This window comes from Cibotium barometz, chromosome 24 (assembly GCF_041138505.1).
Source record: "Cibotium barometz isolate CiBa-2024 chromosome 24, ASM4113850v1, whole genome shotgun sequence".
Lineage (NCBI taxonomy): Eukaryota > Viridiplantae > Streptophyta > Polypodiopsida > Cyatheales > Cibotiaceae > Cibotium > Cibotium barometz.
The window spans coordinates 17,470,446-17,542,534 of record NC_141069.1 but is presented as its reverse complement, the minus strand read 5'-3'; the positions used below and the strand labels follow the sequence as shown (position 1 = coordinate 17,542,534).

Here is a 72,089-nt window from a genome sequence, read left to right as displayed (position 1 = left end):
TTGAACACTGAACGAAAAGTTAGTGTTTGTTCTTCTTCATCACCAGCTTCATCACTAGCTCCATCAATGGCTCCATCACTCTCTAGCTCTTCACACGACCATCATCAACTTTAAAGTCTTCTACCATAGCATAGTTCATGAGTGTAATACTTCATGAGCGCAATTCATGTCTCATTCTCACTCTGTCTAGCCTCCTTCCCTTCACTATCTAACACTCATCCAACTTCAAAACAAATGAGATTGTTTGACCTATACAATCCACAAAGAAACACAATGTTAAGCTCTTAGCAAAAATGTGCACACAAAAAAAAACATTATAATGTTACAAACCCCACTCACATCCTACAGGCAATCCATAGAATAATATCATAGCCTTTTGTAGCATCTACAGGTCCACAAATATGTTGTTGAATTCGTTGTAAGGGAACAAAACCATATCATGTGTGGTCTTCTTTTCCCCCATGCTACATTGGAGAGGGTGTCGTGGATGTGATAGTACTCACCAATCCTACATTTGACATCTTCATTGCTCACTCCGTTAGCTAATGATACCCTCTTAGGTAGTGGGAAAAGGTTGTGCACATAATACCTTTCTTGTTTTGCGAAGGGTGTCTCCTAGCAATTGATGAAGTGCCTTATAGCCCTTGGTGCTAATGCCTACCTCATCACATGCATTAACAACTTCATCACTGCTAATAGTTTGGGCTACCTCACACATGATATCATTGGCCACTGCCAAGCATATCTTCTTGCCACACGGGGATCCTTGATCATTTTAAGTACATGCTTCCTCATTGGCGATGGATCGTAAGAGCTCATTATAGTCCCCATACTTATTAGCACCTATAACATCTTAGAGGAATACCCTACAAACCAAAAAGAAAGCATTGACATTTCAAACTTGGAAGTGCACTAACAGTGCATCGATAGTATGAGTGGAATTGTTAAGAGCCATACCACGCTACATGAACTCTTCACTTACGAGCACCCCCTCCCATAGCAAGTGTTTTAATATGGTTGAGTGGCCTCTTATGCTCCCTAGCTTTTCCCATCTAAATGATTGAATTCCAATTGTCATAGGAATTCCTTTTTTACCATTTAATTATTTCTCATAGATAAAATAAATTTATCTAAAATTCATCTTTGAATTTAAATAAAATATACAATAATTCCAATGAGGAATAAATTAATCATTTATCTGAATATTTTGATCTCGATAGATTTCTTGAATTTTCTTTTTACAATCCGTGTGAATACAAAACGATATAAATTTCTTTCTTAGAGTATTTAATTATTCATTTATCAAATACTCATATAATTTAAACATAGAATTTAAGAGAATTCTAATTTTGATATAAAAATTCTTATGCATTTATTTATGCATAAAAATCAACTTCAATGGGAATAACACTTTTATTAAAAAAAATCATTTTATGCATCTATTTATGCATAAATTCAATTTTAATAGGAATAACACTTTTAAAATAAAAAGAATTTCTTTATGCATCTATTTATGCATAAAAATCATTTTTATGAGAATAACGCTTTTCTAATAGAAAAAAATTCCTTTATGCATCTTTCTATGCATAGAAATCAAATTTAATAAGAATAACACTTTTAAAAAAATTCCGTTATGCATCTTTCTATGCATAGAAATCAAATTTAATAAGAATAACACTGTTATAATAAAAAAATCCATTATGCATCTTTCTATGTATAAAAATCAAATTTAATAAGAATAACACTTTTATAATTTAAAAAATTTTCGTTATGCATCTTTCTATGCATAAAAATCAAATTTAATATTAATCCAATTGGCCCATTGGAACCTTAATTGGACCATAATCCAAAAATTTCTAAAAATGTAGACCCTTAGGCTAAGGTCCCTTATACCATTTTCAAACAATTAATTCGTAATGCACATTGAAAAGTTTATTTTGAACTTCTATTTCAGGGGAATCCATTTTAGACACTAGGAGGATTTTTATATCCAAAGATATCTCAATTTTGGATTATCTCTCTCTAGGCCAAAATAGGGTAAAACAAGATCGTTCTCCTATTTTAGAGAGGGGAATAATTTCAAGAATAGAAGGGGAGGTTCTTACACCTTTACACCTCAAAAGCTGGAGGGAGGAATCTTACATCCTACCCCACTTAAAAAACATGAGATGTCCTCATCTCGCAGCAGTAGGAGGATAAATTCTTTCACCTTAAGATCCAACTGATTCTGGGATTCCTTATAGTCTGGTCAACCCACGCAGAATCCTGGGATAAAGATCCCTTCTACAAGAAGAACATACAAGACTCATTATCAGAGAACCATTCATTCAGAACATATCATTCATACCCTTAACACAATAATGGTCCATCAGATCGAAAATTTTATCTGAACATTCCTCCACGAGAATTTCAGTTATGCAGGTTCTTAATTTGTCATCCCTTAATTAGATCCACTGGATCAAAGGTTAACAACACAGAAATCTACCAGCATAATCCACTAATCTCATAGTGATTTGCTGAAGTCATAATCGTCATTCCAGTTACTAACATCATCACTAGGATTCGTCCCATTCATCATCATTGTGGCTTTGTTCAACTTATCTTTCTTCAACCAGAATTCAGGAATCATCATCTTTCAATCAGAATCCAAATCAACTCATCAATTCTCAACCAGCAATCATATCAACCAGCATTCGAATAGTAATAAAATACATAAATTTCCATTAATGCTTAAATTAAAGCATTTCTCTCTCTCCCTCAAAGAATGGTCATTCCTATGCCCTATTCTATATTCAAATGAAGCTTCTCATGAAGCAATGCTTTAATCTAAAAGTAATTTCTATGCTTGTCAAATTAGAGGCCAAATAAGTATCTTTTTAATGCTTTTATGCTATTTAATTTATGGAAAATTTAAGAATCAAGTCCATAATTGGATATTGATCCAATTAATGGTTATTCTAATAATAGGGATATTACTAAACTTTATGCTTTCAAATTATTAAGAATTATCAGTAATAGCAGTGGAGCTATGGTAAAATTTTTAAAAAATTAACACATAAATCATTTTCATTCATAATATGAAAAGAGGACTTCCTACCATATTCTAGGATTAATCATCCTAGAGATTAATTGAATGATTCTCATTATAATCATGAAAATTTTGATTTTTATGTTTATGCATAAATAGTTAATTAGGAAAAAGAGAAATTTCTAGTAATCGATTTTTATGTTAAAAGAGTTATCCCCATGACAATGTAAATCCATGTATTATGCAAGAGAAAAATTGTGATGCTAAAATAATGTATATTTTATTTAAAAATTAAAGAAGGATTCTAGTTAAATTTATCTTTTTGTATAGATAAGTTTAAATGATGAAAGAGGAATTCCCACCATATTGGAATTCAAATATTTCAATGAGGAAAGTGTAATTCCTAGTGTAAAGGAATTAATGGAGATTTTTATTTAAACTTTAAGAGAAATTTTAGTTAAATTTATCTTTTTATATAGATAAGTTTAAATGATGAAAGTTGAATTCCCACCATATTGGAATTCAAATATTTAAATGAGAAAAGTGAAATTTTTAGCTTAATGAAATTATGGATATTTTTATGTAATTTTTAAGAAGAATTTTAAATAGATTTAATTTACAATAAAAGAGAAATTCCCATGATAATTGGATTGCACTCATTAAAATGAGAAAAAGAGGGATTTCAAAAAAATAGGTATGATATTTAGTTAAAAAGAAGAATTCTTATGATAATTAAGAAAAGATGGATTTGAATTAAATTTTAGTGTCAAAAGATGAATTTTCACCATAATTCTACCTAATGAATTAAGGTTGAGAAATTATGTGATAGAAGGAATATCTTTGGATATTTTAATTGGTAAAATCACTAAATGGATATTTACCCAAAACTAGATGTTTATCTGAAGGGAATCCTAGTAGAACTAAACCGAATGAATTTGGTTAGACTACGAGAGAGACGGACAGTAAACCTACTTGTCCATCTCTAGATTTGAATCAAGTAAAAACTTTGTGACCAATTCTAGTTTCTAATCATAAAGAATAGACTACCGGAACTAAACTAGTTTTCCTTGGACCGAACTCACAAAGAATTTAGTTGGACAAATGGATAAAATGACGGGTAGATTACCCTCATGAGAGATCAAGGATCCTCATTATGAAACTGGGAATTATGGAAAAAGGGTTTTTTGGAATCAATCTCAAACTCGAATTTTACTTGCATCATTAAGACAACTATTAGAACAGGGATTCGTCAGACCCAATGTCTCACCTTGGGGTGCACCCATTCTCTTTCAAAAGAAGAAAGATGGAACGTTAAGACTCTGTATTGACTACAGAGGACTGAATCAATTAACAATTAAGAATAAGTATCCTATTCCTAGGATTGATGAACTTCTAGATCGGTTAAGTGGGACCCAAAAGTTCACAAAGATAAATCTCAAACCTGGGTACTACCAGATCAGAATCAAGGAGCAAAACATCCCAAAGACAGCATTCAATACTTGCTATGAGAATTATGAGTTCACAGACATGCCGTTTGGATTGACTAATGCCCCGGCGACATTCAATCGTCTTAGGTAAGATATTCTGAGAGAATACTTGGATGATTTTGTTCTTGTCTTCTTTGATGATATCTTGGTATACTCAAAGAATTTTGCAAACCATGAAGATCATGTGCGCAAGGTCATCCTGGAAATCCTAAGGAAACACCAACTCTTGCAAAGAAGAGCAAATGTTCTTTCTCTGTTGGCCAGGTGGAATACTTGGGATTCATAGTGTCAAAGGATGGGATTTCTCCAAATACGCATTATCCTTCGGATAAAAATATTGGACTCACGATGTGAGTCATGGGAGAAACTAAATGATGCTCAATTGAAGAGATGTTTTATGATAGACTTAAAGAATAACAACTTACACAACTTGCTCATTGTATCCAATCTGAAAACATTCGATCAATGTTGTAAAGAAGCAATACGTTTGGATGACAACATGATGGAGGATGATCACAATACAAGATGTTCCTCATCAAAACCAAGTGAAGCAATAGCTAACAAAAAATTGATCTCGAAATTGTCAATCCCTGAATTCTACGCAACCTTGCTTAAACGGTTGAACCATAACCTCTAAGAAAGAATGAGCCCCCTCAAAACCAAACATCCTTAATGCCTCTCAAAGTGATAGGCAAAATGCCTTGTGTTCATTGCCATTTCTACGTCCATCCCAACCCCCAGTGGGCCTATTTTTCTATACCGCATATATTGCCAAACCTTTGGTCAGGGGTTAATGGGCATTAGGGTTTGGTCGATGTGTGCACATCTAAGTTAGCACAGCTCTTAAGTAAGATGGGCGGCCGGGCTAGGAGGTGTGAACACAGGCCAGGGTTTTGGTATAAAACCGAACGAGAAACCCTAACTCGTCATTATATGGCTGGGAGGTGAACCGACTTCCACCCTCTCTTCTTCTCCACGCCTAGGCTATGGCGGCTTGAGGAAGACGCAGCCGTAGCGGAGGCGTTACAATGTCCCAATTCACCTACAAGTAACTCAAAACCTCCATCTCCTGTGCCCCAAACAGAAACAGTCCCAAAAGGACTGAAACTGCTCTCAGTAAGAAGTTAAGCAAACACTTCAGTGTTTCTATTATTGTGGACCACACAAAGTGGCAAAATGCACAGTTTGGAATACTTCCATGCCCACAACCACTGACACTTTGCAACCCATATGTGAATGATGTGGCATCGATCACATATTCCAAGATTGCCCAAAGTGAGTTGCTTCCTTGTTGCAACCTGTCTCCCAGAATACAACTCTTAACATCCTGAGTGTGCAAAATGAGCAATTATCCATGGTACCCTTGAATGTGCTTACACACTCACAGGCTAAGGCAAGAGAAACAGGCAAGAAGAATGCAAAAGAAAACACTTCAAAATGGGTAGAAGAGCATGTTTTAAAATAGAAGCCAAAAACAAAAGCAAAACCCTCTAAACCCAAGAAAAACAAGGGGCAACAAACTGTCGAAACCAAGGTTGAAGTAAAGGACAAGGGAAAAGAGCCTCTGGAGGAGGACATAACCCCAAAAGAGCCAAAGGTACACATGATGTAGTAGCATCCACCTCAAAGTATACTACTCAAACCACAAAACCCACATGTGTGAGACTGGATACAAAAGTAAAAAAGAAATTTCGTTCTTGTGGCATGGGCACACATAATGAAAACCTAACGATCCAAGGAAACTCAAAAAATGATACAAGTTCTAGTATGTTACTTAGCGAGGATGAAACAAGTTCTCATTCGTCACTCAGTGCACCTCTCAGACCAATCAAGAAACTAGAACCCACCCAACCACCCCAAACTGAAAATCATGATCACATGACGTATGTGGATGCAAAAAGAAAGCTCAGGGCTTAGCATTGTTGAGTGTCATACAGGATCACCGGTTGTGATTGAACCTCATAATGTTAAACCTATAAAAACAACCAAAATACAAGAACTAGAGGAGTATCGTTTTCCCTTTTAAGAGGAAGACGTACTCTCTCTACAAAAGAGTCATTAGAGGTAGATTGCACGAATTATGCGGTTGAAAAAGCACGTGAGGAATTTGATAATTCCCTTAAAAAATTAAAGCAATCTCTCTAATCCTCATTTGGAGGAGTGCTCTTCTCTCGTGTGGTGAAGCCAACATAGCATTGGCAATTACACCTTTAAAGGCTAAACATGAGTTATACCAAGACATCAAGAGCTACATAGAGTAGGACTGTAAGGATTTGCAAGTTTCCAAACAGACATCAGTTAAAGTTGTGAGAGCACCGTGTGCCATTATACACATTGGGTAATATTGAAGAAACTGAAAGCCAAGCAGAGGATGAAAGTGAATGGGAATATGAGACCAAAACGGGATCTGAAGCTGAAACAAAAATTGAAACATCCATGGTTCCACTTGAAGATTCTATCATGGTATGGTTAGATTTCCCTACGAGCAATGATGTTAAGTGCAAACGCGCATTGATTAGCCCTTGAGCTAATCATAACATCACGAGAGTAGACACTTGGGTGTCATTGGGATAACCTAAAATCATCCCCAAAGACAATGGTCTTGCAACAAGAGAGGTGCCAATGGATAAAACATTGAAGTTCCAAGTTACTTTAGCTATGCTACTAAACAATCGGTGGAAATGTGAAATTTAGATTCCATGTTATCCCAGATCCCCTTGAGTATGATGTCATTCTTGGTGGAACTTGGGTATGTGGCTCGTTGTATTCAATTGATGAATCCATGCAAACAGTCACCTTGAATACTCATGCGGGCATTGTGAAATTGCTATTACGGGAGGGAGAGACCTTGAAGGAGTTGGAACTTCCAACATATCTTACTCCAGAATATCCCAAGGGTTATGGTTGGATTGGAATTTTCCAATAAAATCACCACAATCCAAGCACAACTTTATCCACAACGAGAGAAAAATCTCATGACCCTCGAGTTATGAGATTTGTTAGATCAACCAACACTCACAGCTCATCCTAAAAGAATTCCATTTACACAAGACTTGAACATGCAATGTTTGGGGCACTTTGAACATACAATGTATATTGAAACTAACCCCCTTACTTGCAAATTTTTTGTGGTTGAGTATATGTTGGAAGCAGATTTGATCTCGGGGCATAAATGGACTACTGCTGCCCAAGCACCACTGTGCTTTACCATACTGCAAGGAAGAGGATCCAACCCTAATGGATTTCTATGATGCTAAATGCAAAAAAATTACAAGCCTCTTCTACGGAAGCCCCTCTACACCATGACCTACCATCTGTATCTATGACCAACTTCGATAAAGCATCTACTCCATCAACACCATCCTCACTAACAAATTCCAATACCAAAACATCGCAATCATCGGCTATTCCTGAAGAAGTCCCCCCAAGCGCAACTATCTATCTCTAAAAAGGACCTCAAAGGAAAAGCCCCAAATCCCACGTTTCTTCAACCACCACCCTCACCAAAGGAGACGGCTGCATGCTCAAAAACCTCATCATCGACAGTCACTTCACAAGAGACCAACCTCATCATCAACGCCTATGAGTCTCAAAACCGCAACCACAGTGCCAACCAATGTGAAGGAGGGCCCCAAACCTTCCATTGCAACCAAAAAGAAAACTCCACCATGACACACAAAATCAAGGTATCTTAATGGTATCAAAATGTGGGTGGAAAAGAAATTACTCGTAGCTCAAGGCTACTACAAAGGTGCTAATCCAATTTGGGTGCCTCGTTCATCAAAGCCTCTTCCTCAACACAACACTTAGAGGCCAAGAAAGAATAAAAGTACTCCACAACACCATCCACAAATCCTATGTGAGCTCCTCTCATAGAACTCCGGCAAGTCAACAAGTGTGGGTACCAAAAAAAGTACTACAAGCACAAGGGTACTACCAAGGTAATATCAAAAAGTCCCCTAAGACTACACAAAGAAAGAAACCTCAGCACCAGCACAAGCATCAGCCACCAATTCATATTGTTTATCAAAGATGGGTGCTTATGCATGTGCTTCAAGAACAAGGGTATTATGATGGTAATACCTTCATATGGTTGCCAAAATCGAATAAAGTGAAGACAACCTCACCACCGACTTCAACCCCAACAGCTTCACCTAAAGTTCGACAAGAATGGAGGCCCAAACAACACCAAGCAAGCCACTCAATCCCTCTCGAGCATATAACACATACACAAGAGCTTGCTTGTTCAATCAACCCCAATGGAACCAATCAGAAGCCTTACCTACCACCTCGATAACAATTGAGCCACAAATTCAAGAATCAATACCCACATCTGTAGCACCAAAGACAAACTCACAATGCTCTTTTCACCCCTCTGGATGAGGAGCATGAGTGCAGAAGCTACGCAACAGACATAAGAACCTATTCTCTCAGAAAGGAGAGTAGCCACAAGACCCTGTTACTTACAAGGTGGTAACCAAAAAAAAAACACTTTACGAATTAACACTTCACGAACTAACCCTTCACACCCTGCTACTTCACGATTAAGGACTAATTCCTAATAAACACTAATTCACACACATTCCTTCTTGATTTATTGCTCACCACACTAACACTTCCCATCCAACACCCATGAAAATCACTTAACACAAAAAAAAAACAAGAAACAAAAACCAAAACAAAAGAGAGTCACAGTATTGCCTACCTCAAAATGGTAAAATACCACAAGAAACTCTCTTCACTAGCCAATAATTTTTTGTTAAACTTATAGCTTACTATTCTTTTGGCTAAGTTAATGTAGCAGCTACTCCATGAATACATATCCATACTCATGCGTTGGAGGACATATGCAATATAGCCTCAACCTTCCACGTACATCTCTGGATGGGGAGGCCATGGTGGGCGAAAGCTTGGTCAATGGTACAACCCATCGCCTGGAATTTTCCTTCAAATTGCAAGCCTCTCCAAACGAGGGTAGAATCTTCATAGCACATTGATCTCTAATCTTTGGTGAAGATATCTAAATAAGCCTAACAAGTCGACGTAATTCTTTCAAGCCTCGCTAAAGCTACTTCAATGAGAGCAGCTCAATAAGAGTCTGTGTGACTCAATTCTTGTACTTCATGTATGTCTGCTTCATAAGAGCACTTAAATATACATAAAAGGATAAAAAGCCCATGGGAAGAATCATGCAGGAACATGTCCTACTGCCCTCAGCAACATTTGACAAGAATCCTTCCACAAAAAGGGACTTCATCGAAGGCCAATTTATTCAAATGCTGAATGTCGCTTCAATGAATCAGATGAGAAACTGAGAAACAATCTTGTTCTGATGATTATGGCTATGTTCCTCCGGATCCTTCCTTCTCTTCTTCACCATGATTAACATCTCTTAGTTTCCCAACTAACACAAATCAAATGTAACATTGCTTATAATTGTAAAAAACAAGTGACCAAAAAAATATTTTTTTAAAAACATGCTCACAAAAATATAAAATTGCAATCACTCGCAAAAAAATCCCAACCACCCCTACCCCGTTAAGAATTCCCGCTAATCTCTCACCTTTCTCATTTACTAACTAGCCTTTCTTATTCCTTCCAGAGGAACAAAGACCATTGAACGTCACTCAACATCAAAGGCCATCAACAAAGCTTGTCAATTCTCCCCACACACAAAGGTCTTCAACGTGATCTCACGAGAACGCAATCGGCATCAGGAAGGGAAAAAAGTTAACCCATTCCTAGGGTTAACAAGAGCTACTACCATTATCTTATATCAAGGATTCAAGGTAGATACACCAAAAGGTATTACATTCAAGATATGAAGCAACGGTGTCCAAATCTACAACATGGACGGGCGCCCGTAATGGTCATATGGAATACTTATGGCAATTTCCACTTCAAGATTGTGTGGTAGTAAGTTAGGATGAAGTCCCAAGTGATGTACTTCATGGATATATTATGAGATGAGTCATTGTAATAGCATTAGGTATCTTATGAGCCTAAAGTGCCCGGCCCGCCATAGTTTAAGTGAGTGTGAACACTTATGGCCATGTATATAAGTGACTATCTCTTATAATACAAGAAAACTCTCCCATTGTGCAATAGAGTCTTGCTCTTGCTCATCCTCTTGCTAATCTCTCTCTATTGCATGCTAGTGAGTGTGTGCGAGTGAAGTGAGATGAGAGGAGGGACGAGTACATGTAGTGTAATGTGGCGGTGTGACAATACTCGCGGGAGGCATGATGGAATTGCTTCTCAAGGAGTTGTAGAGCTTGGAGACCTCAAGGTCGACCATTGGAAAGATCCTCACACGACACGACAATTGCGGTTCACCAGGTAATCTCTTGTTGGATGTGTTTCAAGGGGGTTTTGGTGGGTGAGTCATAACATCATTAGAGTGCTTACAACATTAAAAAGTTAAAATTGTATTACAATAAAGACTCTTTTGAAGAATAGAAGTGTGCATCCATCTTAACCTAAGCGATTAACAACATTGTGACTAATAACTATTAATTATTTCAAAAATACAAATTAGTTTATTAATAACTTAAATTAATCGACATGTCCATGTCCATAATTTTAGCTAAATAATAAATTTTTTATATGTTTTCTAATCCTTATAACTATTAAATCATTTATATCTATATTTTAAAAAATAAAGTAAGTATTATATTATTTATTTTTATAATATCTATACTACTATGATATCATTATCGTTATTATATTATACTAGAAATAGCTTATAATTTACTTCTCATCATTTAATATTATAAGTAATTCAATTTTAATAAGTATTTTATCTTGTTTTTCATAAACATTGATAATAATTTTTCTTAGTATAAATATTATTTAAAAATTTAAATTTTTATACTTAAAATTTTAGATTAATTTTGTTATTTTTATAATCTTGAATATTTGAATTATCATGCATATTACTACTATAACTATGTATGTCTTTTTCAATCAAACATTACTATAAGAAAAAAAAATCACTTACTTCTTGGTTTACATTCTCTTAAAATTTTATATTTATTTCCACTAATGTGCATAATCCCAAAGTCTCCAACTTCAAATATTATGGTAAATACTTTCATGCTTTATTATATTAGTAAATACTCTCCCTCCTCCCCCCCTCCCCCCCCAAGAAGAGCTTAAGCTCCCCAACTCCAAATGTAAATACTTCCATGCTTTATTAGTGAATACGCTCACGAGGAGCTCGAAGAAGTACCCAAGGTCCCCTACACACTCTTAGTGGCAGGTTTTTGACCAATAAAAGATAAACATGGTAGCTTTTTGTCTCTAGAAATGACGATTTAGTGGCAAGTGTCTCAAACCAAGCATGAGCACTTTACACAATCCTTGCATGCATGCTCCTTAAAAGCCTAGGACTATGCTAGACCAAGGTAGCTTACTAGCAATTGTTGGAGATAGTTGAGAACCCAAGGTAGCCCCTTAGACACACCTCCTCAACATGCACATACAAAAAAGGGACTTCATGATAGCATCTTATCATGCCTTTAGCTACTATCCAACCCTTCGTGGCATGACATCAAATTTGAATGCTCATGAAAGCTTCTTGTGCAATCATGTTAGCCATGTTAACCCACTGATTCTCTCTGTGTGGGGAAGAGATATGAAATAAAGGATAGCCACGAGTTGGTTTAGCAAAAAATGATTATGAATACAAAGCAAGCTCTCTCACTTAGGGGGGCTTTGTCCTTTCTTTGGGGGGAAGCCAAGAAAAGACAAAAGAAAATTTTTTACGTTTTGAAAATGGGTTATAGCGACATGTAGTGCCTTGGGGGGGTTCATATACAAAGTGACTCCTCTATCCACAAGTTTTCAAAATACTTAGCCCATATAGTTAGAAAGGTCTTTAAGTGTAAGACAATAGGAGGGGTGTGTGTGTGTGTGTGTGTGTGTGTGTGTGTGTGTTTAAGAGTTTCTATGAAAAAATTTCACAACCCCTTAAAGATCAAACTAGCTAAAAGGTAAGAACAATATTAGCATGAAGCTTTTCCCTTTATCATTACATAAATTGCTTCTCAATTGAATTGAGGATACATTTTCTTGCATGAATATGACATTAGTAAAAATCGAAACTCGTTTTGGGGCCTTTTAGGATTTAGGAAAAATAGCCCTCAACCAATCAATGGAGGGCCAACGTAACGTTGGAGGAAATAATAAATAGGAGGAAAAAAGAATAAAAGTCATATTCAGATAGAGAACGGCGAGTTTGCATTGAAAGAAGATATCTTTTTCATTTATTATAATTGATATTGTCATCTTCGGTGCAGGATTTGAAATGCAAAATTTGATGATTCAGACATCGCCGGCACGTCCGGAGCGGTCCAAAACCCCCAAAACGACACCGGAAGCGCTGAAAATGAGCATCCGGAGGCCCGGAAAAGGCCGAAAAGGGCTGGCCAGGAAAATTCACTGGGAAAAGCGATTTGGTGTCAATCTGCCGGAAGCGCTGAAAACGGGCATCCGGAGGCCCGGAAAAGGCCGAAAAGGGCCGGCCAAGAAAATTCACTAGGAAAAGCGATTTGGAGTCTGACACCAAATCGCTTTTCCCAGTGAATTTTCTTGGCCGGTCTTTTTCGGCCTTTTCCGGGCCTCCGAATGCCCGTTTTCAGTGCTTCCGGCGTCGTTTTGGGGGTTTTGGACCACTCCGGACGCCTGCTGCCAGACTGACACACCAAATCACGTTTTTCGACGAATCTCTATAGTTACATGTACTTGCTTTAATATTTTTGTTGATTTTGGGTGAAAAAAATCAAAAAATCGTGAATTTCTTACAGGGTCCCAAAATGAGTTCCCTCTTTTCTTGATGATAGTTAGAAGATCACCTTCCTTGAGAATGTCAATATTCTCTTATTCTCTTACTACTTCAAGAAGAATCCAAATATCCTTTGATGTTTTGTGAGGTATTAAAAACTCTTTTTTTATCCTTCATATTGTACATGACAAGAATGGACACAATTTTGTGGTCTTTGAGAGCTTCAATGATAAAGAAAAAAAAAGAATTAGAGAAAGGAGTGTTTTATAAAGTTTTTTTTCATGAGAAAGGAGGAGAATTCTTAGAGCTTAGTAAATTTTCTTAGCAGTGGAATTCAAAATCAATCTTATGGATTCAATTACATTTTGGCATTTACTAAAGTAATGTTCAAAATAGGTTTGGTAAATCTAGCCAATACTTATATGGCGAGTATTGATTTTTTTTATCTACTTCTTTTATTCATGTAATTTAACAACTGAATAGGTACAAGAGAATCATGGGCAGGTTTGAACAAAGGACAACTAATAAGAGAGCTACTTAAGTGCTACCCAAAGTGAAAATCCTTTTCCCAAAACATAATATCCACATGAGATCCCAATGTTGATTTGGTTGGTTTTATCTTCAAGAGATTGACCTCTTAAGAAGGGAAATATGTTACATCCTCTACATGAATTGCTACGGGATATGATTAAGAGGTGTAACATAAAATAGGAGTATGATAAAAACACTTGATAATCTCATAAAATAGGGGTTATTAATACAAATTGAGACCTATATAAGGAAGTTGGTGTTAGATTTATCAAGGTTCATTAGTTAATTGATTGTCTTTTTTACTCATTGTAGAGCCCTATGGAGATCAAATATATAAATGTTTGAAAAATCATGATGATGAGGGAAATCAAGATAGTCTACCGTTCTAACTATTAGGAATTGTGTGGATACCTTAACCTACCCCCCCCCTCCCCCAAAAAAAGCATGCTCATTAAAAATAGCTGTGATTTAGTTTTTTATCATGGGTGGCATCAGTCAAACGGCAGCACTTTGGCCTTCAAGTAGACCTCAAAGGGTCCAGCTGAAGATCACGAAGCTGCTGTTAGGGTCCACTTCTGTGGCTGTGGGAAGAGTGTGTGCCAAGTTAACTGGGCTGTGAGATCTTCATTTTAGTCAATCCCTTTCCTCCTTATAGAGCTCCAATGTGGCTATGGGAATAGAGTGTGCCCAAATATCTGGGCCATGGGAATACCCCAGGGATTCATTTTCGTCAATCCCATTGTATTGGGCACACATCCCTTTTCTTGTTGCTCTCCAACTGTTAAATAAGGTTTGTCATTTGTGGCTCTCAACCAAGATGATTTCCAGTAGCATGGCATCGCTCAACCATGTCAACTTCTTGGGTCTTCTACAGTCCCAATCCCCCATCTTTGGCATCCCCACCTTCTAAAATGTTTGCTGAGAGCACGACAAGAAATACCTAGTCTCCTTGTGAGATACTCGGCAAGATGATGAAAAACATTGTGGATATTACTAGTTTAATTAAGTTTCTCACAAGTATATTCAAGGCGAGACTCTCGAGGCAGTCAGCAAAAAACTTGTGCAGAGCATGTCTCATGCCAGAAAACAGAGATTCGGCATTCAACAATCAGGTGATTCAATCACAATCTCTGAAGCGTACAATATACTTGCACAAATTCTGCATGTCCAGCTGCCCCCTGATTTCCGAAGAGAGAAGTTTAATTGCAACTTTTCACATGCCCCCCACTTCATGACGAATTCTCGTACTCATAAGCAATATCCTCATCGGCATCAGCAGCAGGATCATCAAAACATATACTCAGGTTTTGCATCTTAAATCCTTCTCCTTGTATCGCCTCCAGTAAAGAAGATGCCTCACCAGTAGCTTGGATGGTTGTTTGCTTTGCCAGCTGCAGATTACCAGGCAAAGGACAAGAACACATGAGTCACTTAGCCTTTCATGTGTTGGTGATTATAATTCATGCATTCTGTGCAAAACTGACAGGAAAGTACACACATGATAAGTGAGCCAAGTCAGAGAATGAACTCCTTGTTTGCAACAACGAACACACTCCTACATTGAAATGCAAAAGTGCTGATGGTAACCAAAGTCGTGTCTATAATCTTCAGACAAAATGTGGGCCTTGGAGGCCAAAAAGTGGCAGCTGCACCTGTCAGATTCAATGCCGTGTCTACTAGTCTTTGAAGATAAATAACATCATCATCAAGAGATCTTTGATCACAAGTGACTCTTGAACAGCAGATCTTGCTCACGTTCATAACTGATTAGGCTGCATTGTAGCTTAGCTTGAGTGAACCGGCGTGTGCACAATCTGGAGTGAATTATGAACCCACCACTAAATCTTGAGAGCATTGACATTCTCTGAGTGGCCAAAGTTTCCCAATGAACAAGCCAGTAGTACATGGTGGAAATTTGTAGCTGGAATCCTACCAAATGCTGGAGTTGGAAGGCAAGGAGAGTGTAGCGCCACTGTTATGGTTCTCAAGAATAAGTGATGAACATCTTGAAAATTGGTGGAGCTGTCATGTGCAAGACATGCACTGGACTGATCTCAGAGCTAGTCCTGAAGAGGGCAACCAGATAAAGACAAATCAGAACCCGACTTGGAGCATAGGTTGCTGCCTTGGCCAAGGATTTAACTGAAGGTGTACATGGTGAGCTGTCGGCCAGCGCTTGAAGACCCAGAAGACCTGTCGGCTGCAGCTTATTATTGGAATTAATGTCCTGGAACTGGCCGACCAGTAGTCCGCCAGTCCATAGGTTCTCTCCCAAACCTCTAAAAGGCACCAATGCTCATTGTTATGAACCATTCAGCCCTAGCTTGGGTAGATATAGGCTTAGAGTAGGTGTTATACCTTTTATGGAAGGCAGCCAAGGGCTGCAAGACTGTTGTACCTTTTTGTACACATGAATATACTGAATACTCAGCTCTCTCTCTCCCTCTCTCTCTCTCTCTCTCTCTCTCTCTCTTCTGCATGTGTTTTGCATCAGCATGTTCCCAGATGGTGTTTAGGGCTGAAAGAAGAATCCCAGAGCTTCCGCATGTAACATTGGTTTCCGCATGTAACATTGGTATCAGAGCTTCAGGCTGGTTCTGAGATATTGTAGCTGCCCATGTCCCACCCAGTCTTACTGCATCATGCATGGATGAAACCATCGCCTGTGTCTTGAGCTTGCGGTGGTGTGGGAAAAAGGCAACTTTGTCTCAACAAGGCTAAACACTGATTTAGTCCCAGATGCAGGGGCATAGGTCCAAGGTACGGGAAAGTGCACAAGTAAGAGGCCTGAGGCAAGGAACACAAGACAGGGAAGAACTCCCAGGAGGTTGGTTGGTAGTGTTCCACAAAGCCCAAGGGGATGGCAGTCCTATGAGTCGGGTGCCACTTGGGGCACACCAAGAAAGCCTTTCAAGCAACGGTTCCAGGGGAGGTTGATCCTCCAAGGGGTGAAGTGAGAGTGCCAAGACTCATTTCTCAGGAAAGAAGACCAAAGACAGTGTTCAAGGAGGGCAGAAACGGAATGGGGACTGGATGGAACAGATGCATAGATCTTCATCAAAGTTACAGTGGATTTGGAGATCGGGCAGGGTGTTTAGTGAAAATGTTGCTAGAGTAGGAAGGATGACAAAGGGACTCCGCAAATAGAATGGGATGATGACAGTCATCCAAGAAACAAGTTGGAATCCCGTCATCAAGTTTAGTAGAGGGGGATGTCATGTGCAAGACCTACATTGGACTGATCTCAGAGCTAGTCCTGAAGAGGGCAACCAAATAAAGACAAATCAGAACCCGACTTGGAGCATACGTTGCTGCCTTGACAAAGGATTTTAACTGAAGGTGGACATGGTGAACTGTCGGCCAGCGCTTGAAGACCTGGAAGACCTGTCAGCTGCAGCTTATTATTGGAATTAATGTCCTGGACCTGGCCGACCAGTAGTCGGCCAGGTCCTTAGGTTCTCTCCCAAACCTATAAAAGGCACCAATGCTCATTGTTATGAACCATTCAGCCCTAGCTTGGGGCTGGGCTGACTACAGGTCCAGGCTGACCAGTAGTCGGCCAGTCCATAGGTTCTCTCCCAAACTTATAAAAGGCACCAATGCTCAATGTTATGAACCATAGACATAGGCTTAGAGTAGGTGTTATACCTTTTATGGAAGGCAGCCAAGGGCTGCAAGACTTCTGTACCTTTTTGTACATATATGAATATACTGAATACTCAGCTCTCTCTCTCTCTCTTTTGCATGCGTTTTGCATCAGCATGTTCCCAGACGGTGTTTAGGGCTGAAAGAAGACTCCCAGAGCTTCCGTGTGTAACAGGAGCCCCCACACACATAATAACCAGCCGAATTCTCCAATCCTTTATAATTGTCTAACAAAGCTTATGCTTGCAGTAGATTCCCCTACAATGTTGTTGATGTCTTCCTTTCATAGTCTCAGTCAGATAAACAAAGCCTAGACCCAATTACTTTCATCATTGTTTTGGTTCAAGAATGGATCCAATAGGCATGTCTGAATCCTCGAGCAAATCCCTGATGTGATGAAAACGAAGGGTAAAATGAGATAGCTGCAGGCAAGCAGCACCGGATGCAAGGAGCACAAAGACAAATGTGAAGCCCCACAAGAAATGAGTGAATATAGGACCAAAAGCATTTGGGCTCAATGTGGAGCTTATAAGAGCTCACCTGCTTCTACTTCCAAATCTGGCTAGTGCAAATCCTTAGCATTGGCAGCCAGTGTCATCCTGAATGGCTCTCTGTGTGCACCACTTTATGCTTTAAACAGAGTGCCTTAACCTCCAGAAGCCAACCCATGGCAAAACGCCTAGAAGCATCAGAACACCAACTTACCAATACAAGACTAACTCACATTTACTTCATTGCATGCTTGAACACATTCAAATTGGCTTGCATCACAAAAAGAAAAAAAAGAACCCCATAAAATAGATGTGCAATATGTCCCTAATTTCAACACACATTCTTTGATTTTGCAAGAGGTAGTCACCAAACTTGTGGAAATGAAACTCCATGTGGCTAGGGAGATACCTCTACTGTGGCAACTCCCTCAGATGTATACACCTTGAGATTGGAAACACCCTGAATATTCTGCATAACATTTTGACAGAATCAGAGGTGAAAATCTCACTGTCCAACACACACACACACATGCGTGCATGCGCATGCATACAAGCATGCCTGCCTGCATGCAACTGTGTGCAATGCTAAGACCATTTCAACATAAGCAGATTATATTCGCAGAAGGATAAGCATTTAGGGAAACCATTTGCAAAACCTTAATGGCCGAGAGAATCAGGCATTACCTTCAATGCATCTGTAACCTTTGGGATCAAGGAATCAGCAATAGTACCTTCTACCTGCAAAAGCCAACACCCTTTGCAACATCATACACACCACCAGAGAAGTACCCAAAACAGCAGTACGCTTGAAAACCTTCCTCCTCTCCCTCCAGAGTCCCAACACTCAGTGCAACATAGAATATGTAAAATGAACAAAAGTCCAATGATTTGAAATGGTCTTCCACTGACTTATGCGATTTTAAAGGGGAGCACGTTGTGTAGGGGCTCAAAGCAACTAGCCCTCTTGACGACATCCATGTAGTCTAGATAACAAATTGCTAACAATGGTGCACATCAATTGATCATACTAAGGCTGGGTTGACAAGCTTCCTGTCAGAAGCTTGTGTGAACCACATGGCAGGCAAATATTTGCTGGTTCCTGCAGCCATCACAAAGAGACCCACCAAGTGAAACTGAAAGGGGAGAAAAAGCTTCCAGCATAGGAAGGCCAATCATAAGAAGGACACCCCACATAAATCCATCGGTCGCATGTGGAAGCCTTTTACCCAGATTACTAAGTCACTGTGTTTGATGCATTAATTTGAAAGAGATTGCTCCAGCTCACTGTGAACCGGCCTGCACAGCCTTTTCCCGCCTGCTTCTAGCCTTTGTACGCTCTGCATAAACCTTCAAAAGCATAAATTAGAGGCCTTCCAATATTTTTCCACGTGGGTTGGTTAGTCACTAATCAAATGGGTGTCTTGATTGTTGGGATTGCTTGCAATGACAATGGTTGTGAGTTTATCTCATCAATTTACCGAGTTCTTGCAAGAACAGAACATTCAACGCCAACTCACCTCCACCAACTCCCCCTCACAAAATGGAGTGGTCGAGCACAAGAACCGAACTGTGATGGGTATGGCACACTCCATGCTCTTTGCAGATGAGCTGCCTGAACACGTTTGGTCAAAACCGGTCAACATTGCGGTGTACCTTCTAAACCGTTGCCCCACGGCCGTTGTCTCTCACATGACCCTGTTTGAGGCCTTTTTGGCGAAAAACCCATTGTTTCCCATCTCCGTATCTTTGGATGTCTTGCATACACACACACTCCGAATGACATGAGGAGTAAGCTTGAGCCAAGGAGCGAGTTGCTCATTTTTGAGGACTACTCTTCTAAATCAAAGGCTTACAAAGTTTTTGACCCACAATCGAACAAAGTCTTTGTTTGTCGAGACATTGCCTTTGGTGAGCGGGATTTACCTCGCCTTCCGCTGCACATTCCACCCGAACAAGAATCTCCGACTGTAACACATGAACCCCATCAGTCAACTATTACTCCGCCTCTTGAGGAGCTTTCCTCCTCTTGACAGCCACCCAAAGACCCTTTACCCCACTAGTACCAACAAACCATTCGTGATTTAGGCATGCTTCCCTGTGATACCCCCTTGGATGGTCCTCATCGGTCCACTAGGCTCACTCCTCGTGCCTCATTTGCCTCTGCTTTTTCCCGCAAACTATGTGGCGCATGGTGAGCCAACATCATGGAAATATGCACAAGCTCTAACTCAGCATCTTTCTATCCAAGAGCTTTCTTGTGGGGGCACTGGAGTTGCCTGCCATATATACAATGCTCACAAAACTGAAAACTTGAGAACTTTAGAGAAGGCAAGTAACCAAAACGAGACAATTGCTCCATTCCTTTGACACTCATGTGTCCCAACCGGCTATGCCACATAGAGATTTCCGGCAGCTCGGTTGCATTTACATTAGCATGGTGACAAACACCTGCATGCATGAAGTAAAGAGTGTCCACCTTAGAGCCTCTGGCAACAACCAGTGAGCCCTTACTAATCTTCCACTTTCCACGACCAAATGTGGTAACATAACCAGCATCATCAAGCTGTCCAGTAGAAATCAGGTTCTTGTTGATCTCAGGCACATGCCTGACATCATGGAGCATAAGCTGTGAGCCATCTGAAAACACAAGCCTCACATCACCTCTGCCAAGAATCTGGCATGCATGGTTGTCACCCAAATAAACTACTCCTTCATTGCCAGCAGTATACCTAACAAACAAGTCTCTGCAACCTATGACATGAAAGGAGGCACCTGAATCAATGATCCATGAGTGCATACCATGACCATCTCCTGCAAGGAGTGAATGGGCATCAAGTGAAGACATGAATAGGACTTCATCCTCACTGTCACCTGCATGTGACACATTGACTTCTTCAATCTTGACTCCACTTTTGCCCTTTGGCTTTGCATCTTTGGCTTCATCTTTGTCTTTGTCTTTTCCTTTGCCCTTTTCCTTTTGATCATTCATCCATTTGTAGCATTGCTTTTTGAAATGTCCCTTCTTGCCACAATAATGGCATTCCAAGTCCTTTTTGGAGCGAGACTTACTCCTTCCCCGTTCTTGGCTTTTACCCCTTTGCTGGGATCTCCCACGTGCATTCATTGCATTGGACTTTCCAACAGAGTTGTTCTTCTTGTTCATCTCCTCTTGAAGGAGAGCACCCTCCACATCTGCATATGACAGCATAGCATTTGAATTGCTAGTGGCTGTCTTGAATGTGTCCCAACTCTCTGGCAAAGTGCATAAGAGAAAGGTGGCTTTGAACTCATCATCCATTGCCAACTTTTGATTGATGACCTGGCTGACAACACCATTAAACTCATTTAGATGGGCTGTCATAGACGCCCCTTCCTTCATTTGAAGACCTATGAGTTTCTTCAACCAATACACTTTGCTTGAGGCACTTTGCTGGGCATACAAGTCCTGCAATCTTTGCCACATTCCCCAAGCTGTCTTCTCTTCACGTATGCTGAAAAGTAAAGAGTCTGACACAGACAACATGATGGTGGATCTTGCCAGCTCATCCATATCTTCCCATTCTTCAGCAGTAAGAGAAGCGGGCATTACACCCCTTTCTTTGATGGGCTTGTGCTGCTTCTTCTGGAGCAACACATTATAGCACTGGGTTTGCCAAATGTCATGGTTATGTGAGCCTTCAAGCTTTTTGATGTGAAGCAATGAAGAGCTCTCACCTGTGGTTGCCATAGCAATATGCAACCTTTGACACAGTCAATGCCTGACTCCCTGCAAGATGTGCAAACACTACACCAAAGCACACAAAGTGCTCACAGTTGTTCTCCCAAAGTTTATCTCCCACTGCGGAAGCACGAATGCAACTCTCCTCCCACTGAATGTGATAAAATCACCAAAATCTGGTTGCTGCAGATTTATGACAGCACCTTAGATGTGCTCTGTTCCCCTTCCAAAGTACTGTACAACAGTACTAAGTGCTCACTAATGAGGTACCAAATCTGTACCGACAAGTACAGCAGCTGAAAATGAACCTTTTCCTCACTCAAATCAATGTACAGCCATGCCAAAACTTGTACAAAGTTGTACCAAATCTGTACCAGCAAGTACAGCAGCAATAAATGCTCTCCTGGCTGTCCAAATGAGTGAAAATCGGACCTTGACAGTCCCCACCACTGCATACAACAATCCCGGACAGAAATTGGCAAAAGCCCCTTGACTGCAAGTGGATTTCTGAGGGTTCAAGGCATAAAAGTCTTCCATGCTGCTTTGCCAAGCTCAACAAGCACAAAAAATTGAAAAGCCCCTTGATTCAAGATCAATTTCTGATCATGAATGGTACATTAATGCACGTGAAGGCATCCAGAGTCTTCACAATGCTTCCCCCTGGCCACATATACATCCAATACATAAAAGCCCCTTGATTTACTGGCACATTGAGTGCTTGACAGGCATCAACACATTGCCCAAAGCATCAAATGCCAGTGCCTGCATGCAAATCAACCCAATTGGCACAAAAGCCCTTTGATTTACACTCCAATTTCCTGCAATTTAGCCCCGAATGTGAGATTGCTCACATCATAAAGCATGTATGAATGCCCAATGGCACAATTACATCAAAAGCCCCAAATGTTGACACCCAATTTCCTGCAAATTGACCCGGAACGTGACCAATGTCACCCAATGTTGCCAATTTTGCTCAAAATCTGAGCGATTTGGACATGTACCTGCTCAATTGATGAAAATGGACATGCAAATCCCAAAATTGAAGCAAATATCTGAGACAATTTCTGATTTCTGTTGCAGAAAAGGGGGGGAAATTGATGTTGGACACAGGTACGCCATCATGGACAGTCTAAGAAGAAGTCGTCAGAGGGCAACGAAGCAGGAACTCCTCCAAACACGAGAGAACTCTCTCAGCGATTTTGTCAGAGATGTAGAGCTGCTGTGTACTTCTGGGATCGGAAAGCGATGTCAGTTGCGTGGTTCCAGCACCGAGTGGCCGCGGCTGTGATCTGCAGGCAACGGATGCATCGAGGAGCAATCCACGCAGACTCTTAGGCCTTGGAGAGGGGCGGCCCGTATAGCTTGGCGGAGAGACATGAGGACCAACGTGTCGGATTCTGAATCGCCTCTGTGCAAGGGAAGCTCCAGCTGGCGAACACTTGATTGGGCAAGGGCGGCAAGAGGTGAACTGCTTTTATGTGTCCGCCTGAGTGTGCATACCCGCCTCCCTGCATGTGAATGGGAGAGTTAATTAGTGTTAGAGTTCATGTGGGAGACATACACAGAGAAGAAGGAAGACAGAGAGAGAGAGAGTTGTGGGGATAAGTCAACTCATCATATGAGTGTGTGACTCCCCTATCACACATGTATATTGCACTAGTACACATAGTGCACTTAGTACATTAAAAGTACTAAGTGTACTATGTACTATAACTTATGGGCTTGTACACACTATAAGGGTGGACATAGTGCCTTTACCCCAACAACCTCCCACTTAAAGGCAAAGTGCCCTTAAGTAAAGGAAAAGAAAAATCAGCATGTACATGATAATATACAAGGCCATATCAAGGCTGAAACTGGCCTCATCCAATGCCCATCAAGTGTCTGCAATGAGCAAACCGCTCCGGAGGCAAACTCTTTGTCAACAGATCAGCCGGGTTGTCATCCGTATGAATCTTAACAAGCTGAATTTGCTTGTTCTCTATCACCTCTCTGATGAAGTGATACTTCACATCCACATGCTTCGTCTTTGCATGAAAGACAGGGTTCTTTGCCGACTGGATGGCACTCTGACTGTCACAATGCAACAATGGAATATCCCCTGTATAACCCAAATCAACCACTAACCGAGATAGCCATAATGCCTCCTTGCAAGCCTCTGTGGCTGCAATATACTCGGCCTCTGTAGTAGATAAGGCTGTGCACTTCTGCATCCTGGATATCCATGACACAGCACCTCCTGTGAATGTAAACACATAACCGGTAGTAGACTTCCGGTTATCTGGATGACCGGCATAATCCGAATCCGTGTAACCATGCACTAATGCATCCTGTTTGCCAAAACAAATGCACATATCCTGTGTGCCCTTCAGGTATCTCATGACACCTTTCACTGCTTCCCAATGCTTCTTGCCAGGGTTGGCCATGTATCTAGAAACCACTCCCACTGCAAATGCAATATCCGGCCTAGTAGCAACCATGGCATACATGAAACTGCCACAAGCTGAAGCATACGGAACCTTGGCCATATCAGCCCTGCCACTATCTGACTTGGGCTGTCCATAGCACTGAGTTTCACATATGGAGGCAAAGGAGTACTAGTCTTCTTCCCCCCGTCCATATTGAACCTCTGCAAAACTTTGCCAATGTATTCCTTCTGAGACAAATACAACACATGCTGATTTCTGTCCCGAAGTATCCGCATACCCAAAATGTGATTTGCATCACCCAAATCCTTCATATCAAAGGTTTGATGCAGCCTCTTTTTCAAGGCATCCATTTCTTTACGAGATTTCCCGGCAATCAACATATCATCAACACACAAGATGAGGATCAATAGACTGCCATCCAAAGCTTTCTTGGTGTATAAGCAATGATCTATGTCACTTCTCCTGAAATTCTGGGATTTCATGAATGTATCAAATTTATGATACCATTCCCTTGGTGCCTGTTTGAGCCCATAAAGACTCTTTTTCAGCTTGCATACAAGCTTCTCCTTTCCATTCACTGCATAACCCTCTGGCTGTTGCATATATATCTCCTCATGGAGATCACCGTGAAGAAAAGCAGTCTTCACATCCAACTGAATCAAGTCCAGATCATCATGCGCAACCAAAGCTAACACAGCTCTAAGTGTGGTCATTTTGACCACTGGAGAGAAGATCTCATCAAAGTCCACACCATATTCCTGCTTGAAGCCCTTAGCCACTAACTTAGCTTTGTATCTTGGCTTTGCATCAGGTGCAACTTTGAGCCTGTAAACCCACTTGCATGGCAAAACCTTCTTGCCTGCAAGTAAATGCACCAACTTCCATGTTCCATTTTTGTGCAGAGAATCCATCTCTGACTTCATGGCACGCTCCCAAAGAGCCTTGTTTGCCCTCTGTAAAGCCTCCTTATAACATGAGGGCTCCCCACAGTCAGTGAGCATCAAGTAGTCAACCCCTGGAACAAACCTGTCAGGGGCTCTGGAGGATCTTCTGGACCTCCGTACCCAACGACCATCATTTGCAGGTTGCTGTCCAGCCTGCATATCACCTATTGGTGGCTCTTGTTCCATGCCATAAGGCTAAAAAATCATGCCCGGTATCTCCTCCAACTGTGGTATATCCATAGGGATATCTTCTGCCATCTCTGGCTGTCCATTTGGACCATTTTCAGCACCATTTAAGGGCTGGTTTTGCTGCTGTAATGGCTGATTTACAGCCCTTGGTTGTTGTCCATGATGTCCATCATCATCAAAGATGACTCTGCTAGGCTCCTGTTGCCTTGCAGGCTCCTTATACATGGATGTTTCATCAAAAATGACATCATTGCTGCGTATAATCTTTCTATTCACGGGATCCCAAAGTCTATACCCCATTTCACCTCTGTCACCATATCCTAGGAATATGCATTTGTGAGACTTAGGATCAAGTTTGGTGCGCATTTCCTTGCGTATGTGCACGTACGCAACGCAACCAAACACTCCCAAGTGCTTGTATGATGGAGGCTTCCTTGTCCATACTTCCTCTGGCACTTTCCCACCAAGCCTCGTGTTAGGTGACATGTTTATAAGATGAACGGCTGTCATAACAGCTTCAGCCCAAAAACCATGAGGTAACGCAGCATGTAACAACATAGAACGGACCTTCTCCTGAATGGTCCTGTTCATCCTCTCTGCTGTCTCGTTTTGTGGAGGATCATAAGGAGTAGAGAGCTCCCTCTTAATGCCTTTAGCATCACAAAAGTCCTGAAACTGTTTGGACATATACTCTCCACCATTGTCGGAACGCAAAGCCTTCAGTGTTTTGCCACTTTGATTCTCAACAAGAGCAACAAACTTCTCTAACACTGAGAATGTATCACTCTTCAAACGAAGAGGATAAACCCACACCTTGCGTGTGGCATCATCAATAAAAGACACAAAGCATTTTGCCCCTCCCAAAGAAAGCTGAGGCATCTCACATACATCTGTATGCACAAGCTCTAACTGAGCATCTTTCTATCCAAGAGCTTTCTTGTGGGGGCACTGGAGTTGCCTACCATATATACAATGCTCACAAAACTGAAAACTTGAATACTTTAGAGAAGGCAAGTAACCCAAACGAGACAATTGCTCCATTCCTTTGACACTCATGTGTCCCAACCGGCTATGCCACATAGAGATTTCCGGCAGCTCGGTTGCATTTACATTAGCATGGTGACAAACACCTGCATGCATGAAGTAAAGAGTGTCCACCTTAGAGCCTCTGGCAACAACCAGTGAGCCCTTACTAATTTTCCACTTTCCACGACCAAATGTGGTAACATAATCAGCATCATCAAGCTGTCCAGTAGAAAGCAGGTTCTTCTTGATCTCAGGCACATGCCTGACATCATGGAGCATAAGCTGTGAGCCATCTGAAAACACAAGCCTCACATCACCTCTGCCAAGAATCTTGCATGCATGGTTGTCACCCAAATAAACTACTCCTTCATTGCCAGCAGTATACCTGACAAACAAGTCTCTGCAACCTGTGACATGAAAGGAGGCACCTGAATCATTGATCCATGAGTGCATACCATGACCATCTCCTGTAAGAAGTGAATGGGCATCAAGTGAAGACCTGAATAGGACCTCATCCTCACTGTCACCTGCATGTGATACATTGATTTCTTCAATCTTGACTCCACTTTTGCCCTTTGGCTTTACATCTTTAGCTTCATCTTTGTCTTTGTCTTTGCCTTTTCCCTTTTCCTTTTGATCATTTTTCCATTTGTAGCATTGCTTTTTGCTGTGTCCCTTCTTGCCACAATAATGGCATTCCAAGTCCTTTTTGGAGCGAGACTTGCTCCTTCCCCGTTCTTGGCTTTTACCCCTTTGCTGGGATCTCCCACATGCATTCATTGCATTGGACTTTCCAACAGAGTTGTTTTTCCTGTTCATCTCTTCTTGAAGAAGAGCACCCTCAACATCTGCATATGACAACATAGCATTCGAATTGCTAGTGGCTGTCCTGAATGTGTCCCAACTCTCTGGCAAAGTGCATAAGAGAAAAGTGGCTTTGAACTCATCGTCCATTGCCAACTTTTGATTAATGACCTGGCTGACAATACCATTAAACTCATTTAGATGGGCTGCCATAGGCGCCCCTTCCTTCATTTGAAGACCTATGAGTTTCTTCAACCAATACACTTTGCTTGAGGCACTTGGCTGGGCATACAAGTCCTGCAATCTCTGCCACATTCCCCAAGCTGTCTTCTCTTCACGAATGCTGAAAAGTAAAGAGTCTGACACAGACATGATAGTAGATCTTGCCAGCTCATCCATATCTTCCCACTCTTCAGTAATAAGAGAAGCGGGCATTACACCCCTTTCTTTGATAGGCTTGTGCTGCTTCTTCTGGAGCAACACATTATAGCACTGGGTTTGCCAAATATCATAGTTATGTGAGCCTTCAAGCTTCTTGATGTGAAGCAATGAAGAGCTCTCACCTGAGGTATTTGCTTCACCTGTCAATGCCTGACTCCCTGCAAGTGTGCAAACACTGCACCAAAAGCACACAAAGTGCTCACAGTTATTCTCCCAAGCTTTATCTCCCACTGCGGAAGCACAAATGCAACTCTACTCCCACTGTATGTGATGAAATCACCAAAATCTGGTTGCTGCAGATTTAGGACAGCACCTTAAATGTGCTCTGTTGCCCTTCCAAAGTACTGTACAACAATACTAAGTGCTCACCTGTGATGTACCAAACCTGTACCAGCAAGTACAGCAGCTGAAATTGAACCTTTTGCTCACTCAAATCAATGTGCAGCCATGCCAAAACTTGTACAAAGCTGTACCAAAGCTGTACCAGCAGGTACACTAGCAATAAATGCTCTCCTGGCTGTCCAAATGAGTGAAAATCAGACTTTTACAGTCCCGAACACTGCATACAACAGTCCCGAACAGAAATTGGGCAAAAGCCCCTTGACTGCAAGCTGATTTCTGAGGATTCAAGGCATAAAAGTCTTGCCTGCTGCTTTGCCAAGCTCAACAAGCATAAAATCTTGAAAAGTCCCTTGATTTAAGATCAATTGCTGATCATACATTGTACATTGACGCACATGAAGGCATCCAGAGTCTTCATCACGATGCTTCCCCTTGGCCACATATACATCCAATACATGAAAGCCCCTTGATTTACAGGCACATTGAGTGCTTGTCAGGCATCATCACATTGCCCAAAGCATCAAATGTGATTGCCTGCATGCAAATCAATTCAATCGGCACAAAAGCCCCTTGATTTGCACTGCAATTTGCTGCAATTTTGCCCGAATGTGCGATTTCTCACATCATACAGCATTTATGAATGCTTAATTGCACAATTACATCAAAAGCCCCAAATTTCGACATCCAATTTCCTTCAAATTGATCCTGATTGTGACCAATGGCACCCAATTTTGCCAGTTTTGCTCAAAAATTGAGCAATTCGGCACCTGTATCTGCTCAATTAATGATTGTACCTGCTCAATTGCAAATCCCAAAAAAAAAATGAGGCAAATACCTTGTAATTTCTGATTTTTCTTTTTGTTGCAGGAAAAGGGGGTGATGATGCTGCTGTTGTGCAGGTGGGCAATTGAAGGAGCTGATGCTGCTTCAGTCTGAAATATTGATTGGCCTTTGAAGGTCGCAGGGGAGAGGCACACAGTGTTGCCCAACGCTTCTTCTCAAGAATCCAAGGCTGGGAGCCTTCTACTACGTCGAGCTGGTTGCGCTGAAGTATGCGGGATGCGTTTGCAGCGGGCGCCTCCAATCTCTCGCTGGCAGGCAGCTTCTCGCTCTTTGACACGTGCTATGCGCTGGGCGGGATGCAGTCGGTGGACGTTTCCACGATGGACACAACGGGCACGTTCTGCTTGGGCTTCGCTGCTGGTACGAATTCAGCAACAGGGCTACCGTGTCTCTTTTAACTCCACAGCCTTACGCCTTGTGGACATCAACACTTTGCTGCGCTGCCTCTTCTGAGCCGGTGCCTGCTGTGCAGCGCTTATCCGCCCAATGTATGGACGTGTGCTGCCCAGCGCTGACACCGACGGTTTGCTTGTAGGCGCACAAGCGACTAGAATTCGCACAAAGCAGAACCTAGGTGACTTCCTGCCTCGCTCACTGCACGCACACTCACTGCTGCTGCTGCTGTAGGCATCTGGTTGGCAGGTACAGTAGCGCTTTAGGCTTGTACATCAGCAGAGATGCACAAAGAACGCGGGCAGAGTGTGCTGCACCGGAAAATGGCAAGCTCTAGGGCAAAGGGAGAGGATCAAGACAGCAACCTAAGCTCTGATACCAGTTGAATGGGAGAGTTAATTAGGGTTAGAGTTCATGTGGGAGACATACACAGAGAAGAAGGGAGAGAGAGAGAGAGAGAGAGTTGTGGGGATAAGTCAACTCATCATATGAGTGTGTGACTCCCCTATCACACATGTATATTGCACTAGTACACATAGTGCACTTAGTACATTAAAAGTACTAAGTGTACTATGTACTATAACTTATGGGCTTGTACACACTATAAAGGTGGGCATAGTGCCTTTACCCCAACAGCATGCGCATATCCGCCCACCTGCCTGCGACGACTGGTTCAACACAAGGACACACAGTCGCTGCCCAACGCAGGGACACACACTAGTTTCAACGCAGGGACACACTGGTTTCAACGCAGGGACACACAGTCGCTGCCCACTGCACACACAGACTGCGCCTTACACACACGCAACCTCTCTCATGGGACTGCTGCGCCAGACCATGCGTTGACTCTACACCTGACAACACACAAGGCTGCAAGGGTACTACTGGAAGACACCTGTCCTGCTGTCTCAAGACCACACACAGAGCTCTGATACCAGTTGATGGTAGAGAGTTAGGGTTTCATGTGGGAGACATACACAGAGAAGAAGGGAGAGAGAGAGAGAGAGAGAGAGAGACATGTGGGGATAAGTCAACTCACAGTATGAGTGTGTGACTCCCCTATCACACATGTATATTTGCTCTAGTACACATAGTGCACTTAGTACATTAAAAGTACTAAGTGTACTATGTACTATAAAACTTATGGGCTAGTACACACTATAAGGGTGGGCATAATGCCTTTACCCCAACAGGAGATTGCACGCATGATCATTGAGTGCAATCTCGCATTTCGTGTCCTCAAAACTCCTCAATGGCAAAGGATGGTGAGGGCCATTGCCGAAGTAGGACCATGCCATGGCCCTTAGCATGGTATCACCTACAACGACATGCGCACGAAGGCGCACTTGATGAAGAAAAGGAGAGAATCAACAAGACCCTCGAGCCCGATGGGTGAAGTATGGGTGTTCCATCCTCTCCGACGGATGGACCGATAGAAAGAAGAGAGGCATCCTCAACATTCTAGTATCTTGCCCTCTTGGCACGTACTTCTTGCGCGCCGTGGATGCCGGAAAGGCAGGGAAGAAAACCTCGGGAGAGCTCATCTATGCCACATTCGACAAGCCATAATCGAGGTAAGATACAATTTTAATTTTTGAGTTTGAAGCTTCAGAGTTTAGCCTTTGCCTTTTACTCAACTTTCAACTTTTCAAGTCTTATTTCTTTTCCTTTTTCATGCATCATGCATGATTGCATCCATGATCCATGGTCCATCATTCTTGTAGGTTGGCCCCGAAAATGTAGTTCAAGTGGTTACGGACAATGCGTCCAATTGCCGCAAGATGGGCCACTTGCTTGAGGAGGAGTTTAAGTCCATAGTATGGACTCCTTGTGCCTCTCATTGCCTTGACTTGCTTATGGAGGACATAGGCAAGTTAGAATGGGTGAAGAGTGTGGTGACACAAGCCACTCAAATTGTCACTTTTTTCAGTCAAAAAGTCAAGGCCCTTGCTATCTTCCGCTATCACAGCAACTTGGAGATGAAGAAGCCATCCTCGGCGCGCTTTGCCTACATGTGGCTTCTTCTAGAGCGCCTTTATGATGTCATGCCTAAGCTCCAAGTAACAGCGGTTTCACTGGAGTGGCAGGAATGGATACAAGGTGAGATACCTTCGCGTGTCGATGAGGCAAGAGCCATTCAACGGCTATGCTTGAGAGAGGAGTTCTGGCACCAAGTCTGCGCCCTAGTCATTGCGGTTACTCCCTTGTATAGGGTTTTACGCATGACAGACATGGAGGAGGCTACTATGGGGCTCCTCACTCACTTTATCAAAGAGGCCATTGCCAAGATTACCCGCACCACAGTCCTCGATGAGCTTGATCCAGAGTATATGCTAACAAGGTAAATAAGATTCAACTTCTCAAGAATAAGTAATAAACTAAAATAGAATGTTGAATCTAAATACTTGTTCTTTCATTTTTCTCATATAAGATATTCTCCCCTTTATTTTAAAATTCACAGTGATCCCCTTAAGGCTACTCCTCGACGCGATGCTATCTTGACACTCGTGGAGAAGAGATGGAAGTGGATGAAGAGGCCTATCCATGGCCTTACTGCTTTGTTGCATCCTGCCTACAAAACACTCCCACTTTTCATTGATCAAGAGTTGCTTTCAACTAGGGATGCTTTCTTACCGAAAGCATTACCCGATGATGAGAATGGGCAATTTTAGTTCTTACAGGAGCTCATCAACTATAATGATCAGAGGGGCCCCGAATTCGCCAATGCGGTATGTTGGAGGAGTCTCTTTTGGTGGGAGTCATTTGCTTACCAACAACCTTACCTACAAAGAGTGGCTTTGAGGATTCTAGCGCAGGTAACCACTAACCACTTAGCACCAAGTTACTAAATTATGTGTAGATACTAGAATCCTTGTCACGTGCACACCATTCAGGTGTACAGTGACATGGCATCATAAACATCATCAGGATTTATCAGGCATTTTTCAAGCATTTAAATGAATGTTTTCAGCATGTACCACGTGGTATGGGTTGGATTCAGCATTGTAGCATCACATTAGTCATCTAGACAAGCATTTGGGGCTTGTGGAGGCAGCCGACAGCATGTTTACATCAGCCGACAGCATGTATGGCAATCGTGGGCTTTTTACATCTGGCCGACTGCAGCCAAGCTGGCCGACCAGCACCTATTCCCCCATATAAATAGAGACATCAGCATTCAGTCCATCATATCATCTGACTGCAATGTTTCAGCCCTCAACGCATTCAGTCCAGCAAAGCATTCAGTTCAGCATCTACATCAGTAAACAGCAGATTCAGCAAACGCATCTATCTCCTCAGCGTTTCCTTCCCAGGTAACAGGAGAACATCTGCATTTTCAGCATCCCATCAGCATTGCATCAGTCCCAAAGCCATCCCTTCAGCGTTTCCTTCCCAGGAGACAAGGGAAAGACAGTGGGACAGCAGTTCATTTAGCATATCAGTATATTCAGCATATAGGCAGCATATTCAGCATCATAGATCTATTCAGATCTCATTGTAACCCATTCATCTAATATAGCTGCATTGCATTGCATTGACACATATTTGTCTCTCTCTTAAACATGATTAAGTGCAGTTTAGTTAGACTAAGGTTGTGATTACTACGGTTGAAGACCTCACATGTCACAATCCTGAACATTGTTTATTTTTATTGTGGATTAGGATTGCTCTTCGGGTGCATGTGAGAGAAACTGGTGTTCCTACTCACTTATACACACGAAGTTACGCAATCGACTGAGCACGAGACAGTTAGAGCGGCTGGCCTATTGCCGCAATAACTTTCAATGTTTTATTATTTAGCCCCTAATCAATTATAAAACTTGTAGGTAAACGTCGACGAATTCAAGTTGACGGTGGACACTCTTAAAAGTGTCCACAAGGAGCGTAATGGAGAGGAGGAGGCCATATATGCAGAGCTCTACAAAGAGCTAAAGGAGATTGATAGATGAGTCTCTCGCATTCGTCGTGGCCGCCGAGCTAGAGGTGGAGTACAGGTTCGGCCTATTCTTACCATTGGCTCTCAAGGCTCTGATCGCCCAGTTGCTACCTATGTAAGACGTGGCTCTCGGAGCTCTACCTCCACAGCGATTAGAGTTGAGGATGCTTCCATTGCGGAGTCTTCTTCGGTAATTCATGGTGATATTCAGGAGCCCGAATGTGATGATGAGGGCAACGTTCTTAGCGATGGGGATTTTGGTGGGAGCTCTGAGGTATCCTCCTCTAGTGAGGATATTGAAGAGCCTAGCGATAGCTCTGAGTCCTGACTCCTCACATAGATGGTGACATAGGCTTTTAGCCTCTATAGTCCTCTATGGGCTTTTTTGCATTTTTGTACTCACATTTTTGTACTTGCCCATGCGGCATGCCAACTTTTGCGACTTTATATATATTCATGACTCTTTGACATGTCACATGTACATTTGTCTACTTTCATTTTCTATGCAACTTGCAAAATTCTAAATTTTTATGTTTTGGGTAAAAGTTTTGCATCTATATTTATATTTTTAAGTATTTTTTAATGGACCGTACCTCCACCGTATTTTTATTTTTAAAATTTAGCGGTGCGTTCCGGGACCGTATTTAAACGTACCGTACTGAATCGAACTTTTCGTACCTAACAACTATGCATAAGAAGGTCATTGGCACCAAATGGATTTTTCACACCAAATTTGAAGCCGATGGTACCTTGGACAAGTACAAAGCCCAACTTGCGGTGCAAAGTTTTTGCCAAAAAGGCATTGACTTTGACGAAATCTTCGTGCCTACAGCTCGACTGACGTCAATTCGCCTTACTCAATCTAGCTGTTCACCACAAATGGCCAGTCTACCAAATGGATGTCAAGAGTGCCTTCTTAAATGGCATTCTCAAGGAGAAAGTCTATGTTGACCAACCTCCGGGCTTCCCACTCCCCGGTTATGAGGACAAAGTCTTCTGCCGCCTGCATAAAGCTCTTTATGGACTTAAGCAAGCCCCCCAAGCGTGGTATCATCACATCGACAAATTTTGATGCAACCAAGGTTTTCAACCATCTCACTATGATCCCAATATCTATATCCACACATCAGGGGATGGTTTGGTACCTAGCACTGTATGTCGATAATCTATTCATCTCTGGTTCAAGCCAACATGGCTAATATCATGGCACAACTGAGATGAACTTTTGAGATGATTGATCTCGGTCTTCTCTCATATATATTTCCTTGGCATGGAGGTGGTCCAACATCCTGATGGTATTTTTGTGTCACAACAAAAGTAATGTTTTCAACTCATTACTTCCTAGGAACTTTCCTGATGGTACTATCCCTGTGGCTACCCCATTAGATCCAACCATCAAACTATCAAAGAAAGAGGACTCACCGCCACATGAAGAGCGAGCCTACGCCAAGTGGTTCGGAAACTCATATGGCTCACAAACTCTCGACCTAACATTTCCTATTGCACATCCACTTTAAGTCAATATTTCAATGCTCCTAGGGAGCCACATTGGAGTTCAATGATGAGGGTTGTTCGCTATCTAGCAGGTACATGTATGTTTGGACTTCACTACAATCGTGGGATCACCCTGCATGGTTACACGCACTCCGACTGGGCCGGTGATATCGATTCCCAACGTTCTCATGGTGGTTATTTGTACTCGCTTGGATCTAGCCCCTTCTCTTGGTCTAGCAAGAAACAGGATACCATTGCAAGGTCTTCCGCTAAAGCCGAGTATCGGACCCTCTATGACGCCACCACTGAGGCTATGTATCTTCATCAGCTTCTTGAGGAGATGCGTGTTCCCATCATTGACACCGCTTCTACCATCTGCGCTGACAGTCAAAGTGCGATTGTCTTCGCTAGCAATCCTATTGTTTCTAACTGTACCAAGCATGTTGGTGTCCATTTTTATTTTACTAGGAAACAAGTTGAACTTGGTACCATCAAGCTCCAATACATTCCTACGGCAGACAGACAACCATGCTGACATCCTTACAAAGTCCGTCAACCAGCCGATCCTTCTCTCTCTCTCCTTGCCATCATACATCATCGCTCTCTCTCTCTCTCTCTCTCTCTCTCTCTCTCTCTCTCTCTCCTTCCTTTAATACACACGTACGCTCTCTCACCCTCTATCTATTCTTGTCCCTTCCTCTCTCCTTCCACCGTACATCCTCGGTCTCTCTCTCTCCCCCTATATCGTACTCATCCCTCTCTCTCAATCTCTCCTCCTCTCGGTTTGGGAGGATCGCAATTATCGGGCAATTGCATTAATCGGTCTTGGCTTGGGCGACACTCACCACCTTGACCTCAAGAAAACTGCAAAAGAGGTATGGGAGAAGATGGAAAGTTTATTTGGGAACAAGATTGTCAACTCAAAGGTTTTCTTGAAACAAAAGTTTTTTGATTTAAAAATGCATGAAAATGGTGAACTTGGGGATCACTTGGGTACTCTCCAACATTGGAGTGGTTGTAGAGGATGATGACAAAATTGTTCTGTTGCTCAAAAGCATACAAAAGTTACCAAGATTCTCCCAAGTCATAACTGTTCTTCACGTGTCAAAAGATGCTTCCTATGAAGATGTGGTTGCTGTACTCACTGAGGAGGACATGAGAATCAAGGAGGATCAATAGGATAATACTAGCATTGACTTTGACAAGGCAACGCTGAGTAAGTGGAAAGACAAGAAAGGCAGTAAGATTTTATGCCGTTACTACAAGAGGCTTAGACACAAGGAAGCTCACTGCTTCAAGAAGATGGAGCAAGAGCAGGAGAAGCATCATGCACACCTGACAGTAGAGTAGAAAATGAAGAAGAAGAAGAAAAAGAGGAACACGTGGAGATGGCAGCTACATCAGAGATTTCACGACTTTCTCTTGATGAGAGAGACTAGGACTAGGCATTTTAATTCTAGCAAATTGAATTTTCCATGTAGGTGATCCTTATGGTACCCTACACCTACTTCTACACCATAGTTGTTACAAAGCGCGCCTCTAACGGTTAAAGGCGTTCGAGGCGTACAACTGCTTGATCAAGGCATCCACAAATTTTATTTTATTTTTATATTTTTTTTGGTTGGTTTGAGTCTTGAGACGGGGGCTTTAAGGGCCCAAGGTAGCCCCTCTCACACACACCCTCTCTCTCCCTCATTCTCTCCCTCCCTCCCTTAAGCCTTTCTCAAGACCCAAAGTTCAAAGTTCAAACTTCAAACACACTAGGATGATGATGTTTTTTATACCCACTTTTGGAGCTCTCTCTATACTCTACCGGTTCATTTTAGTTCATTTCATTTTACTTTGTACCCTTGAATCTTGATGATGTATCCAGATGATGATGATGGACTGTTTTGGTCTCATAGGTCATTTTGGCCTTTTGGAGACGTTTAATATAGCTTTCTTTCTTTCACACACACTCTCTCTCCCTCTCATACACACCCTCTCTCCCCCTCCCTCAAGGCTCATACATACACACTCTAGTCTCTCTCTCCCTCTCTCTCTCTCTCTCTCTCTCTCTCTCTCTCTCTCTCTCTCTCAACTTTCACTATATATATTATATCTATCTATCACTATATATATATATATATAAAACAGACGCCTCTAACACGCCAACATCTCTAAAAAATACAAGTCTTTCGAGGCACGTACCATACCCGCCTCATACCTGACGCCTCTAACAACCTTGTTCTACACTCTCACATATCAATGCAAGCCTTTGCATGGTATGAAAGAGGGGGGGGGGGGTTGTCTTGGCTACGGAGGAGTGCTTGGAGCTAGCAGATATGGTGGAGCACATTTTCTCTTTGTTGACCTAAGGGATCTAGAGGTCACATGTTGTTGATATTGGAGACTTCTTCGAGCATTATTCCCCTTTGCTCCGAGGGGGGGTTTGTTGGGGATTTCGGAGCAAAGTCACCTACTGCAAGAATCAGCATGGAAACATCTACTATATGTTTATGTGTGTTTACTTTTGTCAAGGGAATGGTCCCTTAGCCGTTTTAAGTCTTGTAATCTCATTTGTGTGTATTTGTGTATGAACCACCTCCTATGGGTAGATTAGATAAGTTTGTGTGTGGTGTGTGTGAGGGAAAAAGGACGAAAGGACCAAATGTTCGAGAGATCAAAGGAAATCAACACAGCATGAAATGGATGAGTGAGTGTATGTATAATGATGAATGAAATCTAGTACTAGAGGCCCTCTAACATGAGGAGACTCTGAGTAGTAGATCATTGAAGAAGCAAAGACGAGGTTGGAGCGAAAGCACGGTCGATGTCAAACGAGCAGAGAGGGCTACCATCCCGATGTCGAATGATGATGAAGAGCAGAGAGGGCTGCTGCATAGTAACATGGGATGGGGAACAAGGATGGGAACCGAGATGGGGAACGGGGGATGGCATACAAAATATGCAATTTTAAGTAAGCACTCATTCAAGAAACTTAACAATACCGGCAAGTCCCCAATATCCTTCGAGAGATTATTTAAGCAATGTGCCATGCAAAATGACACAGTGATGTTGGGGTACATGCTCTCGATGATCGCTCCGGCTGCCCTGTTTGAAGCCTCCCCATCAGCAACAAAGCCCACGACTAGGTCTAGGCCAATGATCTCTATGCCACTAGCCCACTATGCTGCTAGCACATCAACACTCTTCCCACACCCAGAAGCATCATGTGAGGCGATGAATCTCACCGCGGGAATATGCGACAAGGCCATGGATGGACCTCTTCCGCGTATCACTCCATTCATCGGCTATCAGGGACACTCCATTCCTTGCCCATTGTCGCTTCGTGTTTTCTGTTGCTGGCTCCACAAGCCTCTTCTCCTTCTCTAGCAACGCTATGCGCAAAGACTCCGATGATGGGGGCGTATAGTTTGGACCATACTCCCCTATCTTCTTCACCATGACCTTGAAGTAGTCCGATCTATCCACAAAAAATGAATAATTTAATAACCGATCAACTTCAAAGTTCAAAGTTCAAGTAAGAGGAACATTGTAAAATGATAGATCTTAAGCTAGACATCTTAATTCTTGATTATCTGGCAGCATGGAAAGCAATGTGGTCGTGAAAGAAGAAGCGTCGGGCTATGGCCGTATCCACCTCTTCCTTCTTATTGGGATCCCAACTACCCTCAAGAGTACTTTGCCGGCGTGAGTGTGTGGATGCAGTCGGCATGGAGAAGAATGGTGTTGGGGCCCGTTCTTGTGGGGCGGGTGATGCGGCAACGGATGCTGATAAAGTGGATGTACATGGGGATGCCGATGTGGATGCCGAACCTTGGGATGGCCTCACTAGTGTTGCGGGATCCACGGCCACATGCGGCACTCTCCTCCTTGAAAGCAAGGCCTCGTGTGCGGCAACGCGTTCAAGAAGCCTCCTTCTCGTCTCCGGTGTGACCTGATCACAAAATCGGACCTCATGACCGGGCTCATGCAAGAGGTGAGCTCTCACTTTATCCGCCCCACCCGTTCGCCTATATAGACATAGCTTGCACGACCGTGGGCGAGAGCCTCCTCCACTTCCGGGATGATCGAAGTTGACCTCTTCCCACCAAGACCAACCTTCGGTCCTCCTCCTCCTATTCATATTGGCGCTGCCGGAACGAGGTGCGGGGGATGGTCGTGATGAAGATGCCATGGAGGCAAGTGCCAAGGAGGCTTGAGCAATGGAGGTGAGTGTAGGAGAGAGATGTAGGAGAGGTTAAAGCAAGAGGTGAGTGTGTGTGTGTGTGTGTGTGTGCTTGCCAATGGAGAGGCTAAAGCAAGAGGTGAAAGTAGGAGAGAGAGAGTGTAGGAGAGCAAGAGGTGAGTGTGTGTGTGTGTGTGTGTGTGTGTGTGTGTGCGCGCGCGCGCGCGGCGTGCGCTTGCCAATGGAATGGCTAGAGCAAGAGGTGAGTGTAGGAGAGCAACAAGACTACAAGTGACAACTTGAAATTACAACTTACCCAATGCCACTTGAGGAGAGCTTGAGCCTTGCCCAATGCCCACTTGAGTCTTGAGCCTTGAGGAGTGTTGAGCCAATGAGCTTCCCACTTGAGCCTTGAAAGTTGAGAGGCAAGAGGCTAGAGCTAAGAGCAAGTGCCAAGGAGGTAAATAGCATGGGGGCTCTAAGCTCTTCTTATAGCCATGAGCCAAGTGGGGAGGGGCTGCTCAACGGCTACAATGCGCCCAATGGCTACAACAGTCAACTGCGCCCAACGGTCAGTTGACTGTCCCACTCTGTCCCGTCCCACAGGCTGAGCCGTCCCGACGTCCCCGAAACGCCGTCCCGCTGTTACACCTCGGACTTGCACGTCCCCCATCCGTCCCCATCCCGTCTCTGTTCCAATCCGTTATGGAACGGTGTTCCCCCATCCCAGGGGGCCATCCCCCCCCCCCCCCCCCCCCCCCCGGTCCCCTATGACTATGGGCTGCTGTCCCAAGGTGTGTAGAGATGAGTAGAAAGGGCTACTGTCCCAACGATGCGCTGTAGCACAGAGGGCTGCTGTCCCAACGATGTGATATGCTGCAGGTATAGGGAGGAACTGCTTCTGTGTACTGTGCTACAGATGTAAAGGAGGAAAAGCGATGGCTGCTCCAGGTACAGGGTGCTTTGCTACTGTTCAGAGAAGACGATGGTGAAGATCAGACTGAAGCAGTAGAAGCACCGGCAACAGTAGCAAAACAATGATGAATATATGTTGTTGGAGAAAGCCGCAGACTGCTGAATGCAGATGATATTCTGATGTGGAGCAGGCACCGGCAACAGTAGGGTAAGCAGCCTGATAATGATGAAGTGCCGGCAGCAGCGAATTATGCAGCGTTTCAATATATATGTCTATGGGCTGCTGGTTGGCCAGGCAAGGCTATCGGCCAGTAGAAAGACAAAGAATTTCTAAGATAAAACCCCCTTTTGGGCTGGGTAAAAATACCATTTTGGGCATATTGTCACACCCCCTCTCAGGCCAAAAGGGGACCATGATATAAGATGAGGAAGATGGTAAGTGGGTGAAGAGGAACATGAAGAAGTTTTTGGTTTTGCGTTGGTTGTTGCGGGTGTAGATCATGTGCTCTTCCACTTGTGTAGAGTCTTTTGAGTTTGGGCTTCACTAGAACAATGCCACAATGCAAGAGGTTTTCACATGCATGAATGCCCATTTTTGGGTTTCATTCACACATGCGCCCCAAACACAAAAAATAGAATGCTATGCAAAGGGTATGCAAGATGGTAAATGCTATGCAGTGGGTTTTCACATGAGCAGCGCCCTCATGGGGTTTTCACTGACTCATGTGCCCCTTACAACAATGATAAATAATCTGAATGGACAGGATGGTCCCCCTCTTGAGATGCTGAGGGTGATGGTGGAGGATCGATGCCAATCCGCTCGTGAAGACAGAGAGAGAAAGAGGGAGAGAGATCGAGGTGGAGAATGATTGAAAAAGAGAGAGAGAGAGAGAGAGAGAGAGAGAGGTGGAAAGGAATGTTGATCGGTGAGATAACATGGGGAAGAGAGAGAGAGGAGGAATGCTGATCGGTGAGATAACATGGGAGAGAGAGAGGAAGTACGGAGGGGTGGAAAGGAATGCTGATTGGTGAGATAACATGGAATCTTTTCAGCATCATCCTCTTCTCCAGGTTTTTTGTCAACTCCCTTGACAATATTCCACAAACCGTCCCTCATCAGCAACAATTGCATCTTAGTTTGTCATGTTGGAAAGCCGGTACTCTCAAATCAGACTAGTTTGTAGTTGCTCCTGCCATGCCGGGTGCCATGAGATTAGATGATGCATGTAGGTCCATGATGAAGTAAAGAGAGTGTCAGCTGAGCCTAGCACACGTGAAGAGAGTCACAGAGAATGATTCTTAGCAGGCCATCAAAAACGTAGCAGCTAGAGGGTAGGATTAGGTGTAGGCGCAGGGAGTGATGCGGAATAGACCTTAGGGAGCAAGGAAGGGGACAGTGTGGCAAGGAGTAATGGTAGAAGATGTGCGAAGCAGGGCGCAGACAAGAGGGGGGCGAAAAAGTGCAAAAACTAGGAGAAGTGGAGAAGCGAAAAAAAAACGCCCATGGGCCGGAAAAAAGAGGTCGGCCAGGTAAGACACGGTACACCAAAGGGGACACCGCTAGGGGGTTGGGTGGTTCAGTCAAAACCTTCTCCCCCCAGGTCCGCCCAGCCGGCGCACCACTATGCTCCACCCAGCCCGGCCGGCAAGGCTATCATGGGTTCCTCTGGACGGTGGCGCATTCGGGCGGAGACGCACAGGCAAGGTGAGGTCCAGCAGGAGAGAAAAGGCGGCGAGTCGGTCACACAAGTCGAAGTCATGCGAGGCAAAGGGAGCCGCCAACGAAATTGGCTCTGATACCATAGTGTGGGCAAAGAGGAAGCTAGCTAGGGCATAGCGAAGGAACTGAAGCTAGCCATGTCTATGGAGAGAGTAAGAGCAGAGAGTGAGAGATAACAATGCTCGAAGTATTGCTGAGAGACAGTATTGTACGTACAATCTTATGGGTTTGATTGATTTAGTTTACAAAGTACAATGCTTTTAATAGGCTCATGGCCTTATCTTTTAATATAATCAAACCACATGTATTGTGATGACATGGCAAGCTAATGGTCACCACACACACAAACTTATCTAATCCACCGATAGGAGGTGGTTCATACACAAATACACACAAATGAGATTACAAGACATAAAACGGCTAAGGGGCCGTTCCCTTGACAAAAGTAAACACACATGAACATATAGGACATGTTTCCATGCTGGTTCTCCTAGTAGATGACTCTACTCTGAAATCCCCAACACTTTTCAAACAAAACTCCAAAAAACTTGAAACGAAAAAAACCTTTCTTGGCGACTATGGGGCAACAGGATGTTGGTCAAGCAACCTTAAGCTAGTTGGGCAACTCTTGGACCAAGGGGCAAAAGGTCAGCCACAGGCTAACTAACCCCTCTTTTCCCTTTTACAAAGGGTGTTTACAGTCTTATACCCCATCTTGTAATTCTTGATCTTACCAATCTGAAGCGCAAAATAAAAGGTCAACTAGAAGAAGCTCGAAGTGATCTGCTCACACTGTTGGATTGAGCACTAGCAATCTGACGACAAAGTTGGGATTGAGATTACGGAGATCCACTCAATTTTTATTTTTATATTTGAACATTCAATCGTAACATTGTTGTACATGAAATATACATTAGGATTTGTTGGATTATATCATCTCCAGAGGGTCTACATCATCTTTTTCATGCTTTATGAGGCCCTGCATTGGCATATCTTAGCAGAGATTATTCAGCATTTTTCTATCATTTTTTGGTATTTTTAGGCATTTTATGCTACTGGCATGCTGTCGGCCTGCTAACAGCTAGCTGATCAGCATCCTGAGGGAGTATATAAGGGCTGGCTCCCTTTCCCTCAATTCATCTCATTTTTCAATATTCGGTTGAGGTCATTAGCAACTGCTACTGCTTCTCATCATTGTACAGCACCTACGGGCTTCCCTCGTGCTTAGATTTCAGCAATAAACATCAGCTTCCAGCATTTACAGGTCTTGTACCTGGCCTACATCTGTGTTTTATATTTGCTTCACTTTCTGTCATGGTATCAGAGAAAAACACTGACCTATGAGCAAAAGAAAGCTACGTTTTCTATTTTGGGGCAGAGGCTTCGACAGTTAGCTGCGTTTTCTACAGATTTCAGCGTAGAAGGTGCTGCATTTTCTTCCGGGAGCAGAGGCTTCCTGAAGAGTGCTGCGTTTTCTTCATCTGACACTTGGGACTCTTGTATTTCTGAATTTTCAGCAAAGATTGCTGATTTTTTTGATTGCTAAAGTCCTCTTCTAGGTGCTGAGGACAAGGAACTAAATCTTGGAGAGATCTTCTTCCTCTCCTTTCAGTTTCCCACCCTCCCTCCCTTTCTTCTTGCTATGCACAGCCTAAGAGGAGGACTTGCTGATTTTTTTTTAAGCCCCTTTCTTCAGAGAAGGTTTCTTGTCAGAGGACATGGCTTCACAAGATTTCTCTACTGTTGCTCCTTCTCCTGTTGATTCTCCAGTACCATCATAGCCTGGATCCCAGGCTCCCACCGCTCCACAGGTGGTTCCTATTCCCAATCTTTCCTCTCTGAGTTTCTCTCATCCAGGTCTTGCTCCCACCCCTACCCACATACCATCTTGCAATCCTCCCCAAGTCGGTGACTCCATGAAGCTTACCAAAATCAACTATCATACTTGGTCTTTCTACACTCAGTTGTTGCTGGAAGGAGCTAGTGTGTGGATGGCTATCTCTACACCTCACTTGGTGGACCCTGCTTTGAGAAGCATATTGGATGCTCAGGCATGTCTTAGCATCATCCATTGCATGACTCCATCCATACAGGCACAGCTTGTCTCCTCTCGAAGTAATTCTCATCAGATGTGGACAGAGATCCAGAGGAGGTATGGGAGAGTTTCGACAGTGAAGATTGCCAAATTGGAGTCAGATCTTGTCATGTGCATGAAATGCCATGGACATTTACTGAAACTAGTCCAGAAGGGGGGGGCAGCCAGAAAAAGAGTGTAAGAACTAGAAGTTGGAGCATCTAGTGCTGTTTGGCAGTGATGGACATGGAGCAAGGCATGGAAAACAAGGGGTGTTGTCGACTGCTTACAGAACCAGTTGGCTATACCAGATCATAGCGGATGCAACAAGCGCTTCATCGTTAATGGGAACAGGCCTGCCCGACCAGCGTTTATGAAGAATATCCCAAGTCGGCCAGTTCTCCACATGTCCCAAGGCCTATAAAAAGGCGCATATGCTCATTGTAGGAGTCATTCAACTCATTATGAGTTGGGTCCTTAGGGTCCAAGTATAGGACAAGATTTTGGGTGATGTTCACCTTTTGTATGAAGGCAGCCTAGGGCTGCAGAGTTAGGTACCTTTTTGTACCATAAGAATATACTGAATTTCCAGCCATATCTCTCTGGATAATATTTATTTCCGTGATCCTCTCCCCCCTTTCGAGGAAGTCGTGAGTTATCTCCACGACAAGTGCATGCTTCGCAGAAATGGTATTTCCGTGATCCTCTCCCCCCTTTTGAGGAAGTTGTGAGTTATCTCCACGACAAGTGCATGCTTCACAGAAAAAGCAAGTCGGCGTCTGCTTTTGTTGCCTCTAACAAGGGCAAAGGCAAAGGTGCAAAAGGGAACTCCAACAACAACAGCAGCAACAACAAAAACAGAGGCAAAGGCAAGGGTAAACAGGATTCTACGAAATCCAAGGACAAAAGCAATAAATGTGATTATTGTGGCAAGACAAGTCATACTGAGGCTCGCTGCTTTGCTTGTCATGATGATTCTCGGGCAGCAAAAGCCAAGTATAAAGCCTAGAATGCTTCTAAAGCATCTCACAAGGATAACACCAAAGATAAAGCCAAATATAAAGCCTAGAATGCTTCTAAAGCATCTCACAAGGATAACACCAAAGATAAAGGCAAAGTTTCAGAGGAGGGATCTGCCAAAGTTGCATACATGGCAGTCACAGATTCATCCACTTCTTCAATGGATTCATTCCTCATGATCATAGATATGACTTCTCCTGAAGAGGTTAGTGTCACACTGAAGCGGTGGTAATAGCGGTGCTTCTGCCCACATGACCAATCAGGCCCATATCTTGGAGGACTACCATAATATCTCTTCTTCAGTTCGTATCGGCGACAACTCTTTGCTTTCTATCACCGGTGTTGGTAATGTTTATTTGGGTTCCTCTGCCACCTTACATCATGTTCTGCATGTACCACGAATTTCCAAAAATCTATTTTCAGTACACAAAGCTTCTCAGAAGGGACTTGGTGTGTACTTTGATGATGAGGTCATCGAAGTATCGACAGGCAGACTCTCTCGGTTGTTGCCAATGGAGTCCATGATGGGGTCTCTACAAGATCACCAATTTTTCTTCCCAGATCCCTCGCATTGATTCCCATATTCATCACCTTTTCTCACCCATGTTGGCTTTGGTTTCTGAGGCAAATACTTCTTTGTGGCATTCTCACTTCGGTCATGTGCCCATTGTTGCCTTACAGAAGTTCCATTCTCAGCAGGTTGTCAAAGGACTACCTCAGCTCAGGTCTCTCTCACATCTGCTCATCCTGCATGCATGATGGGCAAGCATCATCGAGATGCATTTCCAGAGGAGGCCACTCATCGAGCAACCCGAAGACTGGAGCTTATACATGGAGATCTTGCAGGACCTATGGAGCCTACTGTTCTACCAAGGACAATGTGGCTAATCTCTTCACCAAACCACTTCCGAGAGCTACCATGGAGGTGTTACTTCAGCGTGCTGGTATTGGACCGCCCCTCTGGGCGCTAAAGAGGAGGTGTTGGATTATATCATCTCCAGAGAGTCTACATCATCTTTTTCATGATTGTATTAGCCATTTATGAGGCCCTGCATTGGCATATCTTAGCAGAGATTATTCAGCATTTTTCTACCTTTTTTGGTCATTTTGGGCATTTTATGTAGCATTTTATGTAGCATTTTATGCTATCGGCCTGCTACTACAGCTGGCCGACCAGCATCCTGAGGGAGTATATAAGGGCTGGCTCCCTTTCCCTCAATTCATCTCATTTTTCAGCATTCAGTTGAGGTCATTAGCAGCTGCTACTGCTTCTCATCATTATACAGCACCTACGGGCTTCCCTCGTGCTCAGATTTCAGTAATAAACATCAGTTTCCAGCATTTACAGGTCTTGTACCCGGGCCTACATCTGTGTTTTATATTTGCTTCACTTTCTTTCAGGATTTAGGTCTATGTCCATGTGTGTTTCCAATGCTCTCTTTCTTCTTGAATAACTCTTGCACAAAAGCACAAGTAGTCCACAATTTGCTTATTCTGTTAAGGTCCTCTCACATCTACAAAATCTACTCAATCTGCAGGTCCAAACTGGAAGTGTTACTGCTCTCAATAACATTGAAGACCTTCCTTCTTTCTCTTTGCACCTAACTAAGCACAGTACCATGATATCTTTTGCTCTAAACTCTTCCTTGACCATCGCCTGAGCAATAACACTGCCCCCACTGTTCCTTGTGCACGTGGTGGTTATCCTCTTTGCTCCAACACCAATCTCACAAGTGGAACACATGGACATTGATCTTGCCTTGCTTTGATCTGCCTCATGGAGAACTTGATAATCTAGTATGACTGTAACATGTGGAAAACATGCGGAAACTGGCTTTGTTGAGCCTTTGAGTTGCCTCGCGATGAACCCAATGCTCAAATACTAATGTCATATGTAGAACACATGCACACATGCGCTTTGCTAAGCCTATAAGTTGCCCGATGACAAACTTGCTGCTCTGATACCCATATCACATGCCGAATCCTTTGACCTACATTACTAAGTTAGCTGTGCAATTACCCAAGCCTACCCTTACGGCCACTAGCTTGACCTGTACCTAGACTAGGGGCTCACAATTCATCATTAACCCAAAAACTAGCACACGACTAAGGTTTGTATGTCCACGTGGCACCCAAGTACAGGGTGCACATGACACCAACGCTATCAGGAATAGAAAATGGGCAGCAATGCTTATTACATATCATACCAAGGTTCACTAATGATGATAGAATCCAAGCCCCTTCTTCAAAAGTGCACAAAAGCTTATCAGAGGCAAACAATAATAAAATGCATTGAGGCAGAGAGATCTGGCCAATGTCATTTGGCAAACCAAAAAGCCTTGAACTTAGACACCAATTCCTTGAAATGCATATAATTTAAGAAAGTAAAACTTTACCATTTAAAGACTAAGATGGAATTCACAAGCGTGCCGGACACCATCCCCCCACCTGAGTGGCAAAAGATGATTCACAAAAACAGGTCTGCCCCTTTTTGACTGCACAAGGTCCACGGAAACATGTAGTGCAGGCCCACAACCAATACCGAGTCATCGATGGGTTCTGAAAAATCTCATTCGCACCCCGGTCAAGTCAGACAATAGGGCATGTGGGACCTGACAAGATTTGAACCAGCGACCCCCCTTCACAATTGGACACATTAACCACTTTGGCCAGCCATACCGTTGCTTCTAAATGGAAAGTGACATTGACTAGTTACAACGTGAGCCCCTCCACGATGGAGGAGCTCCTCTCTGGTATAAGCTCTTTCTGACACAATCCCTGGGGATTTTACTTGTTTGTGGACATTTGTGAAGCCCCTCAAAGATGCTCAAAGCGACAATTTACAAAAATACCTGCTTATTGTGTTTTTCATGCCTGTACAATTGTTTCTGGAATATAACTTAGGAAAATATTTCCAAACCCCATTATCCTCACAGCTCCACAGAAAATGCAACAGAAGATGCAAGAAAAAAGAAAGGGAAAGGCACGCCCGGCTTGGGGGGGGGGGGGGGAAGCAGGACCGGGAAATGAATGTTATACATACATACATACATACATACATACATACATACATACATACATATATATATATATATATATATATATATATATATATATATATATATATAGAGAGAGAGAGAGAGAGAGAGAGAGAGAGCACTTACTTTGAGGTTCATGGTCAGGCCGTCTGATGCTGCAGGTGGGGCCTGCGCTACCTCGGCTGTCTCAGCCACAACGTTAAGGGAAAACAGCGGCCTGCGACCTCCCATTCCCTTCCAAGCGGAAGCGAAAGGCGTCGTGGAAATTGAAGACCCACCATAGCAGCACGTGGATACTGGGTAGCAACAGCTGCCATGGCCCACAGCTGATGATGAAGAAGAAGAAGATGATGCGGTATAAGGGAGAGACAGCGTGTTGAGAAGAAAAGGGCTCTGGCACAGACCATGCGCTGCCATTCCTTGCTTTGAAGTTTGCTCCCTCTCTCTCACACCCCTCTGGTAGAAGCTAGCTTATCTCTTTTTCTCCTGTTTTTCCCTTTTAAATGTACTTAGGTTGATGGGGCGTCACAACTTTCAACCTTCTTTTCTTTTGTTTTTTCCAACTAGCCTTTGTCCAAGATCTTCCCATAATTACCAAATTTCACCATCACCCAGTCACCCGTAAGCACTTATGCACTTATTTATCCACCTATAGACGATGCCGCCAAGGAAGCACCAAGGGAGGTTTTGAACCCAGGACCTCTTGGTCTTGGGCAAACACCTTCACCACTTGAGCTATCACCTCATTGGCCTACAACCTTCTTTTTTGTTTTATGGTGCAAGAGGTTCCTTCCCACACTTTATGGTGTGAGAGGGGAGTGAGTCCAATCTCCAGAGTAGAGCTCAAAAACTTTACTACTAGGCTATTTCCCCCACCTTTAAGTTACCCACAGGACCCTGTGTGCCCAAGCGGTGATACCACACATTTCTAGCCCATCAAGCAAGGCTTACTCGAACTAGACCTATTAATAAATGCTTTCTCGTTGCTAGTTTCAATGTCCACCCAAAATTTCCCATATATTTCAAAAGCAACCTTGTGCATGAGTTGAATGTTTACTAAACTGAGTAATGGACAAGCTTATTGAAATCCTAACTACGTGGTCTATCTAAGGGTAAAATATACAACCCACATCATAGATATTCCAATACTCCTTAATGTTAAGTAGAATTTATTTTATTCATAACATGAAGGTGAATCCATCTTGTTGTTTTTTATCCATAGGTTTTAAAAAGGATTCTGCTATCTTAGAGAGATTTTATTCTATCTCGTTGCCTTTATGATTTACATGAATCAAATGATGTTTAGCCACTCTCATTGAACTTGGGTGTGTCTGATTATATCTTGCTCCATATGTCCTTTAATATTCTTATAGCTAGATGACTTCACATTTTCCTTCATTTTTAATGAGAGTGGTAAAATTAAAGGTTTGAAGATAAACAATGTTGAACATTGAAACCAATAAGGTTTTTCTTGAGTCTTAATTTGTGCCAAAACATATTTGTATGGGGTATACTCACAAGATGTATTTTGTATGGGGTATTATCTTAAAGCTTCAAAAAAAGCTCGCATGAACCATATAAACTTGGCCTACCTTGGCCTTGCTTGCATTATGAACCTGCAATTTGTGGCATGAAACACGAAAGGAGACGAAGGAGAAGGCAACATATGAAAACCACACTATTTCACAATGTGATCATACAAAGAATAAATAGTACAGTAAATTGGCAATTGAACTAAACTAAGAAACTTGTGACCATAATTTATGTATAACAAATTTCTTGAAAGCTGTGCTCTCAACAGAAATCAGTTTTGTAGAGAACTGTGAATTCATGTGAAGGAGAGATTGTAGGAAGCAATGGATGTTTTATTAACCTATATATGTACACTTACAACTACTTAAATGAACTTAGAAATTTGTCGATGTTATTTATGTACATGAGATTTTTAGAAAGTCATGCTCTCCACAAAAACCTATTTTATGAAAAAGTGAAAACTTGGAATAAAGGAGACATTGTAGGAAGCAACAAATGTTGTACATATATACACCTAAAATTGCGCAATCATTCACTCGAAGGTAGTGTTTGAAATGCCCCTGTTTGTAGGGAGAGGGATCAAACCATGGCGGTGTCTTCTTCATCCACCAAAAGATATGGTTTAAGTCTTTAACATCATCAAAACAGTGAGGTTGATCAGATTATTAATGAAGCCAAACAAGTACATCCTAACAAGCCATTTTGCATCTGCAAACCACCTCATTAAAGCAACGACCATTGAAGAAGACCTTCTTCACATCTGTCATCTTGACAAGGAGTCTTTAATATCTTCCAAACAAAGTTAGCTGGTCGTTCCTAGCACGTGGAATCACTGAGCATGCATTAGGGTAATATTTATATGTTCCCATCGTGAAGTATAAAGTGATTGAAAGAAAACCCAAACACGAATAAAGATGATAGAGGGAGAAATGCAACACTTATTCTTCATATCACCAAGGCCATACTAAGTATATACCTCATCTAGCTCATTTGAACTCCTCATTGTTGCTATTGTGTACAAAAAAGTGGAAGTGATCTTTATCGACATCTTTGAGGAAATAGCCAATCATGCCTTTGAATGTGTGTGTATATGGATGTTACAAAGCACAAGACATATTACCGAATCCCGATCTAGTTTCTATGCATCCAATTAAGGTACTGCTTAAGTTGACAAGATGTGAACAACAAAATCACATAGGTTATAGAGTGTAGGATCAATGTCGTTGGACTCCACACGACACTGAGATCTCAAACATCTTTGATCTTGGTCCATGAACCATACAATGCATTGGTTTGGTAGAAGCCTTAGTGTCAATGGACTCTCCCTTGTTGTCCAGCTTCCGGTGGCTTATAAATGCTCTCTTCAATGCCATCTATAAGAACCACAAAACTTAGATGAATAGAAGTAGAAATGAATAGTTGGCATATAAATGAAATTCTGTTTGTACATTTAGTGCACTGACAGCAGGAAATAGGATCTTGGGAGACACATAAGGTATTAACGGATTAAAATATAAACTACAATTATTACCATGAGCAAGACATCATGGTAGGAATATGTACATTGATTGGATATCAAGATTACCTTCTTAAATGGTGACTTGCATGAGGAGGTTTATGTATCTCAACCTCATGGTTTTATTGAGTGAGAAGGGGCAAGAATCGAAAGTACGCAGGTTAAGAAAAGCTTTATATGGCCTTAAGCAAGCTCCCAGAGCATGGTATGAGAAGATAAACATATACTTGTTTGTAAATGGTTTTTACGGCAGTCCACCAACAACTGAGAGTACCTTCTATGTGAAGAGGAGTAAATATTATTTTTTAGTCATCATTTCATACGTTAATGACATGCTATTCTCACAAGCCCTAATGAGGAGAAGATTTTAGTCTCTACAAGGCTGAATTACATGTGGTATTTGAGATGACAAATTTGGGCTCATTGCATTATTATTTGGGCGTACAATTTTTACAGCATGATGATGGTATTGTGGTGATATTGCAGTCAAAGTACATACAGTGGTTGCTTACACAATTTGGTCTTGAATGCCGTAAGTCTGTTGTTACTACACTAATAGAGACAGGTGATAGGGTTAGTCTCTAGGATGTAAGTGAAACATTTGATGCATCACTTTATTAGCAAGCTATTGGGTGCCTCATCTATTTATGCTATAAGAGGCTATAAATTTAGTTTGGGGTCTTTGATTTGAGCAAGGTTATGCATAGTCCCATAAGTACACATTGGCAAGCTGCTAAGCAAGTATTCAGATACTTACAATTGGCTTATTCTATGCTAAGGGGGGTGATGTTTAGCTACATGATTTTAGTCATTTCGATTAGGCTGGATGTTATGCCACCAGTGGTTTTTAATTTTACCTTAGTGATTCATGTATATCATGGCTTAGAAGAAGCCAAGAGTGGCCACTTCAAGCTGTGAAGCTGAGTATAAGGTAACTTTTACAGTGAGACAACTGTGGAGTGTGTATAGCGTAGACACCTTTTGGTAGATCTTAGTGTTAGACAACAATCCTTCACCTTCGTCTTCAACTAGAGTGCATTAGCCTTGTGAGAAACCCAGTGTTTCATGCTCGCACAAAGCACATTGAGATGCATTACCATTATGTTAGGGAGATGCTCATTGTAGGAGAGATTAGCATGGGTTATGTCTCTACACATGACAACGTGACAGATTTGTCTGGGAAGGCTCTCTTCATGAGAGAAGTTTGAAACTTTTCATAAAGCTTTCGGCTTATTGCCATTTGGGGATTGATTGGCCACATGATCCCTTTACATGCATATCATCACTACAAGGGGGGATTTGTAGCATTTATATTGTAGTGATGTGTGGATGTAGACTAATAATGGGCCAAGGCACCTTTTCCCTCTTTAGAATGTTGTTTCCCATAAGCATATGTACAGACTTTTATGAGTGTATAAGTGACTTTATCATATCACTTCACTTGTACTTCACTTAATTCTCATCAATCTACTTTTCATGTTGTGCTTCCATTTATCTCTACTTGCTTGCTGCATCTATGTGTGTGTTACATTAATCTCCACTCCAACAAAAAATCAAAGAGTTTTTTTAATAAAATAGTAAATAAAAATAAAAATAAAGTAAAAAGAGGAAAATTAAAAGAAAGGGGCTTCTCTTTTTTGATAAATATGGAACAATAAAAAAGAAAAGAAGGAGCCTTTTTCTGGGTGGTGAAGTGTGTCTTGTAGATGGTGATAGAGATGATGCGATGGGCTTTGCTATTGCAACTCAAGGAAATAATAATGTTGTTCAATGGAAGACCATTACCAATTGGACATGTTAGTGTTGTGATAACATCGTGCATTTGCAAAGGGGTTGGTCTTCCTTCTAAAAGCTAAAATTGAGACCTTGGACCAAGCAATTCATGATAACATCGTGTATTTGTAAAGGGCTTGGTCTTCCTTCTAGAAGCTAAAATTTAGACCTTGGACCAGCAATTCAAACTTGCATTATTTGGCCACAATATCATTTAGTAAAAGTAGCAAAAATTTGAGAGGTTAATTTGTTCTTTTTGTTTTAAAGGTCATTAATGGCATATATATTTATTATACATCACAGAGAAATGTGCTAGAAGAGTCATTTTCCATGCAAGAACTTGAACAATGTGCCATAGATATGGATGTTGACATGAAAGGTTAACATCATAATGAAGAAATGAACAAGACAGAACTTAATGGAAAGGCTATACACTATATCGATTAGAGTTATTTATTATATGAATCATGTGCATATATAACCATATTTATTGTAACAAATATTATTTATTGATTTATTTTTTACCTTTTAAAGGTGAAAAGATCACCCCACCTCCTTGAATTCCTTTTATACAAATGATTAGCTGTACAAGGGTATGTCTTGTCTCACTGAGCATTGTCTCACAGAGAAGCATGAAGAATTGGAAAATGAGCTCAACAAACATGGCTAGTGTAAAACTAAAGGGGATTTTACAATATCCTATAGAGACTCCAGATGGCCAATCTATATCTGTGAATACTGAGATTTGGCATTCTTAAATTGCACATTGGAGGATAATTGACCCAAGAGTTTGAGGACAATGTGCGAGGGAATCGAGAATGGTCATTTCTTAGTAATGTAATGTATTATGTTTGGGAAGAAAATCACTAGCTAAAGCAACACACATGAGCATCAATTCTCATCATTGTACTTTATTTCGAAAGACTAGTTTTGAGAATATTATATGATCTATACTCACATTTTTTATTTTATGATCTACACTCATATTTTTAAAAATATTATATGATCTACTCATATTAAATAAATATACTATATGAACTACACTCATTTTTATACTTGTGTTGATTTGGCCTTCAAGATGGAGTCAAGACCTCACAAAGCATGTTTGTGTAAAAACAACAATTTTTAATATCCATAGGAAGGATAAGGCGGTTTTATTGTATGGTCTAGTGATTATTGATAAGTATACTTGTTTTTTCAAGATTTCACTCCAATCTTTTAATTTGTGGTTGTAGCTTGAATGATGCAAGGTATATAAAGTCAACTTTCATGTACAGGTTTTTCACGATCCGTGCTTTGGGAGTGTGTTTTATGGAGATCTTACTCTTTAGAATGTTAGAGGATCAAAATAATTTTCTAAATAAAGCCATTGAAGAGGAGAAAAGAAGGAAAGAAAGTACACTAACATCATTTGTGTTCCAGATAAAGTCTCAAATACATATCATTGATATGTGACCATCTTATATCAAATAAAATGCAATAGAGACATCTCATCTCTCATTTCCTTATTTGTTTTTTTCAAGGAGAGCTCTATTGCATTTTATATCATCAAAGAAAATGCAATAGAGTAACCTCATCTCTTTGTCTGTGTTTTTTATTAAAATAAGTAAGATACCAACAAGGAGAGGTCATGCCACAAATTGGAACAAAGATTTGCACCCTCAAATTCTCCTAGTGACTTTGATGAGACTCCTCTAATGCCACCTTCACAAAGTGATTCACAAAAACAAAAAAGCAATGTAGCAAACTTGTGCAGGTTCTAAAAATTGAATTTCTCAAACCCCCTCAAAAGTAGAATTAGTTATTGGCTGGAGTTATTAACTCTCATGATACAAGACAACCAATACATGATTGGTGTTTGCAACCCTTCCTACTAAGTATGGTAGTGCAAGGAGATTTGGATGGCAAAGAAATTCCATGAGGAAACATCATTTGTGTTTTTCTTCAATCCCATGAGGAAACCCCATGAGGAACATCTCTTCATTTGTGTTTGATCAAGTTTCTCCTAGTCCTCACATCTTGAGTTCATGGTTTTCATATGTAGGATGAAATCTCATTAGGTTTCCTCTATTGTTTCTGATTCGCTTGTTGTACTCCACCTAGGGTGTTGCCTTGTAAATCAAATTGCTATTTGTGGTAAAACTAGTCTAATCTCAACTAAACTTAGCGTGATTGAAAAGATGCAACCTTAATGAACCTTTGACCACTGTCCAACCCAACCACCACAATCTATATTCTTTTTGGTGATTAGTATTTTAACCTAAAAAAAGGTAGACACAATCTCTCTTTTCTTGTAATATCTCCTATGAATATCTCCACCTCTACTAAATTATCTCTTTTATTGAATCCACCTAACAACTTATATTAACTACTTAATCAACCCCATAAACTATGGTTAATGCCAAAATCACTCAATGAACCTTAGTCTATTCTACCCCATTATAGAAGGAATGCTCCAAATGCACATTTTTTAAAGACATCTAACAAGTTCCCTCAAGTAAAAAGTTCAACTTGATAAATCATTATATGCCTTCTCTTTCATATGTCCACTCAAAGGTTACAATATCTACTCAAAGGTTAATGTCCACTCAAAGCTTACAATGATGTTCAAAGTATTAATCTCTCGTAGAGAAAATAAAATTTAAAAATGAAAAAATTAGGTGAAAGGTGATACAATCTAAGGAGTGGCTCTTGTTGAGTGAAGTTTAAACTTTTAATGTAAACAAGAGTGTCAACAAAGTCAAACAATTCTGGACATATGTCCATGAATATGCTAAACTGATTTGGTTTGAAGTTGTGCCATCCCTCTCTCAATGCACATATACCAAGAGATGTGCTATTATATTTGATGTTTGCCAAGTCTTCAAAGTGTTAGCAAATCTAATTATTACATAAAGCTTTCAAAAATTGCATACATTCTTACAAACTATTTATTTGATCAAACACAAAGTTTATTCATATGTTTTTCCATGTTTGCATCATATGTAATTGCTTCATTGAAGGGAAACACATTAATTTTATATCCAAATATTTTTCGCTAACATGTAACTTAAAAAATTCATCAGCATCATCATCATCCCAAAAAGAAAAATGTCTCCTTGAGCTTTTCACAATTGCATAGCATCCTATTGATTTGATCAAACACATTAAGTTTATTCATATGTATTTCCATATTTGTAGCACATTTAATTACTTCATTGAAGGGAAACACCACATCAATTTCATAATCATGAAAACTTGTGGGTTTGGAAAATGAGCTCAACAAACATGGCTAGTGTAAAACTAAAGGGGATTTTACAATATCCTATAGAGACTCCAGATGGCCAATCTATATCTGTGAATACTGAGATTTGGCATTCTTAAATTGCACATTGGAGGATAATTGACCCAAGAGTTTGAGGACAATGTGCGAGGGAATCGAGAATGGTCATTTCTTAGTAATGTAATGTATTATGTTTGGGAAGAAAATCACTAGCTAAAGCAACACACATGAGCATCAATTCTCATCATTGTACTTTATTTCGAAAGACTAGTTTTGAGAATATTATATGATCTATACTCACATTTTTTATTTTATGATCTACACTCATATTTTTAAAAATATTATATGATCTACTCATATTAAATAAATATACTATATGAACTACACTCATTTTTATACTTGTGTTGATTTGGCCTTCAAGATGGAGTCAAGACCTCACAAAGCATGTTTGTGTAAAAACAACAATTTTTAATATCCATAGGAAGGATAAGGCGGTTTTATTGTATGGTCTAGTGATTATTGATAAGTATACTTGTTTTTTCAAGATTTCACTCCAATCTTTTAATTTGTGGTTGTAGCTTGAATGATGCAAGGTATATAAAGTCAACTTTCATGTACAGGTTTTTCACGATCCGTGCTTTGGGAGTGTGTTTTATGGAGATCTTACTCTTTAGAATGTTAGAGGATCAAAATAATTTTCTAAATAAAGCCATTGAAGAGGAGAAAAGAAGGAAAGAAAGTACACTAACATCATTTGTGTTCCAGATAAAGTCTCAAATACATATCATTGATATGTGACCATCTTATATCAAATAAAATGCAATAGAGACATCTCATCTCTCATTTCCTTATTTGTTTTTTTCAAGGAGAGCTCTATTGCATTTTATATCATCAAAGAAAATGCAATAGAGTAACCTCATCTCTTTGTCTGTGTTTTTTATTAAAATAAGTAAGATACCAACAAGGAGAGGTCATGCCACAAATTGGAACAAAGATTTGCACCCTCAAATTCTCCTAGTGACTTTGATGAGACTCCTCTAATGCCACCTTCACAAAGTGATTCACAAAAACAAAAAAGCAATGTAGCAAACTTGTGCAGGTTCTAAAAATTGAATTTCTCAAACCCCCTCAAAAGTAGAATTAGTTATTGGCTGGAGTTATTAACTCTCATGATACAAGACAACCAATACATGATTGGTGTTTGCAACCCTTCCTACTAAGTATGGTAGTGCAAGGAGATTTGGATGGCAAAGAAATTCCATGAGGAAACATCATTTGTGTTTTTCTTCAATCCCATGAGGAAACCCCATGAGGAACATCTCTTCATTTGTGTTTGATCAAGTTTCTCCTAGTCCTCACATCTTGAGTTCATGGTTTTCATATGTAGGATGAAATCTCATTAGGTTTCCTCTATTGTTTCTGATTCGCTTGTTGTACTCCACCTAGGGTGTTGCCTTGTAAATCAAATTGCTATTTGTGGTAAAACTAGTCTAATCTCAACTAAACTTAGCGTGATTGAAAAGATGCAACCTTAATGAACCTTTGACCACTGTCCAACCCAACCACCACAATCTATATTCTTTTTGGTGATTAGTATTTTAACCTAAAAAAAGGTAGACACAATCTCTCTTTTCTTGTAATATCTCCACCTCTACTAAATTATCTCTTTTATTGAATCCACCTAACAACTTATATTAACTACTTAATCAACCCCATAAACTATGGTTAATGCCAAAATCACTCAATGAACCTTAGTCTATTCTACCCCATTATAGAAGGAATGCTCCAAATGCACATTTTTTAAAGACATCTAACAAGTTCCCTCAAGTAAAAAGTTCAACTTGATAAATCATTATATGCCTTCTCTTTCATATGTCCACTCAAAGGTTACAATATCTACTCAAAGGTTAATGTCCACTCAAAGCTTACAATGATGTTCAAAGTATTAATCTCTCGTAGAGAAAATAAAATTTAAAAATGAAAAAATTAGGTGAAAGGTGATACAATCTAAGGAGTGGCTCTTGTTGAGTGAAGTTTAAACTTTTAATGTAAACAAGAGTGTCAACAAAGTCAAACAATTCTGGACATATGTCCATGAATATGCTAAACTGATTTGGTTTGAAGTTGTGCCATCCCTCTCTCAATGCACATATACCAAGAGATGTGCTATTATATTTGATGTTTGCCAAGTCTTCAAAGTGTTAGCAAATCTAATTATTACATAAAGCTTTCAAAAATTGCATACATTCTTACAAACTATTTATTTGATCAAACACAAAGTTTATTCATATGTTTTTCCATGTTTGCATCATATGTAATTGCTTCATTGAAGGGAAACACATTAATTTTATATCCAAATATTTTTCGCTAACATGTAACTTAAAAAATTCATCAGCATCATCATCATCCCAAAAAGAAAAATGTCTCCTTGAGCTTTTCACAATTGCATAGCATCCTATTGATTTGATCAAACACATTAAGTTTATTCATATGTATTTCCATATTTGTAGCACATTTAATTACTTCATTGAAGGGAAACACCACATCAATTTCATAATCATGAAAACTTGTGGGTTGTAATGAATCAACCTTTACTAGGTTTGTATGGGCATCAAATGAACCATTTGTATCACAATCATCAAAATCTTATTCACACGACATATATATCTAAATTTTATCACCAGCATATGTAAATTTAAAACTTTATTAACATCATGATCATCATCCATGACTTCAAAAAAATAATTTCTCCTTTTGCAATTTTTGTCCAAACCACATGTATACCTAACTCTTGCATTTTCTTGATTGGTGCAGGTCTAAATTCTTTCATTATTGAGGTGCATCTTTAACTATGTTCATTGAAACATTCAATTTTTTCTTTGCATGTGCTTTGTCATTGCTATATCCATGAAGTCATCAAACTAATTTGGTTTGTTGAATTCATATTTAAAGTTATGGTATACCTCTCTTAATACAAAATATTAACTGATGTATTATCATAGTCAGCATTCACCAAGTTATCAAGTGATAGTATATCTAATAATTCTATAGAGAGCTTCACATTTGCATAGCATTCTTACAAACTATTGATCTAGTTAAACACATGAAGTGTATCCATATGTTTTACCATATGTACATCATGTCTAATCACTTCATTGAAGGGCAACACAATCATTTCATAACTCAAAAATGTTCATAATCATGAAAACTTACCAATTGTAATGAATCAGCCTTTATGCTCATAGAAAATTTCCCTAGGTTGCTATGGGCATAAAATGGATCATTTGCATCAAGTGATCAAAAACTTGCTCACATGACATGCACGTTTTAGCATATACATGCAAATTTTTATCATGCACTTCTGTCTAGACCATATGCATTCCAAACTCTTACATTTTCTTGATTGGTGCAAGCTTAAATCCCATTGTTAACCCATGACGGACATTGAGATGTACTATGTTTTACGTCATTAATTTAAATATTCTGAGTCATGGGCCGGGCTTGTCGGCACCTTATGTTAAGGATAAAGGGATTGGGTGATCGCCGATGAGAGGCGCACCTTGAATATCAGTAGGATAAGGGTTAGGGTCGGCCGGCCATGTATGGGCGCCCAAGTGTGAACGGCCAAGTCACCTATAAGAGTCAAATGTAACCCTAAAATCCTCATTCTCATGTGTTGTGAATACAAGAGTGCTCTTGCCTTATCTCTTTGGTTTCCTTCTCCTGCGTGTGAGAGAGAGAGAGAGAGAGAGAGAGAGAGAGAGAGTGAGAGAGCGATCGAGCACTGTGTAGCGGCACGGCGGCGGAGAGGCGGTAGAGCGGCGACGGCGGCTCCTCCTTCACGGCTGCGACGCGGGAATCCTTCAAGGCGGCGGTTGAGCGGTGAGTGACACACCCTTTGGCATTCTGTTTGAGCTTCCTTCCCTGGTTGTATGCTTGCAGCCATTCGTGGCTGGCATACGGTGTCCGGCAAGTCCCCAACTACGACCTGTGCGGCAAAAGCGCACATTTTTGGCACCGCTGCCGGGGAGTTGCCCTGCACCAAGCTCCAGTTTGCAGCTCGGTTGCTGCATGAAGTTTAATCTACACTATAGGAAAGCGACTGTGTGTTTGTTGTTAAGGTGTCTCTGTGTTTTGCAATCTCTTTCTGTAATTTGTCTTCTGCATTTCTGTTATTTTTTCGCTCCGCGTGTGGGCGTGTGATCTGTTATCTGGTTTTTTGCATGTGAGGGGGGGTTTCTGAATCCCCAGGCCTGTGCTGTGTGCGAACTGCGCCGCGGCCAAGGCTGAACCCTAGATAGAAACTCCAGAAAACTTATCCCAAACAAAAAAAAAAACAGAAAATAAAAATTTAAAAAAAAATATAAAAAATCAAAAATAAAAAATTAAATTTTTTTTAAAAGAAAGAACCAAACATGTGGAGAGGAAAGATTTTCTAATTGGAGAAAATTTTTTTGAAAAGAAAGAACCCCAATTGACACACGGCCCCGGCCTCGGTCTCAGTCCTTTGATATATATATAGAGGAGAGTGAGCCTCCATAGCTTTCTTTCAAGTGAGAGCTTATGGGAAGTTGTGCCCTATATGTAGCCCACTCCCCAAGGAGTAAAGTGAGCATGTGGGATAAAGCCCTCACCCTTTCCTCCACAAGCAAATAGGCTTTTGCCCCTTCCCCCCAAAGGAAACGGACTGTTTTGAGAACTACAGGAGCTCTAGATAGGCGAACACGGTGCTGTAAAGCACACTAGGACCCTTTGAACGATACGCTCGTTTCGAGCTATCACACGCCCTAGCCCAAGTTCGTCCGTAGGTAAGGGGGTCAAAAACAAGTCAAAAACAATCTAAAAACAAGTAAAAACGAGGTGCGAAACACCTAAGAAACCACTTGTGTGAGTTTCAAGGGTAGTTACCAACGCACGTAGGGTACCCACGTCACATGCATCTACGTTCTGGTCGGGTGCTAGAGCCTGAACCACTAGAAAGTGTTTCAGTTTACGCAGGCTCACACCATCCCTCCACGTTGGCATCTTGGCCTTCGGCGGGAACCCAAGGGAGTGCAACCCAAGATCCACGAATAGTGGATAGTGACTCGTCCTCTGACTCAGAAGCCATGGAAGGACACCCTACCAAGAACCCTGAGGAGACAAGCCAAAACATGCCAGTGTGGGTCCCATAACCCGGATCTAGCATGTTTAGTCGTCTAATAGAGACCTTTAGTAGAGCTACATGCTCTGAACATGCGACAAGCGAAGTAAATGAGGAAGGAGGGGTAGTAGATTCGCCATTCACATCTTATGTAGACCCTACCCTCCCAAAGAGTGTCCATGTGGATATTCTACCCACTTCGTTTAATGAGGGCCCTACTGAGCTACCACATTCCGATGCTCTTCCTAAAGTAGAGGTCCCTAGAAGCCAATCCATAAGAAGTGACATTGCGTCCACTTCAAGAGAACCGTTTGGCACACCAAGTCTAGATGGGATATTTCTCAATGAAAATTGGGAATATGATCTACACACAGAGACTCTAACGGCCGGACCTATACACGGGTTACACATACCATGTAGGTTGGTTAGAAGTCCTACGATCTACATCTAGCGCCACTAATCTAGAAGAGCAACAGCAAATGATATGTGAGGTTATTCATAGAATTATCCAAATTGAGAGGCAAAATAGGGGAGTGGACCTAGTTTCCACACTGGCCCTATGAGGTTTTTGGATACGGGCAAGGCCAAACAACCAACCCTATCACAATTGGAGACTCCCTCGGTGAGTCCCATAGACCCTTCGTATGTTGTTTCGCCTGGAGTCTCAATGCAGGTTGAGCCCACGAGTATTAACTTTAGCTTTCCAACCTTGGCTCAACTTTCTATCAGGGAATCCGCAATGCCTACCCCAATGATGAGCATAGCTGAAAGTGCACCTGTTACCGCTGTAGTTAGTACGACACTGCTACCTAGTGGAACAGTACCTACAGCAGTGCGTGCCAGTGCCTATCAACCATATGTACCTATCGCTACTCATGCTCATGTAGCTCCTACGCCTCTTAGTATGCCAATGGCATATGCTCCACGACCGCCTTATCACCACCCTTATCCAAGAGGAGCTAGGCCTAGTCACATATCATATCCTACATCATTTGCCAACATACTCAGACCAACGCCAACTCCTATCAGCCAGGCTATCCCAGAAGTGCCTCCACCAACTATGCCTGCTCACTTAGGTGATCTCGCAGCGTTTGCTCAGACGATCAGACGATCCATTGCGGAAAACATGCGGGGCATGCCTGAGAGAGAACCTAGAAGCAAGGCAGTACAAGTGGCTAAGCTCACTCAAAACTTCAGTGGTAACGAGGATGTTAGGAAGCACATTGAAGTCTTTGAACACGTGTGTGATTCCTTGGAAGAGCACAATGAGCTGCATAAGTGTAAAGCCTTAGGCTTAACCTTGAGTGGGAAGGCTGGAGATTGGTATCGAGCCTTAAGGGTTGAAGAGCGCACTCACTACCCCACTCTCAAGAGATTGTTCTTGAAAGAATACATACGCGAGGGTGTGCTTTGGGGAGTAGCATCTCAACTCCAAAAAGCTGAACGCGAGGAAGGGGAGTCAGTGAGAGACTTTATAAGTCGATTGAAGCATCTAAATTCTCGCTGCACTCCCGATGAACGCTTCAATAACAACCAACTCCTCGATAGATTCATCCGAGGATTACGCCACGAGGACATTTACAATGGCCTAGTCATTAGAGGTCTTACAACGTGGGAAGCAGTCACTGCCAATGCAATCCAGTTAGAAGACAACTTGATGATTGCAGGTAAAAAGGTGTCTTCAGAAACAAAATCCGTTAGTTCGCAAGTATCTGGGCACGAGCCAATGACGGTAAAACCTATTGCCAAGGAGCCCAAGATATCTGAAATGTCTGTGACCGACCTTACTAAGGCTCTCCAAGAATACTTTAGGGGTAATCGAGCTCCTCAGAATAGCCATATGTACCCAAGGAGAGAGCAACAATGGTGTTCGGTGTGCTTAGGACCACATAGCACGAGTGAATGTCCCACATTCAGAGTTAAATTCAATGGGAATTGCAATGCATGTGGTAAGTACGGCCATCAATCTAAAGATTGCCTAGTACTTAAGCGAATGTTGGCAAACCAGGCACCACTAGCTTGGTCAAACACACCTCAAGTACCCGCGCTAATGCCTGCACAACCTATCGAGCAACCGTCACAGCACATAGTTCCAAGGAATCCGACTGTAGTCCAGTCTGTGCCGTTACCACCACCAGTGCCAGGACCACAACCTCCACATCCCCAAGGATTACCCCAATAAACCAGATGGGTTGTGAGTCACATAGTGCATGTGGGGATTATGAAGAGGAGATAGACCCTACTGCTCCATACGGGATTGATACGTTTGAAATGATTCCCCAGTACTACATGGAGGATCATTTCGGGCAAGTCAAGCCTGTATATCAAGCGGCTGCTCTTGCCACAAGAGGGCAAAACCTTAATACCTTGGCGAGGAGACCACCTCTTCAATGCTACGAGTGTGGTGGACCGCATCGTGTAGCAGAGTGCCCTAATAGGCTACAGAAGATCGCTACTCATATGCAACCAAATCAAGGAAGCACATCAGCAATGCCGGTGCTTACATGTAATTGTTGTGGCATAGATCATTTGATCGCTCAATGTCCACATAATCCTAATGCACCCAAGATTACGCCATTGAATTTGGTTGAGGTCACCAACCAAGCACGAGGAACCACACCCGTTGTGCCCGCAAATGTAGTTACACGGTCAATGCTTCAAAATCAAAACTACATTCTTGAAGAGAGGGATACTGCATCAATCGCTCAGGCAAAGAAAAAGAAAACACGGCGGAAGAGATCGCTTAATGCCACGAGCTCCAAGCCTAGTTCAAAGACTAACATAGGGACAGGAGACGACCCCGTGTATATGAATGATCCTGAAGATGATTCCGATTCAATAGAAACCATGGGGACCAAAGCCACTACCTTAAGGGAAGAACCCACTCGAGAGCTCAATGAAGGAGAATCAAGCGAGCACATAAATAAGGGGAAACAGAAGGAAACTTCCTCGGCCCCACAACCAAGTCAGTTAATGCCCTCTCGACCACCCAAACTGACTGAGACTCCCCAAGACAAGCCACGTGGGCCAAAAACCCTCAAGAAAAAGATTGGAACTTACCCAAACCCAGTTGAGGAGATTGAACAAGTGCAACACTTAAGGGGTTTGGTGGAAGAAACACAAAGAGAACTGGAGCCAAACCCGAGAAAAATCAAAATTCCAGACACAGTGTTTCCTACGCAAGTTCAGTCTCAGAGGAACCATAAACCGTTAGCTATACCGAGTATCATTCGAGAAGAAAGTGAGGATAGAACATCAGGAAGTGGGCAAACACCCTTTTTGCTTGAAAGAATGTTTAGTGAGGGAATGCCTGACCCCATCAAAGAGGAAGTGATTCCATCTTCACCAGTCCCTAGTCAAGGGGCGATGTCTCGAAAAGTACCGTTGAATGTGTCTAAGCTAATGGATTTCATGTCCTCTGAGATCAGAATCACGATCATATCCAAATTATACGAAGATCCTGAGCTATTCTTAGCTCTTCGGGCATTTCTCAATGGAGAACTAAAGGCGGGGCTACCACAATTTGCAAATATGGATAGACCCGACACGCTTCAAGATGAAGGGGAGCATTGGGATCTACAACCCAACTTTGATGAAGATTCGGTCATGGAAATACCTGTGAACAAGTTGGGACAGTACTTTGAAGATGACGAATCTAATGCCACCCTCCCCATTACTACCAAGGGATTAACTCTAAAGGGAATCCTTGATGGTGGTGCTGGAGTGAGCATTGTGACTAAAAACTGTTGGGAATCTATGGGGAGACCTCACCTCGAAGTCACAAACATAGTGGTTAAGATGGCAAACGGAACTATTGCTAAACCTATTGGAATGTTAAGGGACCTTAAGATCAAGGTCCTGGGATACAAGGTAAAACATACCTTCATTGTAATGGATTTCTCCAAGCATCCTATGTCATATCAAATGATCTTAGGACGTCCTTTCATGAGGGAAGCACAAATGGTGCATGACTGGTCGAAAAACCATGTCTATCTACAATTCTAGGACTCTGTCATTCGAGTTGATCTTAAGAATGGTCGTGCACATCCTTTAGGAAGCAAGGTTATTATCGATAATCAATCGGATACCACTGTTCACTCCGCCCCATTAAGATATTGCTATACATGCAAAAAAGAGACTGATGATGGGAAGGATTCTCCTTACATGGATGTCCTACCGGGTATGACTGAGTCGGATAACGTGGATTGGGTACACCTAGCGGCAACCATAGACACATGGGGAAATAGAGGCACAAGTTGGGTAACACCTGAGGGGCAAGATATGCCACCGTTAGTGCCAATAAACATGATAGGTGTTATGCACTTGACTCCTGATGGCGAGAACGTGGCAAACTCCACCGACATTGACAGTAGCGAAGACTCTGACCAATGTAACTCTGACTATGAATCTCAAGAACAAACTGACTCTGAGCTTGATGGGGGGGATGAATCAAATATTCACCCTAATGTGGAAGCAAGGTGCTCAAGACCTAGGACAGTGACCTCCTGCAGCTCATCCGAGAGTGAAGATCGACCAAGTGAGTTCGAATCTGATAGAAACAGAAATCAAAAACTTGGTAAGAAGAAAACGAGACATAAGCACCAACGCTATCGAGCTAATGTACGAACTGCAATAAATAAGGAGAGATCCACTGCAGAATGGCTTAGTTATGTAGGAGCCATTGACGCTCATCGGAAGATAGCGGATAATTGGGGACAATACCTCCAAAGTGTCATGTGGTGTATTCCGCAACCTCATGAAGTTGCCCAATTAGAAATCGAAGAGAAGCCAAAACTAAGTCGTACTACAAGAAGGCGACAAAACCAAGAGTTGGCTCAGCAGCAAAAGGAAGCGGAATTGAAAGAAAAAAGCCTGGCACAACAAGAACCAGTAGACTTACACCTCGCCCCCGAGCATTTCAAATCATTCACCACAGGGGAACGTAAAGTAGTCTACACAAAAGCCCAATGAACGCCTACCAATGGGAGTAGCGGTGTCTACGATGGCCCTGCGGTAGTTAAGGAGATAGACTTAGCAGATCCGGGTGAGGAGTCTAAACCAGTTTTTATTGCTCAAGACCTCACCAAGGCGGAAGAAGCTGCACTTACGAAGCTTCTTAAAGAATTCAAGGACATATTTGCATGGACATATCATGATATGAAGGGTGTTCCACCCTCGGTGGTGCAACACACGATTCCAATGATTAGCACTGCTAAACCAGTCCAGCAACGTCCCTACCCAATGAATCCTAAGTATGCAAAGATTGTACAAGAGAAAATTGAAAAGCTGGTAAAATGTGGATTCATATACCCAATTGAGCACTCAGAATGGGTTTCTCCGATAGTCATCGTGCCAAAGAAGAACGGAAAACTCAGAGTGTGCATTGATCTCAAAAAGGTTAATGCAGCCACCAGAAGGGATCATTACCCCTTGCCATATTCTGAACATGTGCTTGAAAGAGTGGCAGGCAAGGAGGCATATAGCTTTTTAGATGGGTACTCGAGTTACAATCAGATCACAATTGCAGTCGAGGACCAAGCTAAAACAGCATTTATCACGGAGTTTGGAGTGTTTGCCTTTCGCGTCATGGCTTTTGGCTTGACCAATGCACCTGCAACATTCCAACGATTGATAAACACGGCCTTTAAGGAATATCTAAGGGACTTCTGTGAAGCTTTCTTAGATGATCTTTGTGTTCATTCCTCTTGGGACGAGCACTTGATGTGTTTACGAAAGATATTTGAAAGGTGTAGATTATATCGCATCTCCTTGAATCCTTTCAAATGCCAATTTTGGGTTAAACACGGAGTTATCTTAGGGCATATAGTGTCCAAAAACGGGATTTCCACTGACGAGAGTAAAATCAAGGTCATTCTGGAACTACCATCACCCACCAACTACAAGGGAGTCCAACGCTTTATGGGCCACGTTGGTTATTATCGAAGGTTTATTCTCTTCTTCACCGAGATAGCTCGACCATTGTATAAGCTTCTCATCGAGTTTATTTGGACCGAAGAATGTGACCGTGCCTATGAGCTATTAAAGAAGGCCTTGGCGAGTGCTCCAATCTTGAGAATGCCTAACTGGGATTTACTCTTCCATGTGCATATTTGAAAAGATGCAGGGGGGAAGAGAGCTTGAGCTCTTGCAAGCACACACACACACTCACAAAACCCTAATAGAGAACACACAAGGCGAGAGGCTGAAAATCTTCTTCTTCTCTACTCAACACTCAACACACCATATACAAGAATAAGAGTACACACAATATGAAGGGTACTCAACCAAATACATACACGGGTTCTCTATAGTGTGAACCCGACTAAATGAGCTGGCGCTATAACTATGCCAGTCTCTAGAATGGCTGTCACACAGCCTGTCATCCCACTGGCCGCATATCACCCAAGATCTCACCAACCATGCCAGTGGTGTAAGTGCGGGGCCTATCCCCCAGGCGGGTCATCAGTGTCCACCGCCTCACTAGAGCTCGATATCTCAACACTCCCCCTCGAGCTCAACTCCATCTCATGTACACCAAGCGAAGCCCTGAATCTGCGGAGCTTCTCTGTACCCAATGCTTTGGTGAAGATGTCAGCTACCTGATCCTCTGTGCTGACATAAACAAGATCAAGGTCTCCTGCCAAGACCTTCTCTCTGACGAAGTGGTAGTGGACCTCTATGTGCTTCGTACGAGCATGAAAGACTGGGTTCCTGGCCAACTGTATACTGCTAATGTTGTCACAGAAAATGACAACTTGTCTATCCACTGATAGACCCAAATCTGCAAGTAGCTTTCTCAACCAAGCTACCTCACATGCTGCCATAGCAGCTCCTCTGTACTCGGCCTCTGTACTCGATAGAGCAACCGTAGGCTGCTTCTTGCTGCTCCAAGTCACAGCAGCACTCCCCAAAGAAAACATGAATCCACTGGTAGATCTTTTGTCTGAGATACTACCAGCCCAATCAGCATCTGTGTACCCATGTACACATATCTCTGTCCCAGTCTCATAGAATAGTCCACAATGTAAAGTAGACTTCACATACCTCAGTATGCGTCTCACAGCATCCAAATGCGGTTTCCGTGGAACCTGCATAAACTGACTCACCAACCCAACAGCATAGCTCAAATCTGGTCTGGTGATCGTCATGTAGATCAAACTTCCTACTATGCTCCTGTACATAGTAGGATCCTCCAAGATCTCTCCTGAATCTACACTCAACTTGCCATTTTGATCCAATGGCACAGAAATAGGCTTACAGAACATGTCCAAGCCATACTGTCTCTGCAGTAATCCAATACCATGTGGTGACCTAATCACCTCAATGCCCAAGAAATATCTGAGTTCCCCCAGATCCTTCATCTCAAACTTCTGTCTTAGCAAGATCTTTACATCAAAGATCTCTGCATCATGGTCCCCCGTAATGATCAAGTCATCTACATAGATGACAACAAGCACAACTCCTCTATCACCATGTCTCACATACAATGAGAAATCTGCATTGGCTACATGAAAGCCAATAGTGACAAGATATTCAGAAATCTTGTCAGACCATGCTCTTGGTGCTTGTTTTAAGCCATACAAGGCTTTCTTCAACCTGCAAACATGCTCAGGGTGACCCACATCCTCATAACCAGGTGGCTGTAACATATACACCTCTTCTTGCAAATCCCCATGCAAGAATGCATTCTTTACATCCATCTGATGTAAAGACCATTGCTTTGACGCAGCCACAGCTATCACAACTCTCACCGTTGCCATCTTGGCAACTGGGCTGAAAGTTTCCTCATAATCAATCCCATATGTCTGCGCATATCCTTTGGCTACCAATCTAGCCTTGTACCTGTTTATGCTTCCATCACTGTTATGTTTAACTTTGTACACCCACTTGCATCCAATGGCTTTCTTGCCTTCAGGCAATTGCACTAAATCCCAAGTTTCATTTCCATATAGTGCATCCATCTCCTCATCCATGGCTTTCTCCCAATTCACATTTCCAACAGCCTCATCAATGCATGTGGGTTCAACAACCTGCACGACCTTTGCCATATATGCATAGTGATGTGCCACATAACCATCATATGTAAATCTCTGCACAGGGTTCTTCACTCTCCCTGATCTTCGCAGCTTTTCATTCATGGCCTCCATAGCCTTCTTTACACCAGGTGTTCTCATAGCTGGGATCCCAAGCTCCTCATCAAGGCTCATATCTGAGCCACTAGACTCTCCATCAACATGAGAATGCCCTGCAGAAATGTCAGGCATACCAAGGGGCTCAACCACTTTCTCTTTTCCTTTACGTGATGTAGTAATCACATTTGCAGGACTGGTATTATGACGTAGCCTGCCACTCCATGGTCTATCAACAGACCCACTAGATGAGGACTCTCCTGGTCCACTCAAAGACTGTGATTGCTGACCTGCATTCTGTGCAACCACACTTCCACTCACATCAGCCCCAACAGCTTCTTTTTCAGCAGCATACCAGCTGCTCATCTCATCAAAGACAACATCCCTGCTTACCCTCAACTCACGTGTAGCAGGGTTATAACACCTGTACCCCTTTTGCTCAAGGGAGTATCCAATAAACACACATTTTTCAGCTTTCGGATCCAGCCTAGTTCTCAGCTCATCTGGCACATGCACATATGCAATGCATCCAAAGACTTTCAGATGAGACAAATCTGGTTTTCTGCCAGTAAACCTCTCCTCTGGAGTTACATCATGTATGGCTGCAGTTGGAGTCCTGTTCATGATGTATACTGCTGTAGAAACAGCCTCAGCCCAATAGCAATGCGGCATATTTTTCTCTTCCATCAATGCCCGCGCAATCTCAGCAATGTGCCTGTTTTTCCGCTCAGCAACTCCATTTTGCTGCGGAGTGTATCTGCATGTATACTGTCTCCGAATACCATTCTTCTTCAAATATTCAGAGAACTCATTGGAGAAGTACTCTCCCCCTCCATCTGACCTTAGGCACTTTACATATTTCCCTGTTTGCTTTTCAACCAAAACTCTGAAATTCTGAAAGTGAGTGAACACCTCACTCTTCTCCTTCATGAAATATACCCACACTTTTCTTGTGTGGTCATCAATGAAAGTGACATAGTACCTACAGCCTCCCATAGACACGGTCTTCGTAGGACCCCATACATCTGAATGCACAACATCTAGTGCATTTCTGCTCACATATCTGTTACGTGGAAACACATGCTTTGTTTGCTTCCCAAATTGGCATGCTTCACATATTTTCTGCATACCTTCCACCTTAAATTTTGGCAGCCCTGTCACGATTCCTTTTGTCTGCATAGACTTCAATCTCTGAACATTTACATGTCCAATTCTTTTATGCCATATGTCTGTGTCTGCAACAACTCCTGAACCATTTGCAAACATCGCAGCACTCATTTCAGGCATGTCTACATTCAACGTAAACATTCTGCCCACTCTGTTGCCTTTTGCAACCAACCTGCACTTGTCTTTAAAATCTTCAACATAACACCCATCAGGATTAAACCTAACCTGCAAACCCTGCTCAATCATCTAGCCAACTGAAACCAGATTCTTTGTTATGTTCGGTACATGAAGTACATCTGCAAGGTACTTCACTTTGCCATCCTGCATAGACAATGGCACATCTCCAACGTGGGCAATTGGATGAGCAGTGTCATCCCCTGTTTCCACAAAACCTGGTCTTTCCGGGTTTTTCATCGCCTTGAACCACTCCCCATGACTCGTCATGTGGTTCGAAGCGCCTGAATCCACATACCATACATTATCTTTTTGTGCTGCATCAACATTTTCAGACATGGCATTCATGACATGCTGCATAACAAACAACCTCTCATTATCCTCATTATTTCTGCTTGAGGATGCATAGTTGTTTGCTGCACTTTCCCATTTTGCATGTCAGCCTGCTTTTTATAACATTCTGCCTGCACATGTCCAGGCTTACCACAATAATAGCATTCACGTGCATCATTGTATTGCCTTTGCCAATTTCCACGGCCTCTTTGACTCCCCCTGCCTCTGAATTTGCCTCTTCCACCTGCGTGTTGTTGTTGTTGTTGATTCTGGGACTGTTGTTGTTGTTGCTGCTGCTGGCCATAATTCTGATTACCTGTTCGGCCACCTCCTTGACCGCGTCCACGGCCTCCTCTACCTCGTCCTCTTCCTGAACTCGTGTAGAAGGCCTGTTGCTCTGAACTGTTTTTGCTTTGTGAAGACTGTTGGTCTTCACCCAAGTTCTTCTCTTCGATAATCAGCATAGACACCAAATCTGTAAAGTTGGGAATGTTTTCCCGAGTCTGAATAGACGTCTTAAACGCCTTGTATTGTGGCCCGAGACCACGTAGACAGACTTCCACCTTGTCATCATCATCTACTGACACACCAATAGATGTAAGGGATTCCACAATACCCTTTATCTTCAACGCATAGTCATTCACAGACATGCTCTTTTTCTCCACAGTATGAAGTTCATTCTTCAACTGTATCTTATGAGCCTTGGTATTTGTTTCATAAAGCTTTACCAAGGTGTCCCACGCCTCCTTGGGGGACTTGGCATCCTGAATGTGCCCAATCATGGTGTCCTGTATACTAATAGAAAGCCAATACATAACCTTCCTGGCTCCTTGGTTCCAGTCTTTAAACTCTTTCACATCTGCAGCAGTCGGATTTATATCCGGTATCTCCGGTGCCTCTTCATGCTCACCTTCAATGTAGTCCCAATAGCCTTTTCCCATCAGGAAATTAGTCAACCTGAACCTCCAAGCATGGAAGTTATTCTTGTCCAGCTTCTCAGCCACAATCTGTGTTATGCCATCATTAGACATCTTGCCAAACACACAATTTTACCAGAAACTGCACTCTGGTTTTTCTGCACAACTGCTGTATTTCCTGCACAGCGGTACTGTAGTACTCTCAAATGTCACAACCAAAGACTTCAATGTGCATACATACACCCAATGGCAACTGTAGACCTCTTTGCAGCACCCACAGTGTCTGCACAGTCAATCTGTCTTCCTGCAGTTCTTAAAACAGAGTTCTGCAGAGAATCGATGACTTACCCGCAGTGCTCGAAATCGCATGCTTTCTCAAAAACGGAGGTCCAGACGCGCCCGAAACGCGTTTTCGGCCCGAAAATTTCGGCCTGGAGAACACAAGCTAGACTACCCCATTAGCTTTGCGATGCTGAGATGAACTACACCACTACGGAGCGAGAAGGGTTGGCAATGATATATGCAGTAAGGAAATTTCGTTATTACCTCCTTGCCACCAAGTTTGTTTTCTATGTAGATCATCAAGCATTATTGTATCTGGTAAACAAACCATGCTCCACAGGAAGAATCACACGATGGCTATTGATTCTTCTTGAGTTTGATTTCACTGTTGTTGT

At 42.0% G+C, this 72,089-nt stretch overlaps 1 protein-coding gene across 1 annotated transcript; it reads right to left on the bottom strand.

Annotated features, from left to right (window-relative positions):
- Window positions 1-14,876: 14,876 nt before the first annotated feature.
- LOC147624964 (uncharacterized) lies at window positions 14,877-47,964 on the bottom strand. Its single transcript, XM_086818187.1, has 4 exons — window positions 47,592-47,964; window positions 18,652-18,705; window positions 18,377-18,436; window positions 14,877-15,222 (listed from the first exon to the last, which is right to left on the bottom strand). The coding sequence occupies exons 1-4, from the start codon at window positions 47,880-47,882 to the stop codon at window positions 15,061-15,063; spliced, it is 567 nt and encodes a 188-aa protein (XP_086674313.1). The 5' UTR covers window positions 47,883-47,964; the 3' UTR covers window positions 14,877-15,060.
- Window positions 47,965-72,089: the final 24,125 nt, after the last annotated feature.

Coding starts and splice junctions, on each gene's coding strand:
- LOC147624964 (XM_086818187.1), bottom strand. CDS start 47,882: ATGGCAGCGCATGGTCTGTGCCAGAGCCCTTTTCTTCTCAACACGCTG. Junction 18,706..47,591: donor GCCTGACCATGAACCTCAAA/GTAAGTGCTCTC, acceptor TGGCTTTTGCAG/GTAGAAGGTACTATTGCTGA. Junction 15,223..18,376: donor AGGGAGTTGCCACAGTAGAG/GTATCTCCCTAG, acceptor GGTAATCTGCAG/CTGGCAAAGCAAACAACCAT.